The sequence below is a fragment of the Hoplias malabaricus genome, chromosome 12 (assembly GCF_029633855.1).
Source record: "Hoplias malabaricus isolate fHopMal1 chromosome 12, fHopMal1.hap1, whole genome shotgun sequence".
Lineage (NCBI taxonomy): Eukaryota > Metazoa > Chordata > Actinopteri > Characiformes > Erythrinidae > Hoplias > Hoplias malabaricus.
In genome coordinates, this window is record NC_089811.1 from 13,186,069 (window position 1) to 13,247,016 (window position 60,948).

At 37.6% G+C, this 60,948-nt stretch overlaps 1 protein-coding gene across 1 annotated transcript; it reads left to right on the forward strand.

The window, feature by feature from the left end:
- Nucleotides 1-7,824: 7,824 nt before the first annotated feature.
- gypc (glycophorin C (Gerbich blood group)) lies at nt 7,825-60,547 on the forward strand. The gene is made up of 5 exons (XM_066685846.1): nt 7,825-8,022; nt 15,258-15,368; nt 50,489-50,521; nt 54,986-55,024; nt 56,921-60,547. The coding sequence occupies exons 2-5, from the start codon at nt 15,323-15,325 to the stop codon at nt 57,115-57,117; spliced, it is 315 nt and encodes a 104-aa protein (XP_066541943.1). The 5' UTR covers nt 7,825-8,022; nt 15,258-15,322; the 3' UTR covers nt 57,118-60,547.
- Nucleotides 60,548-60,948: the final 401 nt, after the last annotated feature.

Here is a 60,948-nt window from a genome sequence, read left to right on the forward strand (position 1 = left end):
GTTCACCCTTTGTGGATGTACAGGTGAATTTCTAATATCTACAGTACTACTAACCCTAAACTGTGTTATATACACAACCTACCCAACAAACCCCTTTATACATAAATATTTAGTGACATCTCTGTTAGTCTACCTCCATGTCTATTCTTCTATTTTGCTGAAAAATGAAGTGCTAAAGCTGAGGATTCATTGGTGTGGCCCAGTCACAAAGCAGCACCACAGCAATAAAGGGATTAGCAACTTAATGTGGAGGACTAAAAGTCACTACCTGTTCTCCCTAATTTACTATAGAAGAAGTGATGAAAAGTCAGTTGGACGTTTGATAGCGTAGTACAGAAGTAGAGGTGCTAGGGTAAAAACAATAAACAGAGTTTGATTTTCTCACTTTTATAACTCTCGCAAGTGCAACCTTCTAGGTTTATTTATGGACGGTGGACTGCAAACAGCCAGTGGACTTCAACAACTCTCTCTGGACATCCAGATTTATTCTGGCGCTGGAGTACAGCAGCCTCTCCAGAGCAGTCGAACTGGCTTAGTGAGAAATGCTCACTTCAGCCAAACCGGCCACTGTGTATTTCTGGACTTTTCATTTGTCCACTTGCTGGCCCTTTCATTACAGCAGCAGATGCAAGAGGCAGCTCAGAGGGAAAAACAGGGGCAGACAGGGAAAATTGTAATTTGAGCCATACACAAACTTGAATAAGTCCTCAACTCCACTGCAAACTAAAAACACTAAGCTTTATGATACATGATGTGTATTTCACCGTGTAACCTATATCTACAGAATCTGTATCTACATACTCTGTATACTCTGTACCTCAACAACAAGTTTAAAAACAATATATCTGCATGCAAGATTGTCAAGGATTTAGGTCTTGTTCAATCTAACATTCACAATGTGAAGGAATCATTAAATCTGGAGAATTACATGTAGGGCAGTTTTAGAGAGACATATGCTGCCATTGAGGTGACATAATTTCCAGGGAAATACATGGATATTTCAGCAAGAAGATGTCATGCCATGTAATTCCTTGGTGTTTTGTTTTTATTTATTATAGTTTATATTTTATGTTTGTCCTCAATAGCTTAGCTTGTGCTGAAAGTAAAGTCATATATAACATGTTGAAACAGCAATACAACACTGAGGTACAATATGTAGAAGTCAGTTTTATGTTTAGATCTTAAAGACCCACCTTGGGTCTTAGATCAGCCCCCTACAAACTCAGCTCTTCTCATTAAAATGACAGATGTAGACGTTATTTCAGAACGCAAATTTCATATACATATAGTATGTGTGGATCTATGAATATACAAATTACACCCACCTCAATCTCCACTTGCCCACCTAGTTCACCTTTGACTTTGCTCATCAAATATGTAAAACACTTTTTGTCTGTTTTACTAGCACTACACAACGGCTAGTAATAATACTGGAGTAAAGGCACATTTATATTGTGTATACATTTAGTAATGAGCAAGGTACCTCTACTGTACATTTTTTTCAGAGCATGTAATGACTAAACACGGGCTTGGGAAAGGTTCCACAAAACCTTTCCCAAATATTTCACCACAAATTTCAAAGCAGAGTTCCAAAAAGTTCTTTCTCTCACACTATGGCCTCTGCTCCTTGATTTGGTTAGAGCCTAGTGCCAGATACCCAGGAGCTCCTCCAGTCTGGAAGACCATGTTACTCTCTACTGGGCCTACCTTGCTACCCCTGTGGATCAATCCCATGCCTAGACTCTTTCAAATACACAGTCTTTCTCTGCTGATGCTGTTAATATTTGCACCAGTGAGAAACTAACCGCTCACCAAAGTCTCAAACAACTGATGGTGTGATGTCTGTGACCTGATGTCACAATTCATTGGGACTCCACAAGATCCACTGTAATTTGCTTCAAAAGCCCCAGGTAAGACTACAAAGGTTGAAGCTGAGTCTACCGCTCTTTAAAAAAAAACAAATAAAAAATAGCTCCTGTTACAAACAGTAAAAACTTAAATATAAAGTGATTCCTCATTGAATGTGACATGGTTCTCCTGTGGAACACCGTTCTCTTTTAAAGTGATCAGTTTCGCACATTAATGTTAACTGGCTGAATTAAGCCGTGTTACGACAATTACTAAGTGGCTCCATTTTTATGGGGTGGGGGTATGGGGGGTCTGTGGAAAACTCCTGTAATTCAGCTAAATTACCCATCAGGCCACATTCACACATAATAAACACCCCGGACTGCAAGCCATTACCTACAGGCACGTATACGAGCGGTGATTTAGATTACAGCTCACACCGGCCCAAATAATTAACATCTTGTAGCCGAGAGAGGTGTTAATGGAATTTGTTTGCATGGTTTTCCTTGCCATTGATTTCTGTGTGCGTGTGTGTGTGTGAGAAAAGTGCAACATTCTCAGAGGAAGCCCATCAGTCTGAACCTGCCCACCCGGCCGAATGGGGGCTTGTGTTTTGGGTAATTACAGTAAACAACCATCTCACTAATGGATGAGAAGCACCAGGTCCAGCGATGCAATGGAAAAGCAGGAGACACCCCAGGACGTCTCATAACAGTGTTAGTTAAAAAAAAAAAATGAAAAGTGCTGGTTGTTTAGATTGTGAAGGCCAGTTAAAATCATAGAAATCAGACTGGACGTGATGCTCTGCATGCTTTTAATCCTCTTCAAAGCTCTATATTCTACATATTTATTGAGTTAAATACTTTACTATAAGGATTTGTTCATAAGGCTATATCTCACCTCAATAAACTCACTTAGACCACTGAAAAAAAGAAAAAAAAAGCCTACATTTACATTTATAACGCTTTAATCCAACAAGGGTCAGTTGTCATATGTTGCTTTACTCATTTGCAGAGTAAGAACGTTATGACTAATTGTGTGATTATTTTTGATTAGTAGCAATTTTATGATTGTTATGTGATCTCCCAACCACTAGTGGTGCTTTTTCACTAAATCCACACTTATGAAAACACTTATGTACCTGAAGCAAAATTGCAGAAACAGTGCTGTAAACTGTTGTGGGAGAATTTTACACTGGAGACAATATGGATTTTTCTACCCTTTAGGAATAGGGTTAAGGCTAGGGTTAACTTTAGAGTTATGGTTAGTGTCTGGGATGATTTGTGATGCTGGTTAGTCATGAGAAATGTGTGTGTGCATTAGACTGTTTTGTACACACTGTACAAACATTGGAATTTGTAATTTAGTAAAAATTGTATGAATTTGCATTGAGACAAGCATGTTATGAAAGCTAACACTTGTTGGAATAACCATTTTATAAAATTTCTCTTTTATTTTTAGATGGAAACCATTTAAAGTCACCTTGTAAGTCACCCACTCAGTCATATACTCACTGAGCTCACTTACATACATACACTCACTCAAACATCCTAACTGCATGGTGAAATAGTTCTTCAGAATCATTAGAACTAACCAACTAACCCAAAATCGAGCTGTGGAGTAGTTGCATTATGTCCAACATTGGTACCTGACTTTACTAAAGCTTGGTTGAACATATCAAATCCTCACAGCAATGTTTATATATTATTTGTCCATCATTTTCAGAAGTCTAGAGGGACAAAATGCCTATTAAAACCACTAATTTTACTGGGAATCCAATGTGCTTGAAATTCTGAATAATTTTTTTATTTCCTATTTGAATTCTAATGCTAATGAATGTGTTCATTAAAGGTGTCATGGAACAGACAATTTCTCGCCCCAAAAGCCACTAGGTCCCATCTGAAGACGTCCCCGGTTTTATCGCCCCCTTGCATGTAATTGATGGAGCTCTTCAGAGGGAGTAGAGACAATGGGGCGACATCTGGCCCGTGCCAAAGCAGTGAGGAGGGGGAAAAATAACCCAAAAAACAGTTTGGACAGCATCTGCGCTCTCCAGCAGCCCAGAAGTCGTCACACATTTTTTAAAGGAGGGAAAATGGCAGCAATTAAAAAGCCATTCTCCTTGCGCTCAGGCGAGCTTTACTTACATGGCAGTCAATCAAAAGTGGCGACGGCGTCCTGGGGCGCTGGAGATTGATGTGAATTCTCTGGCAAGATCGTGTCTCGCTCGCGAGTCAATGTTTGTGTTGAAAATCCCTCCATCTTGAGCTTTCCTTCCTTTATGGGCTCGTCCGAATATTATCATTGAGTATAGGGGGTTGGTGTAGGGTGGTAGATAACACAGCTGGCTCCTGCATCATACCCTAGTCATGTGTGTGGAAGCAATAATGGATAAGATAATTGTTGTTTACAAAGAAAGACACTTACCCTTACAATTAATACACCAGTAAGTGTGCTTGGGCAACAATCCTAACATTACATCTGCCTAATTAAATATTACAGCCCCTATTACTGTTATTCCACATTGATTTTACATGTGATAAATTACAGCTCAATGTCAAAATATTTTTTAATTGTGTTTGTTAATTATGTGCAAGTAGTGAACTGTCAGTATGCATTTGCTGCATTAATGATGTAAACAGTAACTTCTGTAGGTCTTATATATTATTTGACAACTTTTTTTTGTATGCAAGTTTAGAAAATGTACTGTACATGGATATGCAAATGTGTAAACCGAGGTCTTTAATTACAAAAGTAATTATCCTTGAAAATGTGATGTAACAACATGCAATATGAACTTATGTACTTGAAGCAAATTTTAAATTCATAAAATATTTAATTACAAAACTTGTACCACTGTACTTCACCTGTAACAATGACTAGATCCTCAGTAATTAGTGTTGTTACACTGGAAAGGGCCAGCAAACCCTGAGCCACTAGGGGGCCTCAATACTTACTTATATTTTTGGTTAATGTTGACACCACTAAAGAATTAGGGTTCTCTTTGTTCTTTTATTTATTTTTATTTTTTGGAAGTTGTGTTACTGTGTTTACTATTAAAATTGTATTAGTTCAGATGAAAAACTTAGTAGCTAAGAGAATATTAAGGTAAAAATGCTTTAACTCACATTAGACGTCTTTGTGCAAAATAAAAATATGCCGCACACAAAATTAAATTGTATTAAATTATAATAAAAAATATAATCTCTGACACAAAACTTTAGGTAACTTTTTAGGTAACTAGGACATTTTCTATAAATATATTTATCTTAAAAATATATATAATACATATTTCCTTATTTTCATATTTCCATAAAACTTTAAATACAAAATAAAACTTTAAGTAAAGTCTGAATTTTAAAACTCATCTCTTTTGCTCACAACCACATATGTGTAACATCATGTACAACACATCATGTAGCTATTGGTCAGCCCATGATCATAAATCCATCTAAGCAAAAAAAAAAAAAAAAAAAAAAAAAAAAATATTATATATATATATTGTATCTTGCAACAATAGACGTTATTCAACAAAAAATATTTTATAAATTTAAATCACAATAAAAACCTTTGCTATTCTACTTATAAATGCAAACGTACTGGACAATGTTTGGCTGTGTACTAGCTAATATATTCTTGTGTTTATAAACAGTAAAACAATGGTCAGACATTTTAGGTGGTACATTTTTCTAACCATTTTCTAAATACTACTTTTACCTTCACAGCATTGATCTAGTGCAGAATATAAAGACTTAATAGAAGAAAGAAAGAGGGAGCAAACTCCTTTTATAACCTTGATTTTAGAACAAATCTGGGCAAGCAAGTGTCCGCCAACCTTTGGTCATATGAAATATTAAATTACATATTTATAGATTATCAAATAATTACAACTTTTGTTTTAGGCAAGAATATCTGTATTTTATTGAAAAACTAATGCTTTTTGAGTTTTGTTTTTATCCACCTGTTTCCTGTTTGTTTCTCTGTGTGTGTGTTTATGTGTGTGTTGACCATAAAACCCAATAATAACACCACATATTGCAGTCTAGCTCTGAAATCAGCAGCTGAAATAGACTATGCCCTGACACACCGCTCTCTTTGACCCAGCAGCTGATTGCTCATAAAGAGCAATCTACGAGCAGTTGGAGATCCATGCGTACAGTACAGAGAAGATAAAGAATACACCTAGTTTGTATGTCAGCAATGAAAAGGACTGAACACAGTATAGAAGGCTATATGGTCTATGGAGTCATTACCCAATGGCATGTGGAGGCTGAAAGCCTCAGACACTGCAGCAGAAATATTGGATATAAGATAGTGAGAGCAATGGGTCATTCTGGATTATCCTTAAAGAGGAAATATTCTACCCTTTTCTACTAGTTAACGTTGCTTTCAAGTTTCTAGCTGTTTATTTTGGGACTTTTATTTTTATATATTTAGTTTTATATTCCTTTTCTTTTTGGTCCTTATATATTCTTGTATTTAGCCATTTTTCTTCCTTTTCTGCTCTTGTTTTTCCTGTTTTAACTCTCTACGGAGCTAAATAACTTTCATTCTGGATGGGGCACCAGGCAACACACACTCATAAATTCACCTTTTTCTCTGCATACTTTTTTAATCCCCATTTCACCCTGCCCTTCAATGGTCAGGAGCCCCACAGAGCTGGTTTAATTTGGGTGATGGGAAAGGGTTGGTGACACTGACATGGTGGTGTTGTGGTGGTATGAGTGGATCAGACACAGCAGTGCTGCTCAAGTTTTGAAACACTCACTGTACACTCTGTTCAACTCATCTACATCGTGGGTCCACCTTGTAGATATAAAGTCAGAAACAGTAGTTCATCTGTTGTGGCACAGTTTGTGTTGGTCAGTGGATCTATTAACATGACAAATGAGTGTGCTGTGATAAGGCAGGTGTTCTAAATAAAGTGACTGGTGAGTGTGTGTGTGTGTGTATGTATATATTATAGAACCCTGCTCACCCAAGAGATATGCAGGCAACATCAGAATAGACTATTTTCAAAAGTCAGAGAGCACTCTTTAATTAGTTTCATGTCTAGTCAAAGTATAAATTACTTTTTAGGGAATATTGCTAATGAAATAAGACCATATTTTTATGCATATGCATACGGAGGGGTAAGAACGGATGGAAGAAGGAAAAAAGGAAAATTAGTTAAAAACCGGGGTTAAAAAAAATCCTGACAAAATGGAGCTCTTAACAACTGTGCTAAATATATTAGACCAACAAAAAATTCCCCCATCACACGAACAGAACTTAAAATGTTCACCTTTGAGAAGCAGGAGGAAATCAGGGTCAACTCCACATTCAGATTTGAACAAATCCACAGGTCTTAGTCCATGAACCTGAACAGATATGGAACTGATATGGAAGAAGTTCTACCCTCCATGCAGAGCTGGAGTAGCAATGACAGAGGCTCTGTTCTCCCTATTACAGGTCAGTGAATCATCTCAATCCAAAATAATGATTTTGAAACTGTAATTTTATGGTAACAATAGTAAGTAGTGTTTAATTTGTTTATTTTAAAGGAAATGTTAATGAAGTAGGGGACACAAGACGACCCTGCTGTGGACATTTCACCATATTTGGAGTGAAAGTTCTTTTGTCCAGTCCATTCTTTAATAGAACTATCCAACAGTTACATGTTATTCCACAATAGTATTTGTTATTTATCTTCACTCTAAACCCAGATGTCAAGCTAAGCTTATTTTTCCCTGAACATTCAGTCTCTCTCTCTGTGACTCTCCCTCTCTCCTTCCTGTTATCCCCTCCACCCTCCACACTTTCCCAGACCTTGTACTGACAACAGCTGTGGGTTATTTACACAGCTATGGGGAGGGGTCTGCTGATCTATTGGCTGCAGCGGCCAAGATCACTCACCAGGGAATAAGCGAGGGGTGGAGGGTTTGAAAAAAAAAAAAAAAAAAGAGACAGAAAAAAAACAGAAAACTTCATGTGCAACCCATCTGACCTAACCACATACAAATGTGGCAAGAGTTTAACAGGCTCTTTCTTTTTTCTTTCTTTTCTTTCCCCTGAAAGACAGAAAAGAGCAACTTCCTACGTGCATAGTTCTCTAAGAAAGCATTTCCTGGCTCTGCAGTGGACTGGGCAGGAGCAGGAGAAGCCGACAACTTGTTGCTTTACTGGGGAACGTTGGTATGTTGTACGTTTTTTTATGTATAATTTATTGAAGCTTACTTTGTGCATGTTTGACAGTTTAGTATAGGAGGCAGTACTTTAAAAACACTTTGAGGTACTTTGAGATACTTTGAAGCACTTAAGCCCTTTCAGTCATGATTTAAGAGGTGACAGATGCAGGTCGGAGTTTGGGAGTGTAGCCTCAATCCACACTCAACTGAGAGCTTTGTTTCTCAGGTATTATAATGACTGCAGTAAAAGTACAATCCCAAAAATCTTGCATTGAAGTAGTTACTCAACTTTTCTATTGTTCTTAAAGTATGGAGGAACTTCTAGAACTTCAATGGAACAGCATAGAACATCTAGCTTCCATCAGCAAAGGGACTGAACTCTGTACGACTGTTCTGGGATGCTTTTGGACTTCAATATACTGCTGAAACTAAGAGTCAATGGTGTGAAACACTGAAAAAGCAGTGCCCCCCCAAAGAAAATAAATAAATAAATAAATAAATAAATAATGTGGATTTTTAGACATATGAACAACTAAAATGCAAATGAGTAAAAGTAGATTCCTTTAATCACTAATATACCTGAGTAGACCTTGATGTGGAAGTACTCAGGAAAGTACATGGCTATGAATTTTTAGTACTTTTTCAGGTAATTGTGGTGGGTTACTTCCCACCTCCACAATATAGTGTTCTGCAAAGACGAACATACTGCTCATAGTCCTGTGGGTCAGGATTTGAAATGTTGTTACAATAGCATGCAAATATGTTGGTAGACATTTAAGGAATTGAAATTCTTCTATATGTGTGTGTGTGCGCGCGCATGTGTGTGTTTGAGTGTGTAATGACTGCAAGTTTGGTGAGGTGTAACTAAAGCTAGATGCAAAAAAGCCTATTCACAGCTGCTAACAGTAGTGTAGGACATGTGGTCTACCACATATGACACAAATGAAACAGTCTGATGTTGCGTGAATGGTTCAAGGATGGGTGTGGGACCTTCAGAAGTTATTCACGCACAACGGTATTAATTATTGTTTTGTCGATTTACAAAGTTAAAACTGTAATAATAACAACAACAACAACAACAACAATAATAATAATAATAATTATTATTATTATTATAATACCTTAAGTTTATATAGTGCTTTTCTTCAAGGTCACTTAAAAACATCCTCTACAGACAACGAATTGTTATGTATTATACTGGGGCAATAAATAAAATATATGATATTATATATTTGACTCATTTTAATGCTCATGTTGACTTAGATCAATTCAAACCTGAAAAGAATTTGCCAAACCCTTCTAATGCCCTTTTGCTGTTTTGGAGATTTCAAAGACAATTTCCCAAAAAAAAAAAAAAAAAAAAAACTCCCAGAAGCCAACCTATACTTTCACCAAACATTAAACTGTGGAGTGTGGGTGGCCATCTTTGACTTCAACAAAAACATGTAGGAAGAAAGGCCTGTGAAAGGTATGGGCATTTTTATGCATTTTGCTTGTGATGCATGGTTTACGGTTCTACAAAAACAAACAAAAAAAAAATTGGCACCTACTTAATAATAATAACAATAATATTTAGATACATTTGTATAGTGCCTTTCACTATAGTCAAGAATGCTTTACAATCATAGGGGGAGAAAATATTCTATACAAAGTAGAAGAGAAAAATTTTGAGCAAAGTGAAACAGGGTTGAACACTTATGAAGAACAGGAGGAAGAGAGTTCCAAAGTTTGGGAGCAGCAATGCTGAAAAATCTACCACCTATTGTAGAAAGTCTAAAAGAAGGCGCAATAAGAAGTCCAGAGTTAAACAATCTAAGGCAATGAGAGGGACAAGATGAAGAAATTAAATCAGAGAGATATGTCATTGCCAGACCATGTAGAGCCTTAAAGGTTAGAAAAACAATTTTGTATTTAATCTTAGGCGCTACAGGAAGCCAGTGCAATTGCAGGTGTGATTTGAGCTCTATGCTAGGTGAAAGGAATAGCACTGGCTGCTGAATTCTGGACATACTGGTGTTGACTGATCAGTTTAATTGGTAGACCATAAAAAATTAGTTACAATAGTCAATATGGGAAAAGATGAAGGCGTTAATCAACATTTTAGCATCACTATCACTAATCTTACAATGTTACACAGATGGTAAAATGCAGGTTTGCAGACTAGCTTAATGAGTTCATATTTGGAGGGTTTCCTTTGTTTTCAGGCCATTTTCCACATATAGTGAATGTACTATACCAGTCAAAAGTTTGGACACATCTCATTCAGTGTTTTTTTTGTTGTTTTGTTTTGTTTTATCATTTATCATTTTCTACATTGTAAATGAATATGGAAGACATTATATATAAAACTATGAAGGCACACACATGGAATTATGTAGTAAACAAAAAGTGTTAAACAAACCATAATATGTTTTAAACTTTAGAATTTTCAAAGTAGCCAGCTTTTGCTTTGTGTTTTGGTGTTCTCTTAATCAGCTTCATGAAGTCATCACCTGGAATGGTTTTCAGTGCTGTGGACTCATCAAGAGTTAGCTTGTAGAACGTCTTGCCTTCTTAATGAGTTTGAGACCATAACTAAGGGTTGTGCAGAGGTGCAGAGGTAGGGCTGGTACACAGTTCTATACAGTGGATTACCCTATTCCACCAAAGACTAATGAGAAGATGTGTCCAAACATTTGACTGGTACTGCATCTCATTTATAAGAAAAATTATTTAAACCCTAGAAGTAAAAAATAATAAATGAAAACTGGTATAATATTGACAATGTTTTGCTGATAGACTGTATTTTACTTGATGTCCTATCAAACATGCAGATGGTAAACTTTGTGTATAAAATTTGTATATAAAAGAGAATGAAAGTTGTGTACAGTCTTGTATTATGGTAAGAAAAGTATACTTATATTTGTTTCATTTCGCATATGTCCTTTTTAGCCACGAAACAGAAAAACATCAGAAGCACAGATCTCATTATGTAACCAGCTATGTAATTATGTAATCATTAAGTAATACCTCTGAATAAACCTCTCATAGATATTACTGGTTTTGCACAAAGTCATTGAAGAACCACTTTGAAAATGACATTCTTCAAAAGTGAGCACTTAAACATTTAAAATACAGAGAATCTCCACATAATACAAAGGTTGACAGTAATAGTAATGTGTATCATCTTAAGCGTGGATTTAAGGGTTAAAGACCTTTTAATACAAAAAAGACATTTTGGCATCACTCAAAAAATCATTTTAATATTTTGATTTTAAAAGTGTAGTATATTTGAAAGTTACCACTACTTTCAACAAAAAAGGTTTGGAAATGGCCACTTTACTAATGTGCAGGCATATGCTTCCTGTAGATAAAAGCAATACATCCTTACTTCAAAGTCTTTCATACTGAAGTCCATAAAATGAATGGCCTGGTCTCATAAATGCTGAATAAATGTTACTCTCAGTATTTGTTTGGAAAATTTGGGTTTTGTAAAGCAGAAATTTAGATTCAAAACTGAGGCAAATCTAACTGTCTATCTGTGTATATAAAATTGTATATGGTCTAAATTGATTATAAAATAGTATATAATGGCGAGACAGCCTGGTGCACTGTGAAAGTCCTTTTTTTTTTGGCTTTTTCTCTTTATATTTGTTGAGTTAGTTTGTTAGCTAACCACACCAAAATGGATGGACACCAATCATCCAGCCCAAATTATTTGACGGGGCAATGCAAATTACAAATGTCTACTGTGACTGTGGCTTTACTAATGTAACAGAGAACAAATCACAATTAGTAAAGGTAATTTAAACATGTAACTACACTGTTAGTATAAACAATATAAAGTGAGAAAGAATAAAGTTTGTGCTAACATGTAAAATTCCAATCCCTTGATTATTAATCATTTAATTATTGATTATTGATTATGAAATAATTTAATTATTTCTCACAAATTCAAACTGAAATTATAAAATGTAAGAAAGATAACTTTGTAACTCTGGATGCTTTGTTTACTGGAAATTTTTGCTATTCTAATGGAGGTGAAGATGTGACTACAGTATACAACGGTCTGTATCACCACTGTAAGAAAAACTAAGCATGCTCAAATGACAAAGGAAACAAAAGACAGTTCATTACCCTATTGCTAAAGAACTGTGGTCTTCTTGTAATTAAATTAAAGTGATCTAATCCACAATGGTTTGAATATGTTGATATTAAGTCTTCTTCGAATTATATGTTCGAGTTTATTAACACTGATAAGATGATGCATTCATGACACTCTGGAGCAAACAATTTTTTTTTTCAGAAATAGAAGGATAGCGACTAGAAGAACCACATAGAACCACATAGAAGGAGCGACTAAACAAATATACTTTATATGCAAAAGTTCATCTGTATATAAACAATAACCACAATGTCCAAAGAAAGGTAGGAGAAGAATGAAACTGTCTGATCCTGTTGGACATAAGCTTTTGATCATCAAGAAAAGCGGTATAAAACACCCTACAGCCTTAAGCTATAAGGCTATGGAGCTCCATTCATTACATTTACATTGAGCTGACATTAGTAGAACTTTCAACCTATTCCTTGAAGAACTGTAGAAGCTGTTCCCATAGCAAAGGGAGGACAAATCTCAAATTAAAACTCGAAACTTTAAACATTCTAGAACTTTTTGAATGATCCGGTGTCCACAAACATTTGGTCATAGTGTATTATCTAAATAAAATTAGTGGAGACGGTAAAGCATCCAGTCTTGACTGACCAGACAGATATCATCCAGTGGAAGAATAAAGCTCTGCCCACGCTTTGTCCACTACATTTATTATTCACTTATTTTCACTTCAGGTTAAATATGCTGAAGAATTATTTATGCTCGGCTACCTCAACCTCCTCTCATAAGTCTACATGTCACCCTAATGTGTAGTTTGCATATTTAAAGATAGCCAGATATTGGATGTACATGTCATTCTTTGGCTTTCTACTGCGCACAGATTGATACAGTTGTTTCAGACATTGTGAAGCAGTTGGTATGTAAAATCTTAAAATATGTACATTTACAGCTCATTTACTGCCATAATGTGGTGGAAAAAAAAAAGAAAAACATAAAATGTGGCCAATTCAAAAGTTTCCTATTATTATATAACTCAACTAATCAAATTATTGTATTTTTTATTATTACTTTTGATTGATTATAAATTGAACATATTGCAGTGTGTTGCCAAAGTATGTGTTAATTTATTTAAAAAATGAAGAAAATTTAGAATAATTAATAATTAATAATTAATATTAAGATAATTTGACTGGAGACATCCAAAGATTTACATATGGCTGTATTTGCAAATAATGCATTTTTAAATTCTTCCAGGTTATTTTTCCAGATGGGGCCTGGTGAGTAAGGCAAATAACTGAGTTAGTGGGTGTAAAGAGACTTTGGCCCTAATGTCTTGCTCTTCGTATATTAGCTGCCTTTAAGGTCACCAAGGTCAACTGAAACTAAGACCAATGGGATCAGGTTGTCTTTACTTGCGATGGCAGTAAGTTGGAACCTGCTATAAAAAAAATAACAATTGGCAAATGTTAGCCTGTGCCACTTGCAATAATTAGTGCTCCATTAACAATCCCACACCGATTTTTTCACCTTCGCTGCACCAGGAAAAAAAAACAACAACATAAAAATAGAATAAACAAAGCAATTAAGGCATTTGTGACATCCCTTGGGTCCAAACTAGTTTAATGGCAACACAGTTGTCAGCGCCACTCCCCTCCCCACCCCGATGTACCCACCTTTGGGTCAAGTAGTAGAATTGAATTAAATCTGAAAGAGTGGAATGAGGCTGTGGGAATCCTCAGGAATTGGAACTACAACTGACACAATAATAATAATAATAATAATAATAATAATAATAATAACTAGAGGGGGACAGTTTGTAAATGAACATAGAATTTAGTTTGTCACATATTGCTAACATTGTTGCAAAGTTATCTTATATACTGCTTAATAGTTATAAAATTAAATATGTAGAACAGGCAGTTCAATACTACCCTTAAAATAGTGTCAGCTTAAAAAGACTGCAAAGATATTTTAAATGCCACCTTAAAAAAATCACCTTAAATAACTGCTATTTTATTTAGACTTTCACATTAAAGGACCACTTCAAATAATCCATAAAACCTTAATAAGACTGCCATATTTTGACTGCAACATTAACTAATTAATATTAATTCATGTATAAATAAATAAAAACTTAAAAAGACTTTCAATATATTTTGACCGCCACCTTAAAAAAAATCCACATTAAGCAAACAGCCATTTTATTTAGACATCCACCTTTAATATTTGATCACTTCAAATGACCCTTAAAACATAATATATATATATATATATATATATAAAATATAGGCAAGAGAGGAGAAGGAGAATAAGAAGGGAGAAGAAGTAGAAGATTATGATGAACAGTAATTTGGCTTTGACTAGCCATATTAATAATAATAATAATAATATATGTACTACATGCTTAAATATACATACTCAAAAGTTTGGGTACACACTAGTAGCCATCAAATTACGTTTATTATGGCCTAGTAAGTCGCTTAACTATTGAAGATAGACCATTGAAGGTCACAGTGAATGAACAAAGTATGTAGAGCAACCAGGACTAAAGCCTGCAAATGTAAAACTACAAAGTGCTCCTTTATGGTCAGCGGAGCTGAGAGAAGGGACAGTGTGTGTAGAAACAAGGTGGTGGTCATAACTTATGGCAAATTAATGTATGTATGTTTTTAATTGACTTGTTGGAATGGATATAGTGACTGAGCCAGAACAAATGTCATAAATGGTCAGTGATTTCAAGAGACTGAACTTTAGACAAATTAGTTGAACATCTCTGTGTGGAGAGGATGGCATTCTGCCTTGATGACTAGCTCTGGTTATGCTACTCTGCAAACAGCATTAAGCAGTTTAAGTAGGGACAGTTGCTCCAATTTTCTTTTTTTTTTTTTAGTTTTTTGTTTAAAAAAGGTCCTTTTTCCTCACTACTAAGTAACAGGAGTAAGTCACATTAGAGTTCACAACTCTTAGTTCGCCATGCTTTTGGAAGGAGAAAAGCCTAATGTAACCGCTCAGTCATTTCCTCTCTCCTGTTCCATTGTGATTTGAGATCCAAGTAAAATAATTCTTCTCTTTCTCACGACAGACACCGTATCATCTACAAGCACTCACTCACTCGCTCTGCTTCTTTCTCTCTCTCTCACTCTCTCTCTCAGCTGTCCCCTTCAATCTTTAGAAAGGACATCTCCCCTCATGCTGCTGAAGGAACACTCTGCAGAAAATGGCACATAATATAAGCTCCACTGCATATGAAGTCACCAACGCCAGTGAGTAACATGGACTTTTTCTGCACTTAACACTTTCAGGACCTATTGCTGTGACTGGGCATTGGATCCTCTATTTGGAGCTGAGAGGTCAACCAATTGGTCCACATGTTTATATATATATATATATACACACACACACAGTCACACTCAGTACCAGTCGACTGTTTGGACACATCCCAAAAAAGGGTTGTACCAGTCAGCAGTTTCGATATCTTCTCATTGAATGGTTTTTCTTTGCTTTTGATCATTTTCTACATTGTAAATGAATATGGAAGACTTTAAAACTATGAAGGAGCACATATGGAATTATGTAGTAAGCAAAAAAGTGTTGAACAAACCAGAATATGTTTTATACTTAAGATTCTTCAATGTAGCCACCATTTGCTTTCATGACAGCTTTGCACACTCTTGGCGTTCTCTCAATCAGCTTCACAAGGACGTCACTTGGAATGTTTTTTTTTTTAAGTGAACCACTCTAGCCTCATCAAGAGTTAATTTGTAGAACTGCTTGCCTTCTTACTGTGTTAGAGACCATAACATAGGTTGCGCAGAGTTAAGGCTGGTACACATTTCTATACAGTGAGTAGCCCTATTCCACAAATGACTAATGAGATGTTTCCAAACTTCTGACTGGCACTGTATATATTCTGTAATAGTCCTCTGGCAGTCCTGGCCTTTGAAGGCCAAGGTTAAAGAGGATTAACAATGTATGCAGAGCAACAGATTATCGACTACAGTCTATAATTGTAGAATGACAAAGTGCAAGTCTATAAGTAACCTATTCATATTGCAGCCTTTCAGTCTCACCCAATTATTTTGAAGTTACAAGTAGGTGCAGTACTTTCAAAATGTGGTCAAATACAGAACAGCCAATCAGAAAACGGGATATATACTGTATGTACACCAGCTTTAAAGGCACAGTAACAAAAACATACTTTGTAACTCTAAAGGGATAAAAAGTAGTTAGAATGTGGTATTGCAAGAAATCAACTGACACAAACCCACACAAACATCATAATGTCTTGGGGCCAAATGGGCCAAAAGAAATAGGTAGGATGTGTCTTTATTTAAGACATTTTTTCATCAGGAGAAACATGGGACTCATGGTGGTCAGCATGGTGGCAAGTCACCTGACCACATCATAAGGTTTAACAAAGTCTCACAGTGTTCTAAAGAGCAACAGATCCTTGAAATGAATGAGACAGACTTGGACATAGGTCATGTTGCAGTCACATGAATGTGGGAGCCATATTGTGTACTGAATTCAGAGCTCAACACTAATATAAACAGATGGAAAAGATGGATTTATGTATTAAATCTCATACACTCCTTCTGCACTGGAGAGAGACTCACAACATTCAGAAACTCAGAACCCCATAGCCTCTTTATGTCAAGGGGTAAAGGATCCCACAGTGTTTCATAATGTTAGCAACATTAGCATTTTCATCATAGGATCTAATGGAAAGCTGTTAGCAAGTTAGACTCTGATGCATTTTTTTTTTGCTTTTGATACCCAGTCTGTACAAGTTATTCATACTGAAGCTTCTATATGATCTGTGTAAGTGTGTTATTTCACTCGTGTTCTGTTTTAGCATGAGGCTATATACACAAGCCTCATATTCCATTGTCTCAGTCAATCTGATCCCATTATCCCTGCGCTCTGAGAGTGGAGCAGAGTCTTTGAGGATAATGTTTTATCGTGACTGTCTGCCTAAATTATTCCTCTGACCTGACTTAAAGTTGATTAATAGTCCTCTTTGTCAGAAAACGTGAGAGATGTTTCCATGCTGCAGTGAAGCCAAGGCTGGATTCTAAATGTCTCCATGCAACCTCTATAGGGCACAGTGACAGTCATAAAATAAATCAAAATTTATATATATTATTTTATTATTTATTATGTTACATATAGCACATTTTACAAATATTTACACATTCTGAACACATATTGTGTGTTGTATGCTGAAAAAAATTTAGTCTACTAAAAGGTATGTATTTCCCTTTTGAATTAGTGTCTAATTATTCTCTGGGTGCAGTTTTAGATTTATTATCTCTAATGTGCACAATGTAGGAAGTATGGCACTACTTGGGATGCAGCCCTGAGAATTGTAGGACAAGGCAAAGTGCGCTAACAAAGTACGCAGCACAAAAGAGCTCCCCATTATTCTACCATTGGGCACTGGTATATGTTTTCAACAGGAAAACAATCAATATTCATTGACAGTGCATGCCGAGCAAAATCATTTCCACGGAAGGGCCTCGGAACTCAGAAAAGAGAAAAACTTCAGTTGTATTGAGGCAGAAATGTCTATAATTTTCAGGGTCCACCTCATAGCTGAGGTATGTGAACACTGCAGGGAGTGGTACCCTTCGATAGGGTGGGGAGGGTAAATGCATGGGTGGGGTGGGGGGGTGTTGGAATTGTGTTTGAAACAGCTGGGGCTAGTCCAGATGCTGCCAGCTGTGTAAAGACCCTTAAAGATAAAGGATACATGGTTCGACTTGAACTGTGAGGTTCAAATCTGTGAAGGCGAAAAGAAGGCGAACATCCATGCAGTAAGCATCAGATTAAGCTTAGATTAAACCCAGATTTAGTCCAGTTCTAGACCCAGAGTCTCAGTAATTAATCCCCATTAAGAGTGTGTCTGGAGAATCATGCCACTGTCAACCACTGGGCCCTGAATGATTCTTTAACACAGGGTGGGGGGCGAGTGAAATTAGGGTAACACATGAACCAACCTGGTGGCACAGTGTGTGTGTGTGTGTGTATGACAGAGAGAGAGAGAGAGAGAGAGAGAGAGAGAGAGAGACTGTCCAAAGGTATGAGTGTATTAAATTGTCTACAGGTGTGAATGTGAGCGTGACAGGGTGAGTGTATGAAATTGTCCACAGATAATTTATACAAATTACATATATTTTCTTTTACAATTTTACAGAATGAGAACCTAGAGCTATGTAATTGCCATAGAATAGGCCACTTCAATTAAACTGAAACTGATATTAATAGGTTAACAACATATGCAGACAGATCCAGCCTTGGGCTATGTTGTTATTGTATTTAATGCAGTCCTGATGGTGTAAAGCTGACATAAAATTCCTGGATTTATAGTGTTATGTCTAGCAAATTGGGACAGTTTAACGAAATCCTTTATCTCATATGAATCGTCCAGTCAAATCCCTCACAAATTTCATTACCCAACCTTTTCTCCTGCAATAAATCCAGATCCAACAGTGCTTATCGTGCACTCGGCTCATGAAGAGGGTGATAATTAGGTGTGTTAAAACAACCAAACGCCTCAAAACCGGAGAGCAATGAGTTCCCCAAGAGAAGAATAATGAACCACTGCTTTAAAGATACACACTGGACTCTCACTTGCCCAGTGTAAATAAATGAGAAAGCAAGATTTTGATGGCTTTCAGCCACATGGGTGTTATTAAGGTCAAGTAGTGATGTTGGATGAACTTCTGAAAGCACAAATATGCCATTCTGAGGATCTTAAAATTTACTGGCTGGAGTTCTGCTGCTCCACACACCAATGCTGGGAGCTTTATACACTTCTTACTCCCTTAATGCCCCAGCATTGGTCATAGTGACCTTAGGGTCCTGTGCAGTTGCTCTGGAGTGTTCATGCTTGTCTATGGAGTTTATTTAAGTTGTGAAGTGATGATTCTAGCTTATGTAAGACCCTGTACAAACTCACTGTTTAGATGCCCCCCTATGCTGTAATATTTATTATAATATTTAGAAATAAATATACACATATATGAATACGTTCATAAATGTAAACAGAGAAAAAACAAGCATTCAAATAAATAAATAATATATAAATAACCAAATATCAAGTAAATATATAATACAAAACCATACCACTTTCTTAACAAAACAAAATGCACAAATACTATTTCTAATATATTTGACAAATAAATAAACTTATTAAGAAATAAGCTACGGTGGCACAGCAGGTAGTGTCACAGTCACACAGCTCCAGGGACCTGGAGCTTGTGGGTTCAAGTCCCACTCCGGGTGACGGTCTGTGAGGAGTTTGGTGTGTTCTCCTCCATGTCCATGTGGGTTTCCTCCCACAGTCCAAAAACACACATCGGTAGGTGGACTGGTGACTCAAACGTGTCTATAGGTGTGAGTGTGTGCTGTCCCATGAAGGACTGGGTGTGTTCCTGCCTTGCAACCAGTGATTCCGGGTAGGCTCCAGACCCACAAAAAAGTTCCCTTGAACCCTGAGCTGGATAAGCATTTATCATTCGATTAATTAATTAATTAACTCCTTTCCTCATTTTCCTAAACTAGGCACCAATTGGCTTAGACCTTTACATCCAATACTGTTAATTAAGAGTCAAGACTAAACCATTCATTCATCCATTGCCTGTAACCACTTCTCAATGGGCGGAAGAAGGGAACACACCCTGGAGGGGGTGCCAGTCCTTCGCAGGGTGACATACACTCAAATTCACTCACACCTATGGACACTTTTGAGTCGTCAATCCACCTACCAACATGTGTTTTTGGACTGTGGGAGGAAACTGGAACACCCGAAGGAAACCCACGTGGACACAGAGAGAACACACCTCAAAGACAGTGACATGGAGGGGTCTCAAACCCACAACCCCAGGACCCTGGAGCTGAGCTGTGTGACAGTGGCACTACTTGTTTCACCACCATGTCACCCTCAAGACTAAACCAATTCCCCTGAATGAACCAAAATTATGTGATATCACTGTGAATTGTGGTTTACTATGCAGCTTGTTGTAATGTCTCTGCCTGTTTTAATAATTGTTTTAGTACTTAGAAATTAGTAGTGTGCTATTTGACAGATTCTCCTGCTCCTCCTACTTTGGGGCTTGGGGAACCTCCTCCTCCTTATTGTGTGTAAAAGTAAAAAAAAAAAAGGCTCTTGTGAACATAGCGTTATCAGTGATCAAATCTTTAAACTCAAGCAGAAGTAAATTCATCCTCAAAATCAGTGCAGGTGAAGTTATAATATCACCCATGTTGCCTATACCTAAATCTGCCACTGAAGCTGTGCAAGTGATTGCATTGTATGCCAGTGTACCTTAAAGTAGCTGAATTCACTAATTATTGTATAAGAGGCATCTACAAACTTTAGGGCAAAGAATATACCAACATTTCTAGGCAAAGCCAAGAGATAAGTATACGCAACCATTGCGAAATCATGGAAATGCAAGTACTTGTGTTTTCCGTGCCGTTAAAAGAAAGCTTCTTTGATTCGTGATGATTTACGGAGGCTGTTTTAAAAAAGATGGCCCACAGCGATGGGAAAAAACAGAAACTATAGAGCTATAGAAAAACACAGAGGCTCTGTTTAAACGGCCTAAACACTCTTTCCTGCTCGTCTTGCTTTCCCTACTTTTCCCTCCCTTTTTGTCCCACCCCCCACCACCTTCCATGCAATTCCCGGGAGGCTAGAGACGCTCCGAACAGGAACTGAGTGTCAGGATACAAAGCGGTGCGTCGCTTTCTCTTTTCAGAGAGAGTTAAAAAAAAAAAAAAAAAAAAGCATCTGACACGCATAAAAAAAAAAAAAAAAAAAAAAAAAAAAAAAACAAGGAGTAAAAAGCCAAGGAGATGCATTTTATTTATAAAGCTCTCTAATCCAGGCCGCCTGGCATCAACCCCCCCCCCCCACCATGATGCATTTTTGAAGTCCCATCTTTTTAACGACTTGGCCCGGGGAGAAAATTGCTAGTTGTCTGACCACTGGAGACCCGGAAGATTCTGGGAAGCTGGGAGCAAGCTCCTTGTCGACTCGCGTGCCCTTTCAGGTCAAGAAAGCTGTGATGGTCCTCCGAGAGGTGTTAGAGAGGTGTTAAAGTGTGCGCTGTTACCAGCTTCCCCCCTCACCCTGTTGCTAAAAGACCCCCAGAGCATGTCAAGGTGCTTTTCAGGCTTGTGGAAACACTACTTATTGTGTTAAAGCAGCAGGGGAGCGATTTGGTAACTGCACCAGAAGTCCGGAAGTCCCGACACCAATTTCCACAAGGTCTGGAAGGTGGTCACCTGCAGCTTGTTTGCTCGTTGATGTTTAAATAAGCGTAAAAAAGTTCCCCGGAGAGGTTCGAGGGGGAAATCTGATCTGGATGCTAATTGATGGCTTCCTGCAGTGAAGACTCAAAGGCTTGATTAGAGGAAGCAGACGGAAAATACAAAAGGCAGAGAGGCATGGAAGATGACTGAAAGGAGCTGTTAGGAAGCGAATTGTGCAGTTAGCAATGGATATATGCCATCTGTTATAGGGCAATGCACCAGATCTGTACAGGGCCCCCCACCAGAGATTTTGGGTCCCATAAAAGGATATCGTGATGGAGCCTCCACCATCATCTGACCTGAGCTAGCCATGGACCCGTTGGAACAAAGTAACTTATTCACAACTCCTGATTTGTTTGGTTCTTTATTTGCTGCTTTCTTATTCGCTAAATGAATCTGGCTTCTTTTTTGAGAGCTACAGGTACCATGAATGACAGTAAATTTAAGTGAGTGTTCCATCTACATACTTGCAAATGGTATTTAAAGCTTCACTGACTCATAATGAATATGTAATCAAGAAAGGGACAATGAAAACAAATGATCAACCTTGTAAATACAAAGTTACAGAATCCCTGAAGGGCATAATGAAAAAATAAAAAATGTGGAGCCTAAGCTCCACATTTTTTTCTGCTTATTATACACATACCAAAAAGAGTTCAGTTAAACAGAACAAAAATAAATAAATTCTGGGGAGATGAGTGCTTCAAATTAATCTAATGTAATAACATGCCATTGTTATGTCAAACATTAATAAAATTATGTTTTGTTACCCTTCTGGCTCACCTTACTAGCAGAGATAAATGAGGAAAATGTTTTTGTTCTTGATTTCTAAAATTGTATAAGTGGTGGTAGAAATGTATTTTCCACTGTTTTTGTTGTGTGGACAGGCAGTTAAATAAATAAATAAATAAATAAATAGCATTCATTTAATAAATGAATTAAAAGACTACTTAGACTACTTAGTCTCAGGAACTTTTTTTCTCCCTCCCATTGTGCACTTCAGAACTTCAGCATAAAATATAATGAAATATATAATTAATATAATGAAAACTTTTCATTTTTATGCAATTTGATATACCATTAGTCCATTTTTTTCATTGTGCAGATGTGCTCCTCCATCTTCATTACTTGAAAGATTTATGTGACATTTTCAACTATATGGAACACGTCAATGGTTTATGATAAGGCATAAAATCAGCTTAGGCCAGACTAAATCCAATTTTTCCTTGAGGTAGAAGAGTAGAACTCTATTTAGGATGGGTATTTGTTCTGGCCCAACATTAGGAAGTTCTTGAAAGTCTCTCTGGAACTATAGTTTAGATATTTTTTCCCCTTCTGTTCATTATTGCTGTTGTATTTGAGTTTGTGTGTTTGAGTAATGAGTAGGTACCTAATATTGGCATTAAGAATACAATGAATCGGTATTAGCAATGCATTGGAACTTTATTAGCAATGCACTAGATATGCAATATCTTCATGATAAAACAATAAATACATTAGCAAACCATTTTACAGCTTATACTATGCATGTAATAACAATATATTAAATTTGTTATATCCATAGTCTCTCATAAACTAACATTCTAACATCCTTGCCCATTTATTCAGCTCCACTGCTCTTACTACACTTTATACCTTTACAATTACAGACTATACTCAATCTGGTGCACTGCATACTTTAGTTATCCCCTTGTCACCCTGTGGGTCAGGGTCACCACATACGATATATTACGTGGTGGGGTTGTGTTAGTGTGGTGCATTGACACAAATGGATCAGACACAGCAGTGCTGCTGAAGTTTTGTATCAAGAGCAAAAGAACTATAAATTGCACCTATAATTATATTGGAGCTGATAAAATGGACAACGAATCTAGAAACAAGGCTATTTTTTTTGGCTGATAGTGAGTACTGTATTTTATTAGCTATTAGCATTAGATAGATTTTGTAGTACATTATACACTGGATATATCTTATCTGTATTAGCATTAGACCAGTATCTATCTGACCTTTGGCCATCGGTTCGTTAGCATTAAAAATACATTGATTATGCATTAGAATAACAAACTTTTCCTACTATATTAGCATGTCTGAATATTAGATCTTTTTGAATTATGTTTTAAATCGATGTTATACACCAAATATGTATGTGGTTGAATTTGTCTGATTTTTTACATTAGCAGGACAAAACTGATGATATTTTATCATTAGCATTCCTTTGGATAAAGATTAGCATTTGATTAGATCTGTCATATTTGCTTTGGCAACACATCAGACCACTCAAAACTGTATTAGCAATAACTTGGACCTGTCATAGCATGAGTAACAATGCACTGTCTCTATTAGCAATGCATCGGATCTGTTGTTCTGAGGGATGATAGCTGTCACCAGTAATGCAATATTTTTGCCATCACTGAAACAATATGCTTTCCCACCCACACAAATAATTCATACCACACAGAGTTCTTCAGTGCACAGAACTTCATCAAGGCATGGTAAAGCAGAGCATAGTGTTCAGGTTAACGTTTCAACCTTCTTGTAAGCAGAAGTTACATGATAGCCCAAGTAATGCAGGGGCCTCATGGTTGGCAGATTAATCGACAGGTTGCGCAAGGAAGTTGCAAAATATCTGTATTGGCCTAAGGCAGAGGAGGCGATCTGTGACATGATAACGGAGCTTACCAACAAAATCTAGTTTATTCTAATTTGTTCTGAAAATATTTTTCTGTTCTAGGTCTCCTTAGAAGTTAGGACATTTGTAAAGTAAAAGATTCCCAATGTTTTCACTGACTAAAGTGATTGTATTTTGTAAATATATATTACTTTTTAAATTTAAGCCTGCAGCACACTCCCATAAAAGGTTGGAAAGGGGCAAAATAAAAATGTAAGAAATAAGACTTTAGAACATTCCTTTCACAATTTTCTAAAGTATTACTCTATAAGTGGATGAATATAAAATATATAAAAGAAGCCTTCACAAAAGGCTCAATCTTTACAAGCAAAAATAGGTCGCTGCAACTCATTTCTTCATGCCAAACTTGAGGAAAACTGAATGTCAAACTATTCAAAGAAGACTGCAATGAAATTAGATCCTTCACCATCTACAGTTCATAATAACATAAAAAGATTCAGAGATTCAGAGGAAATCTCAGTGAGTAAAAGCCAAGGGCTGAAAAATCTGCTGTTGAATGTGTATCATGTCAGAAACCGTCATGCTACCGTGATGGACATAGCCACATGGGCTTGGGAGCACTTTAGTGTTACTTAACACAGTCTGCCATTGCATCAAAGCATGCAACATGAAACTGTATTATGCAAAATAAAGGAGGGTTAGCAATCACACAAGACCTACCAGAGCACCAACACCACTGTTTCCCAGTAAGAGGAAAAAAAAATAAAATAAAAAAAAAAATAAAAAAAAAAAATAAAAAAAATAAAAATAAAAAAAAAAAATTAAAAATATTAAAAAGCAGTAATTCATCTTTAAGGCACTGAAGAAAATCAAGGTCCACTCTCGATTCATATTTCAACATTCAACACTGGTTGTGAAAGGATCTGTTAAGAAGCCAAGACAAGGACATACCCAAAAACGGGCATTGGCAAATTGAACAAAGAAAATGATCTCTGTGTGTGTATGTGCATGTGTGCGCGTGTTTGTATGTTAGTGCTATCAACATTAAAGCATTAAACGGGGGATAACAAACATGGCATTAACTTTACAACATTTGGAGACAACTTCCTCCCAGAAATCACTCTTTTCACAGAGGCTACTGATTAGGGTGACCAGATCTGAGATGGTGAAAAAGAGGACATGTATCCAGGAGTGGGGGGGCATGGGGGGTTGGACAACTACTGACGTGCAGACTGACCAATTAAATGTTTACAGAGAAGGTTATCGACCAATAACGGTAGCTCTACAGTCCAACCAGAGTAGGGGAGGGCAGGATTAGTTTGTGAACAAAACACTAAAAATAAGCGCTAGAAAAACAAATTCCCGGGCGTTTGTGAAAGTCCACGCGGACATTTTTTTAAGTCTAAAACAGAGGACATGTCCGGGTAAAAGAGGATGTCTGGTCACCCTACTACTGATTTATAAGCGGTTTTATGTAGAAATGTAAACACAGTGTCACTGCTGTAGAGTTCAGAAGGAAGATTACATTTCACTTATTCTGATATATGTATTAAATATCATAACAGTCTTCCTCCTCTCTCTCTCTCTCTCTCTCACACACACACACACACACACACACACACACACACAGAGCTCCTGTTTCATCTTTTACCTCACTTAATACATATGGGCTGTAGCATTAATCTTCTTCATTAAAACTAGTGTCCAATGCTAAAGCTCTCCCTGACACTTTCACTCAATATATTTTGATACATTTAGAGATTTAAGAAATTCTCAAAACTATGCTGAGATATTTTAATAAGGAAGTAGGAAGTACAAGCATTTAAAATGTGTTTGTCAGATTTTTAAATCAATAGACATATTAATATTAATATTAATATTCCACAGTGTGAATGCTACACTGATTGTTTTGTTTTACAAAGCTTCACTTATATGTATATATATATATGTGTGTGTGTGTGTGTGTGTGTGAGTGTGTATTGACTTACTTCTTATATATATATATATATATATATATATATATATATATATATATATATATATATATATAAAACACACAAGTTTTACTTCAGCTGGAGAAACACCATGTTATTTTTTGCCAAACAGAGACCAACAGAGAGTGCAAAGCGCTAGAGAGAGAGAGAGAGAGAGAGAGAGAGAGAGAGAGAGAGAGAATGTAGAGTGGGTAGAAAAAAAAGGAAAGCTAGCATGGACAGGAAAATCGATACAAAGATGAGGAGTGTCAGAGCTGGAGTGAGAAAGAGAGAGGGAGAGAGAGAGAGCGAGAGAAACAGAAACAATGAGAGAAGTAGAACTGTGCCTCTTTCCTTGTTTCTTGGAACAGGAAGAAACAGAGATGGAACCTTAAGGGTTTGGAGATGTTTCAGAGCAAGCAAGTGTGTGTGTGTGTGTGTGTGTGTGTGTGTGCATGCGCTTTGCCCTGCTTGAATTGGAGTAGCAGCCCAGCAGGCCAAAATGTGTTGATTTATCTTTAGTCCTCAAGAAAAGCTCATCTCCAAGTCCATGAGCATGGGCTCTGATGGTGGGAACGCCGTTCCGTTTGCATGTTCCTGCTGCTCTGGTTTATGCTATGCAGCCAGCTGTCGCAGGGTGGGCTAATTTGTTTTGTGTTGCAGTAAAAACACACTGTAAACAGACGCATGCACAAGCCTATGCAAATAGGGTTTGTGTGAGATACACATCTGCTCATGAAGAAATGCCACCTACTGTGTGAGACTATTTTGAGAGAGTTGTGTGGGTTGGGGCATAGATTATAAACTGTGAAGCTGCTGGAGCAAGCACACTTTTATTTTGACGGGGAGTAAACATATACTTTTGCTCCACTACTTGTTATTCATCTTTCAGCATAGATAAGTATGTTTCTTATTTACAGGCTGAATGTCAGCCTTAGTTGCTCTATATGTGCAAAAGTTTGCAGACACCTGCTTATCCAGTTTTGTTTAGCATTTTTCCTCTCCATGTGTCACTGCACCAGAATGCAGATTTTTATAGAAATTTGTGAGGTCAGCCACAGATGTTCAGACAAATTTTGGGTCACAAAGTTCACTCCAACACATCTTACTCAAAAAGGCTGGTGCTGGGGGGTTTCATCCATTGGACTGCAGCCAGGTGATTTTTTTTTTTTTTTTTTTTTTGGCATGGGCGGCATATTGGGGACTCTGTCTGGTTTCAGCTTTGCAATGTAAACCCATGGGAAAGATATATACGTTTTTCTCAAACACAGCTCCTCTCCCTGTGCTGGAGAGAATATCATAACACTCAGAAGCACAGAAGCTCACCACTTCGTTGCATCAAGGGAGTAAAGGATCCCACTGTGCTGAAAAATGAGATGAAAGACAGTAACCCACTGTTAGCCACATTAGCATTTTCACTGGATCATTATAGGATCTAATGGAAAAACTGTAAGCCAAGCATTTCTCTGTTCTTGTGACCCAATATGTGTGAGTTATTAATATACAGATCATACACAACCTTTTTGTTAAAATTTGTTAATCTTTGAGTGTGTGAAACTACAGACAGGAGTCACATGTTCTTTTGTCTCAGTCTGTCTCCCTGTTTACAGGGTAAATAATCTGATCCTGCTTTCCCTGCTCCCTGAGAATGTCACTGATTTTTGGAGGATAATATTTTACTACTTCCCTAATTTTGTTTAATAACGTAGTTCTCCTTGCCCAAAAATATTAGTGATCAATGAGTGATGTTTCCATGGCACAGCAAAGCCAAGAACAAATCCCCAGTGTTTGTCTACACCCACTATAGGGCATATTGTAGGTCATACAATAATGGTTTCCGCACTCACATAGCGCACTGTATGTCAAAAAAATTTTTAGTTAGCTATAAGGATTATGTTGCCCTGTCAAGTTACTGTGTAATTACTGTCTGGGTGCAGTATTATTAGTTTGATTATTTGATGTGCACTATATAGGAAGTATGGTGCTACATGGAACATAGCCTGAGCTCCTTTCAACTGAATGACACCAATCAAACTTCGCATTAAGCTACTGTATTGAGCTGCTTCCTTTCTTCTCTATAAGGATTATACAACTCGTTTGTGTATCATAGAATGTCTGTATTTACACTTGAGCACATTAAAATGGTTGAATTCACAAATGAAAAGGGACGTCTACAAATGTTTGGATATATAAGAGGGCTTTACATGACTACATCCGCACAAAATGTAAGGCTCATCAATCAGAATTTACTTCATTTAATGAGCTCAAGCATGTTTTGGATACATCTGAATGCTATAAATGTTATAATAATTGTACTTCATGTGTTGATTCCTTCATTCATTCTTCTTCTGTAACAGCTTTATCATGTTATCATTGGGCGCAAGGCTGAGACAAACCCTAGACAGGACACTGTCCATCACAGGGCATCACACATACACACACTCACATCGGTAGTCAGTTTAATCCACCTACCAATATGTGTTTTTGGTTTGTGGGAGGAAACCAGAGCTCACAGAGGAAACCCTGAGAGACACAGGGAGAACACACCAAACTACTGATAGACAGTGAGTAGTTTAGGGATTGTCGGGGATTGAATCCACCACCCCTGGACCCTGGAGCTGTGTGGTAGAGACTCTACCTGCAGCCCCCTGTGTGCTGCCCTATCACTTTTGTTTTCATGAAAAACTTTTCCCTCATTTCCATTTTAGTCCTTCACACAGAGTTCCCAATTTCCTCTTGTGGAGTTCTTTGGCTGATCCTGTCTACACAGCTTGTCTGTTACTCACACCTTCACACTACTGAGATTTAGCATTTTAATTTAGATCCACAAAGTGAGAAAAACTGAACTTACAATTCTCACAATTTAACGAAAATTGTATCCATGTAGGGAATGTACAACTCAGACAACATTTGCTCACCCTTCTTTCCTGCAGGACTTCAATGACAGCCTGTCATAAAGATGATGAAAATGTTGGGGGAATATACATACATACATATATATATATATATATATATATATATATATATATATTTAACTTAATGGCCAATTGCATGTGTGACACTGATATTTTTAAATGGGGAGATAAAAACAAAACGAAGGGTCTCGGTTGTAAATGAGGCATTCTTTCAGTTCATCAAGGCTAAACCAAGGCAGGTGGCAGGCCTCAGAACACTGAAAAGCATGAAATGGGTTGTTTCTGCTCCATAGATAGGTAATATTGACTTACTTTTGCTGTTATTGATTATTTAAAATGAAATTTACAGACATGCCAAACTTCAGCCACCTACAAATGATATAGTAATTTTCTTTGTAAAAATACCATTCCACCTTAAAAGATGTGGAGCTTCTGAATGAAGACAAACACAGAGTTTAATTTGCTTTGAGAGCAGAAGTTTTCCAGAATCATAGATATTGCTTTTAACTTATTTGCGACCCATTTTCCACACACTGAATAAGACATTCATTGCACTGCACCACCTCTTCTGAGTCTATTATTCCTATCGCACACCCCACAGTTATTTTTAGATGTTGCAAAGTGACTTGGATCCTGGATCTATCAGGAATTTCCACTGCTGTTCAATAATAAACTCTAACTGACACTATTTGTATTTTCAGCTATTATTTAACATGAGGATGCTTTTAGGCTTGTTCTGCCACCTTAACAGCCATAGAGTTGGACTCCTGTTTTTTTCCTGTGCTTACGATGATGATTGATTCTTCATAATTTGTCTCAGTAATGCTAGCTTGGCTAATAAGCCATGCTGTTTGCCTGTTGCTGTGAGCTTTGCAGACCAGACAGACTGAAGACATTCATTTTAATAGCTGTCAACACTGTGCTGTAGATAATGAAGTGGTTGTACTTTGCGATGTTTGGCTAATTATATTTCAAAATCAATTCCACCCTGTTTCATTTTTAGCTGGCCCAGGATTCTATCTGCTTCTTATATCACCATAGCAGAGATTTTGCATAAGATTTAGCGAGAGGTTTTTGCATGTGAGTAATTGTATACATGACGCAGACATGAATACAGACAGTAAAGGAATGCATGTAGCATTCATTTGCTGTAACTGGTTCATCCCGATCAGGGTCAAAGTGTGTCTGTATATAACATAACACAGGATATCATTGGGTGCTCGGCAGGAGCACACACTGGACAGTACACCACTCAATCACAGGGCAGGTTGTTAGGTCAGATTTTGATGTTGGACTTCAAGTTCTTGATTAGGAGCACAATTCCCATTCAATTAAATGGTATTAAATTAAACTCAATCCCTCCAGAGGACAAGCTTCCACTGCTCCACAGCTCAGTGCAGATGGGACTTTATAGTCTACTAACAGACATTTGGTACTGGACACCGTGATATTTTTGTCAGATCTGAGTGCATGTTAATGGAACACTATGTATTATTTTAACCCTAATTTTACAGTTTAAAAATCATTGTGATGCTTCACTGTCCTTTAAAAGGGAGTAAAGAGCCTCCAGTCTCAGCACTGCAGAAAATGCACTATGTACCTTTTGGAGGAGGGTAGGAAACCACCACCACACCCTTCTTTTAGGACTGTGCTGTAAAAGTAAACTACACTCTGCCAGTGTAGAGGGAGCCCAAGAGCAAATTTTACCCAATCTTCCCTTAAAGAAGGGGTCTGTCCCAAAACCTAGTGAGCTGTCTAACTAGAGAGCATTTTATGTCAAAGTGTGCACGCTCCTGACACGTAGGCTGTCCCAATTCTTAGACAACTCATTATGTTGTTTAATAAGATATCTTAATTTTAAGGCAGCATCGAACCCTTCCTTAGTCGCGAAGGCAATCCCTGGATTCAACATAAGAACAACTCCCGTCCATTTCACTCCCAGAGCAAAAATAATTAAAATAGCAATAAAAACAGGAAGAGTAGAATCTACCGGCTGTGAGCAGTAACAACCTGTGATGCAATTGCTCTCTAACTAGAAGATCTCAATAATTTGGCTCACGAGGACAGACAACCGTTAGAACGCTGTCTACTTAAACAGCCTAGACAGTTCACTAGGTTTTGGGACAGACCCAAGGTGTCATACTTTTATCAAGTAACTCTGGTGAAAAGTGTCTAACAATAGGTCAACAACCACTTCATAAATTTCAACTTTCAAATAATATAATTTTCACATTTCCCAAAATTTTCAGGAGCTAGGTATTGGCTTGATTAGGCATTCCCTAAAGTTTTAGACCAAGAAACTTTTAAGTCTTGGACTTTCAGAGTCTCTCATACAGAGCAGAACTAGATTAGTCATTCTCTTGTATGCCATATTTAATTTTGATTTGAATCTTAAGTAAGCTGAGAAGATTTCCAGGGATTATCATTCAGCAACTGCAGAAGCTTGTGCTGTTGTAACATGCTCAAAGAAAGAACTGTAAATATAAGTCAGCAGACACCTGAATGTCAACAGGAAAAATGTAGTATTCCCTGAAGTTTGGTTGATGGCTGGCAAACTATGGCACACCTAAGGCCTTATAGTCAGAGTAAAGTCCACTTTGAAGAGGTGTCCTGGTTTTAAATCATGTGATTCACCTTATTTGATAAATCCTTATTTGATTTCATGCAGTATTTACTATCTCACAGAATCATTCTGTCATTCATCGATGTTCTCTTACGACAATGGCCAGCATGCATTATGCAAATGTATCATCTAAACACACACATACATACACACAGACATATATATATAAACTTATCATCAGTAAACTGCCTGAAAGATGGGACTCTTCATAGCCAGTCATCTGACCACATCATAAGAACACAATTTCACAGAGTTCTACAGAGCAAAATATTCTTTAAATGAATGAGAGAGAATGAAAGAATGACAATATAAGCAATTGTGGACAAAGATATCAAGGACTCTTTCGAGGCTGGACAGAGGACATATGGTCGAGTGAGATAGGAGTGAGTTTCTACTCCAGCTTCTAAATTCCCAAACAGATGTGACCTCAGGCAGCAGAGAGAGAGGGAGAGAGAGAGAGAAAATACAGGGGTAGAGGGATACAAGAAGGAAGAAAGGGAATTGGAGTGCATTGTCTGAGGAAATTGACTATGGAAAGGCAAGGGATAGCAGAAGGACGAACAAAGGGAAAAGATGTGTTGGTAAGCATCTTTCGAGCCAAGTACTGGACCCATGGGGGTGGGAGGGGGTCGAGTAATGAAATATGTGTGCGTTTCCACTGAGACCTCTCGAAACCCTTCAAAAACCTCATGAGCCAGCCCTCAGCTCACCCTCTCAATCCTGAATCTTCAACCCAGAGCAGTCATGGACGGAATGCTATCAGCTGATAGCATTGTCTCGGCCCTATTTTCTGATTTGACAATTTGCTGAGAAGTCTAAGGGAGTATAACCAGTCAAATAAATGGAGCTTGAATTAATCCCATCATTACCAACCCCAGAGACATGAAATGAAATGAGTAGAGGTGATATGGAGTAAATTTGTAGCTACTGTGACTAAAGTATCCTAGCACTTTAGTTTGGTATTGCACATAACATTTTTATGGATTATTTCTGTATCCCATTTCCATATCATCACTGTCCAAAATATATTCAGATATTGTAGATATTCATTAACATTTAAGGTGTTTTTTTTTTTTTTGCATTGTTAGAAACATTGATTGGACCAGTAAAAACACACAAAAATGTGTTTAAATAAAGTCTTTTTACATTACTTACATAAGTAGTAAGGCAAAATATGTTTTGGAAAATAATGAAGTACAAAACCCCAATTCCAAAAAGAATTAGTACCATAAATACAGAAAGAAAAGAAAATATGTCAAAGCTCACAGAAGACAATGACAATAAGCATTTATCAATAAATGAGGGCACATTTTTACATATTTCATCATCTGCTGTGCACACTCATCAAAATAGAGGACATCTACAGAAATCTATGTGTAAAAACAAACCTAAAATTCCTAAATATATATAGTACTTGTGACATCTAGCCCTCAGATATCATTGCATTAATAAAAGCATAGCTTTGTGATTTTTACTGCAGCATGTGCATTTTGTGCATTTCTTTTTTTTTTTTTTTTTTTTTGTGGGGGGTGGGTTGTATTTTATTTTTACTTGTATTATTTGTCCGTATTCACATAATGCTTACTATAAATATTACAAATTGTTCCCAAGTTAGACGTTGAACAGTGTTTTAAACAAAATTGATCAATCACAACGTTGCTTTTTTGTTACAGTTTAAGATTGGTTTTATCAAAACGGTGGAGATAGAAGAGAATATTTGGGAGTCAGGAGAATTAAAATGCATAAAACATGCAGAATTAACATGCATAAAACAGTGAACAGGATCACAACTTATCTGAAACTACTTTTTTTGGCCTACTTAATGAAAATTAGGTGGTCATGCTCAAAATGGCTCGAAATACTCAAAGGAACCTTCACCTCATTCTTGGAAGGGTTATCTTGCTTCTGGTTATCTACTTTTATTGAATGATTAATGATGGCCCTTCTTTTGTTGTGTGATTAGTAAATTAACCAGTATGAGAGATTTCACATACTCTGACTTTTTCAAATTAAAAGTGTAATTAAATTAGATGGTTTTCTGAGGTTTATGGACCTTAAGCTTAGGAGGTTTGAGCAAACATTTCAATGTACAGATTTGCACTTATCCTGGATGTAGCTGAGCATCTAAGACAAGTTCTAAACTACGGGTATAAGGCTAAAGTTGCTAATGCTAACTGTTTCCTGAATAATTTCCAAGACTTCTAGGCCTTCATTAAGGTCCCACAGATTTGTAAATGGAAGTTAAGGCACAGAATACCTTACGATGTAATAAATTAAAATGCAATGTAGCTAACCACCATTGTCAACCATTTTAGACAACAGATGTTTTGCCACAGCATTTGTCTAAATTGGCAGAACACTGTGTTCAGCTACACTATGTTATTTTCTATGTTAAGTGTCTACAATAAGTCATACTGTGCCCTAAGTACCATTGGCAAGTCTGTGTGAATGTAGCTTTTTTTTTTCAAGCACCATAAATCACAGTCACAATTGGTTTTTCCCCTGGTTTAAATGTGCAGATAGAGGAGTCACAGTCCATGCAAATACAAGCTACTCTGAAAACAATGTGAGGGATTGTTCACAGTGTATTTCTGAGCAATAAGATCTTAACCTTGTTTTGTTTAATCAGAATATGAAGAATTAATTTGTAATTAATTACGTATATCCTTATGTGTTGTCTTGTTCAAAATAAGAGTTTCTCTCAAATTGAAAATCTAGGGAACTATTGGTTTTGATTGATGGTGTTTGTTTACTTGTAGTTTTTTGGGGGGGCTTTTTTTTCTTTCTTTTTTTTTTTTTTTAAAGGAAAAAAAATCTGGACACTACACTGTCACAAAAGCTCTAATGGTACCCTCAAGGCTACATATTCGTACATTTTATTAGGGAAAATAATCATACCTTATTATATTAAGTGTAGATTTTAAAACTATGTTATGTACTGGAACCTAAACCACTTATACTTTTAAAGGTACATTTACACAGTTTGTACCTTTAGTGACAATAATGTACATGTTCTGTACCTTTTTATTTAAGAGTGTACAACAAACAATCAAATGAATGTAAAATTAAAACTAAGTATTTCAGACAAGATGGCAAACAAGATGGTGATAAACCCTGAAGTCACCTTGGAAGTTTGAGACATCATGAAACAAACAGCAGACTCGCTCAGACGTCTAGACCAAATAATAACATTTGTTTTTATCGGCAACCAGGTTGCAAAATTTCGAGAGCCTGTCCTCGAATTCCTTCAGGTGTCTTTTGTGATATGAATCTTTATCTTCACAGTTACATGGTATCCCCCTCTGGCTCTATTCCTCAATTTGAGTTTTCCTCCCTCTCTGTCTGCAAAGTAATCTGATTTCTAGGTCACTGAATAACTGTATCTATGGCCAGGTGACCCATGGGTCATTTGCAATTTCCTATCCCTACCTATTTCCCAGTGATTTCCTAATCCGTTCCTTGCACTTTCGCCACTCTGGAAGATTAAATGCCTCGTTCCTTGTGATTATGGAATGACCTTGACGAGGCCATGCAGCATCTATAGGAATGAGGATCATAATCGAGGGCTCAGTGCTTTGATTACAGCACAGGTTATTGTGTGGTGTATCACAATGACGAATGGAGCCATCTCATCTGCAGCAGTGATTCAGATGCGTTTTTTTGTTATTGCTAAAAGGGATGTACCTGATCGAGTGTGGGATGGACATAATTACACAAGGGCGAATGCCAGCGGTTCAGCACAGGGTCAACAACATCAAGTGGGGAGCTGAGGTTAAAATACTGACGTATGGAAATGAAGAGGTTCTGCTAATTGTGTTGTGATGCCCTTTCACATGCCTTTTTGTCCTAAGAGTGTCAAATTAAATTAGCTTTTAAGCATCATCTATTAAATCTTGGAAGCCCTTAGTGAGTAGAAGTTGGTAAACCTTTTTTTAATTAGTGAATTAACTTCTTTAAAGCTATAGCAAATATGTTTGATTGTGCACACGCATTCTGTAGAATCTCCATAGTAAAGCATGAACTGAAATTGGATTCTTACCAGGCCAAGGTCAACATATATAATGTCAAGTGCCAGCTAGAAGGGTATAAAGACCCCAGTCACTGCACTGGTGTGGAAACTCTGATCTCTGGAGAAAAGGATCTCTATCCAGTGCTTTTAGGATGAGTTGAAGTGGTAATGTATTTTTTATCTGAATCTAGTCATCCAACATCAGTACCTGACTAACAAAAGGTTCTATTACCACTGTATGCCATCAAAACCTTCAGAAAGCTTGCAATATCTAGTATAAAGCCTCAGTAGAAGGGTATAAGCTGCTACTTCAGCCAAGTAGGGATCCAAATATTACGAATTAGAAACGTTGTAGACTTGTATAGGGCTGGTTCATTTTGCACTAGCACATTTCCCCCTCAAATGTCCCCCTGGTGACATTGCAAACCATGACACTAACAGGAACCCCAGGCTTTGGAAACCACAACAATTTTGAAGGTAAATTTAAGCAATGTTTACACATTGTGTATACACGTTTTGGTATTTTTGGGTTTTCACACAGCTTAGCCACAGATCAGTTCAGACAGATCAGCAGGTTTTTTTTATCCTTGTTGCACTGTTCAGCTCTCACTAGATTTTTTAGTCAGCCACTGATCCAAGGAGAGTTTGAAAGCTCTGTAGCTTGCAGATTTTGCAAATGGCTTTTTTGGGCAGGAAATCTGCATTTTGTTGTGTAGAGTAACAATCCTCTCTGACCAATCAGCACTCATCACAATTTAGTCCCTACTCAGCTTGCTTGGAACCATCACTGGGCAGGTCTTGAAACATACCTGGTTCTGGGTTCCAAGTACCAAATTTGTGTATTAGAAAAGCAAACAAAAATCTGACTGGTGTAAGTACCATGCAGTGAAAAAGCACCAATAGTGTATTATACAATTTGTTTATTGACATCCACAGATATTGCAGCATCTAAAGGCCTTTAAGATGAAGAATGTCATTTCCCTCCTAATAAGGCCTATGAAAGGAGCAGCGAGAACTGAGGAGGAGGATAGATCAGTGAAGGAGGGCTGGCCTGCCACATAGCTGAGATGCTGTGTAATGAGCTAGCACAGAGGAAAGAGGGAGGTTAGCACATGTGTTATTACAGCTCTCTTCCCACATAAACAAGAAACAGGCAAGGTGTGGCCTCTTTCTGGCCTCTGCTGGAGACATCACTCCCACTCTCAAACCCTTCCTTTCTATCCAAACCCCACTCTCTATGTCTCTAATTTCCCTATCATCTTTAAATAAAATATACATCAATTATTTAAGCTTTGTAAGGACACTCAATTATTACATATTTTAATTTTAAATTTAATAAAGAAAAAAACTTTTATATATATACATATATATATATGTGTGTGTGTGTGTGTGTGTGTGTGTGTGTGTGTGTGTCTGTGTAAGGGAAACTATAGAGATAAAGCTTTTTTTTTTAATTATAATTATTTTAACATACAAGCCCTCCAATTTTTCAGCTTGCAGTTTGTGAGTCAAGTAAAACTTTCAGAAGCTGTTTGTTTTAGCCTTTATTTGGTAACCTATGGCCATTTGAGTTTTGTTTTAGTATTGTGGTGTTGCTGAGGGGAAACTCCCAGCATGCTCTGCGGGCACACGTCAATTAGTTTAGGGGTTATTTTGAGGAGTTTACTGTTGTTGTTTGTTTTTTTTTTTGTGTAGCAAGGTATGATGTTTTGCAGGGGTTCATGGGGTGAACCTAATTCCTGCAACAAACCAAGCTAAGATTGCTGTTTTTTTCCTTGCTTTCTTTTCTGTGTGCCCTTTTAAGGGTTCAATAAAGGTTGCCGTTAAGAGGTTATCACAGTTTTGACTCGGTCTCATTATCCTGCGGTTACAGTATTATAATAGAACTTTATTAAATTTGAAAAAATAAATCAGACGTTAATATTGATCATTATTTATTTGAACTCAATATCAAGATAACAAAACAAGAAATGGTAAATCAGCTTGCTTTTAAAACTACTTTTAAGTTACTCCAACACAAATTTTCATTACACACTAAACTTATTTTTGTTTTTAGGCAAAAGGTTTCCTTAATTTTTTTTAAAGTCATTTTAACATATCTGGGCCAACAATATAAATATGATAAGAGAGACCCCTCATTGCTTACTAGCAGCTCAACAGAGTCACCTACATCAGTTGATTCAGATAGGGTTAGACAATGGAATGACAACTAGGGGGATAGTTATTACTAGTGTATCTGTGGACAGGTTTGAGAAATACACAAATGTGTCCATAAGTAAGTAAGCCATAGACATATATGGACTTTGGAACTGGGCCACACACTGGCAAGAAGGTTATAAAGCCCCCCAGCAAAAGGAGCAAGTGCCTTGCACATGTTATTACTGCCCTCCCCATAAACAAGAAACAGCCAAAGTGTGGCCTTTTTCTGCCCTTGCTGGAGATCTCTCTCCTTCTTGGCCCACTCTCCACACCCTCATAACAGTATATCCTTTCCTTCCAAGCACCACTTTGTCCGTCTCTCCTCCTCCACCGCCCCTACCGCTTCACAAAATCTCACCACTCTCACTCCCTCTCCATGTCCTCTTCCAGCCCTCTATTAATTTGTCTCCGAGAGAAATAAGGTGAGGTTGTAAGTGCTGTTACCCTTATTTTTCCCCTCTCTCTCTCTCCTCTTTCCTGTTCTGCCTCTCAGTTAGTACTCTATCTGGAGCCCCCCCTCCTTCCACCCCTCACTTCATCGCAGCTGAGAATTCAGAGCCATAATCACAGCTGACATCTTTGGCCACGATGTACCCTTTGCACCTGTGCAGTTGTGCCGTTTCAAAACCCCTCCCCATAGCTGCCCTATTTAGGACAGCCACAAGGTTGCTATGGAGGCCTTGAGAGCTCTTTTCTATGTCGCATGATGTAAACCGGCGCAATAGTATGATTCAGAATCAACAGACAGCATATTTCATATTTGATTTTCAATTTTCGCCCTGGATTTGATTGACACTTCAAAAGTGGGTTATAAGCTGAGGACGCCAAATTGAAATTAAGCATCACTCACTTTCACAGAGGTAACTTTCCTCCCAGGGTCAGTTCTTGGCACCGGCATTGGTGCACTTTCACATAAACAGATGTTATAAAGTCTGAGCTAATTTACACAGACCAAGCCAGACCAAGCTTGAACACTGGAGGAGTGGAGACATTTGAGGCATCTTTCCACAGTACCACTCTATTCTAAAAGGCCTTAACTATTAATGCCACCCGGCTTTTCACCAGTTCCTTCATTGCAGCTGAGCTTATGGAGTTGATGTAAAAAGCAAGAAGCGAGGGCATCTTTAATTCAGTGATATGCATCCTGACTAAACTGGGTATTGAGCCTCTGTAAAAGTCAATGAAGTAATATTTGGTTAACCGCAGAAGCTGGATTTAATGGTGGAGGCTTCCTCTTATGCAAAGAAAACATGTTGGAAGTTAGACAATGTGCTTTACTGCTCAAAAACAGCCATATGGGGGATTCTAAGGTTAAAGGAGTAACAGAAGCTGCTTCTAAAGTTGTAGAGTACAAACTGTGATAGCTAAAGTAGCTCCAGAAAGAGCACAGAGCCTCAAATAAAGTTTTATTGTGCATTGGTGCTGGTCGGGTCTCTTAGAACATTAACACTGTCCTCAGTGAATGAATGAATGAATGAATGACTCTTTCATTGCCATTGCACATTGTACACTTGCACTACGAAATTAAAGTACAGCCCCCCTCCCTTGGTACAAATAAATAAATAAGTCAAAAAATAAATAAGCAGAAAATGCAATGTTGCATTGGATAAAGCACCAAAGAACCTATGTATGTACCAAAGAAGTATTTATGTATGTCATTGATTTGACATGGAAAATTAAACCAGGAAGGTGCTCCATCTCTGTGTTTTCTGGGGCTGTGGCCAGAGGGGTTGAGTTGTGTTGTCTACTTTACTCGGCTGTTCACAAACTCAGCAGGACCTTACTCCAAATTTTACAGACAGAAGTCAACATTGTATCCACATGTGTATCATACATCACTCTGATCTGAACCTGCTGTAAACAGTGAGTAAATCATGATTCTGCTGCTGAATTTAGCTAAAGCAACACTGGAACCGAGCACCCCCATATTTTTTGTTGCCAATCACGTTCTATTAAGCTAATCAACAAGAGTTGTTTATCATTTTCCACTGCAGCCACACATCTTAACAGTTCTTCTAAATAAAGGTAGTAACTGTGCTGCTATTGGCCAGAGTGTAGTTGGTGAAAAATCAATTGCTATGGACAGGACAAGACACCAATTATTGTATTTATCTGTTGAGTGTTGGAAGTTTAAAATCCCGACTACCTACCCATTTAGAATCCTTTTGAAAATGGCCAATAATTAAGAGTGAAAAATTCAAGAAGTGACCATATCAGCTCTTGTTCCAGGATTTTCATGCCACGCCTGTCCAAGCCCCCAGACAGCCCATCCTACGTCCTCTAGCCTTGACACCAGCTCCCTCAAGCACCAATTTTCTGATAGGATCGGTCTTCGTTTCTGCAGTCACATTGGCAGGGTTGAGAAATACAGGGGCTGCTGCTTCCATGTTTGATAGAAAATGGCGATAGTAAAAATGGTTGGTTGGGTGTTGGAGGGGGAAGGGTGTGTATGTGTGTGAGGGGGTGAGGGGTTAATAAATGCACATAAAAACCTCTATGTTATATAGGAATCTAGCAATATAGCCTGTGAGACAGTAAGGCTGTAAGTCAGCCTCGCTACAATAATGGACTGATGTACAGTGGGCGTTTACACCATTCCACAAGGGACCATTGTCCGACCACTCTGGAAGTGGAATGTCTCGTTGCGACAGTAGTAAATAACTGGTAGCTAAATATTTTTTCTTCTAGAGATGGCCCTGTCTGAAAGGCTGTCTTTTCTCAGAGGACGCTCCATCTTTCAAATCACCGTCTGAATGGACCCTGTCTTGGGCAAATACTGCCGTACCACCATCACATTTTCTCTGGACACAACAACGCAGTGGGATTACTCTTGCCCCTTTTCCTCTGGCTCTGAAGAGCCCTGGCTGCACTGTGGCAATGAAAAATGTACCTAATTAAAATGTGTTGATTAACTGTGGCTGAACATTTGCGTGGATGGTTAGAGCTTTATTAGAATCCCAGACCCTCCCCCACCCCCCAAAGGCTATCATCTATTTCCATTATAGTCATTAGCAATGGCTTCATCTAGTGGGACTGTCGAGTACCTTCTCTTGCTATTCACTGAGGTTCTGCTCTGCTTACGCTGAATGGGCTGGAGGGGGTTGGGGGTTCTGTGTGGGTTTAAAATGTTCCATTTAAGGCGGCACTAGAAGGGCACTGTCAGATGACCTCGGACTCTGGTAATGACGTGCAATTTCATCATACTTTAGCGAATGAATGACAATGGTTGGCAATAAGGGACTCCTAAGCCATCAATCCAGATTAGCTGGTGCATATTCTGCTGTAAGTATATGAACAAATATACAGAAAATTAAGGACATAAATAGAATAAAAGCAGAAAATTTGACTGTATTCTAAAGGCATATTTCTGCTATTACACTGTCCATTGAAAAACATTCTGTCACTGGACGGCGACGATATGTAAATGAATACATCTGTCTCAAACAATGTAATGTTAAATGCTCACATCCATTCCATGTGTCTTTTACATTGACACTGACACTTAAACAATTGAGGAACACTAGGTAATATTTTTACATTAACAATATAGCTTCAAAATCATTGGGATGCTTCACTGACCTGTAATATGGAGAATAGATTTTCTGACATTGCTACTTCAGGCTTAGCACAGCAGAAACTCCACTATTTAACTTTTAGAGGAGTGTAGGATACCCATACACTACCCGCCCAGCACACACACACACACACACGATTTTGGGATTAGAAGGAGCCCAGACTTGAAATCGTTTAAAAACACCTCTGCAGGTTCATTTCTGTTTAGTTTTGTCTGTTTTAATTGGAAATGTAATAAATGGAGGGTGATATATGATAGGACATATCCTCACCCTCACAAAATCTAAGCAAAGAAATGGAGAGAGTTATAACGACACATTTTCTAAATGTATGCATACTCCCTAGCTACTGTACCATCATAAATGCAGTATAAAAACAGCCACCCCTTCAGAGCCAGCCACATTTCCACACCATGTTGTTTTTCCTGAGTGCTCTTGTGTCTGTCCATTTTCTTTCCCAATGCTTCTGAAGGGACCCTCTGCGTGTTAAATAAATGATAAGTGTAGGAGGGAGAGCGAGAAAGAGAGAGGATATGAGTGAGAGGATGGGAAGTGTAGCGAGGCGTTTAGTGGCAGTTTTCACCCTCAGTTTAACGCAGGCAATGGGCCACAGCTGAGTGACCAGCTGACGGACGTCGGAAGCGCTCTTAATTCACCGGACGGCTGTCTGGACATGAAATATAATGCCCTCTCCTGACATTTCATCTCCTCTGACTTCGCCCAAGGACCTCGGACGCCGATCGCCGCTCGCTCGGCCAATATCCAGCATCGTGATAACCTCTTAACGGCGAAAAGCACAGGCCATAGAGTCACAGTGGCAGATCATACGCTGTTAAAAATCGTTGTAATTTCTGCTGTAATACACCACGTCCCCAGCCCTGTGATGCTGTAGGCCAGAGATAAGTGCAAAATCGATACTGTATTAATGTTCACAACGCTGCAATTACGCACAGAGTAAACGCATTATGAACAAGCGGGACATCACAAAGATTCCTGCTAATATCTCTCGAGGTTTTGAGCCAAGAGTCACCTTCAGGACACAGTCCCAAAGATCAAGTGGTAATAAATGGGGTAGACATGAGTATCCATAGTAAGTTTAGGGGGTCAAAAATCATAAATCCAAGAATTTGATTTATATGGTGGTCCTAAAAAAAATAGAAGATGTATATGGATACAAATATGTATACAAGCGGCTACAAGACCAAAAGATGTGTGTATAAATGAAGTGGACAATAACCGTCATATACATAAGTATATTGTAGTGATGCTGGACTCTAGGCAGGTCTGGAGACTCAAGGGGGAGCTCCCAGCATGCACCGCAGACCCCCCTGTACCCCACCCCCCCAGTAATTTAAATATTTGGGTTTTTCGGTCATTAAAGGTTACTTGTTTTTTCTGTGGGGTTGGTCATTGTTTATGCTGTGTGTGTTTGGGCATGGTGTGTAGCAATATGTGGTGTTAGGGGCTCATTGTCTGGCACAAGGGAGTCTGTTATCATGTGGTGCACATCTTGCTGCAAAGCAAGCCTGAATACTACTCTGTTGAGTTGCTCATTTCTGCACTAATGCCCTTGTTAGGGTACTTAATAAAGGCTGCTTTTTGGCAGCGTGACCTAGAGGAAGCCATCACAGGCACAGGTTCCAAATTCCATAAGCACAAAATCCTACACAATATGCGCAAACTCATGTGGACATTGAGAAAGTATGAGAAGTGTAGAGGGTCTGAATTCCATAGATCTAAAAATGTGTATGTAAATAGGGTGGGCAGGTGGGGTGACCATTGGGTTGCCACAGAATTTTGTAAGGGTCAAAAGTCAATAAAATCAAAGCATATTTATTAATTATGTGATAAATTGGGGTGGCTACTGTATGTCAATAGCAATGTTATGACTCCAAAGTTGATAAACACAATCATATGTATAAAATATATGCATAAATGGGGTAGTCATTAAGTGGCCACAGCAAATTCAAGGGGTCAAAATAAAATAACCCAAAAATGTATGTAAAATAAATTTATAAATGGAGTGGATATTGGGTGGTCACAGCAAATTGAGGGGCATCCAAAGACTATAAACTCAAATAGAAATTGTAAGGACCAAAGTCTATATATGGGGTGGTCAGTGCAACTCTAGGGTGTCCAAAAACTTGTGTGTGTAAAATATGTGAATATAAATTGGTCATAAATTGTTCATTGGGTTCCACTAGGACTTTCAGATGTCCTACATCAATAAACCAATTTCAAATAAAATATATGAGTATATCAGCTGGTCACTGAGTAACTATGACAAGCTTAGTGTGTCCAAAGCCCCTGGGTGGTCACTGGGTGGTCGTAGCAAACCTATGGTTCTGAAGTCTGAAAACAAAACCATGTGTGTGAAATATATGCATAAACGTTGTAGCCATAGCAACTTCAGAGGAGTTTAGAGATATTAAACCCAATCATACGTGGAAAAAAATTGGGTTTCCACAGAGTCGCCATAGCAAGGGTCCAAAGACCATAAACCTAAACATTTGCAGAATATGCATGGGGTGTCCATTGATCGGCAATAGATATCTTAAGGTCTCCTTAATTCTATATATCCAAACATTTGTGTAGAAATGTGGTGTCCAAAAAGTTAAATATATGTAAAATATGTGAATATAAATTATCATAAATTTGTTATTGGGTGCCACTAGGACTACATTTCATAAACATAGAACATAGGTGCTGCATCTTTAAGGTGGGATGGAAAATTGTGTGCGCAGTGGCTTCTATAGTAATCTGACCTTGCTCAGAAAACTCTCCATTTGCAGAAATCATATATCCATGTTGTCATAATCTCTATCAGAGTAAATAATTTGTGACATGATATATTTTATTGTGCAATTTAGGCTGCCACTATATCATAATAATATCAGCCAGCTGTGCTAATGACATTTACCAATGACAGTCCTAATGATAATACTAATGATGCTTCCAATGGCCAGTGGGCCCATGCATGGACTATTATTTTATGCCCATGACAAGGTGACATGGAACCCTCCCATGAAACAAATCTAAAGCTAATGGGTTTGCAATTTAATATAATGAGTTTGAGCAAAGCAGCCTTTATGTTGATGATATGAAGCTGATCATATGGCACACGGGTTTGTTCTTGTTCCATAGGGTCCTTGGGTTTAGATTCACACCCAGCACTTGTATAATGTCCTTCATATGACTACTGTTGGGTCCTTGACCATAGAGGTAACTATCTTTAATTATCTGTCACAGAGCTCCAGGCACTACCTGTGGTTTTGGGTTCAATCGCCACCTCAGGTGCTCTGTCCCAGGCTCAGGTAGGGTCCGAACCCAATATGACCTCTAAACAGGATGAAGTGGTTACAGAAAATGACTAATTGAATGAATGAATATATAATATATTTTTCTGTATATATTTTCAGTCTGCTAACAAACTGCAATGTACACCCGCTTTCTCAGTACAGACTCACTCATGTTTGTGTTTCAGCATGCCATGTATCTTTTATTTCTAGGAGCATTTTGCATATTTACAGTGCCATAAAATTTCAGCTGTAACCAAGGATCCACAGTGCAGTGCTCCTACCTCTTCCGAAATTGAAGAAAATTTAAAGCTTACGAGCGTTTGTCAGCTGCTCTAGTTGCAGTACAGTCTGTAGTGTTAAATATGGTCAGGCTTTTTCAAAAGCTTACAGACAAGTTTAACTTCAGCCACATGAAAACAACAGTCACTTTTCTGCTCAAAAATACCGTTTCACCTTAAAAGTCATGGAGATTCTGAACTTAAACAAACCAGAGAGAACTGCAGTTCCCCACAATCATAGACATTTCCTTTATTAATCAAGGCTTTTTTTTGGGGGGGGGGAGAAAGTATTCCCAAATTTGTGGGAGTCCTTTGAACCCAACTGTGAATGTAGAGGGCTGACTGTATAAAGTGTGCTTTTCCATTATCCTGTCCAAATGATCCAATAAGTGCTTCCTGATCTGAAGGGCACTCTGTGTGAGCCTGTAGAAATATCAGGGTATCCAAAAATAAAGGAAGCCTTGTGCATATTTTGCAGTGACAGGAAACACAACAGCAAAACAGAAACTTGAGTTCTTTAAAAAATGAACTTTTAAGAGTGTAGTAGAACCTATGGCTATGAGGGGACATTCTGATGGCATTATATGTCATACAGCTATGTTCCATAGTTTGGAGCTTGTATAGTTGATGTCACAATAACAATAATAATAATATATTTAGTGGTGACATTCATGACACTCAAGGTGGCCTTACATGTCATGGAATCAATAATATACAGTAAGTAAAATGGGGAAAAAAAACAATAATAGCAAAACTAAAGGTTAAAACCTCAATTTAGTCTGCAATACAAAATTCAACTAAGATGAGTAAGCTTTAAAAGATATGTTTTAAGAACAGTTTTAAATTCTGTAAGTGAATCTAGTACGTGGATATCAGGGGGAAGTGTATTCCAAAGCTTGGTGCAGTATTGGAGAAGGCCCTGGTACCAACTGTGAGACTAATGGCTTGTAGGGTCAAAAGCCTGCTGATGAAGAGCGCAAAGAAAGAGATGGAGTATAGATCAGAAGGAGATCTGTAAGGTAGGCAGGAGAAAGATAATGAAGTGCTTTAAAAGTCAGTAACGATATTTTAAAATTGACACCGGGAGCCAGTGGAGTTGAATCAATTGCGGTGTAACATGTTCTGTCATCTTAGTACATGTAATAACCCGTGCTGTGAGGTTCTGAATGACCTGAAGCTGCTGAATAAGTTTATTGGGAATGCCAGTAAAGACTGCATTACAGCAGTTAATGTGTGATGTAATCAATTCATTGACTTAAACTTCTGCTGAATGCAAAGATAAACCTAGCAAATATTTCGAAGATGAAAATAATTAATACGAGAAACATTGCTTATATGACTGAAGAAAGAATGCATACTATCCATAACGACACCCAGGCTCTTGAACTGTACAGAAACAGGTATAGCAGTTCCAGGAATAGAAAATAAACAAAAACTGATTTTTGAAAGTGTAGATTTAGACCCAACAATGAGTAACTCCATTTTACTACTATTGAGTTTTAAATAATTGTTAGTTATCCATATATGTACATCATGAAGACAGGCAATAAGAGCATGAGGAGGAAGAACAGAGGTTGGTTTTGTAGATACATAAAGCTGGGTATCATCAGCATAACAGTGAAGACGGATAACAAAATGTCGGAAGTAAGTAAATATAAAATTGGAGTGGTCCCAACACTGAACCTTGCAGAACTCACTGACCGATAATTCTGCATCTGCACAGAGTCCTGTCAGCAAGATAGGAGGCAAACCACTGGTAGAATGCCACAGATCCCAATGCTAGCCAGGCAAACCATAAGAAGCTGATGGTACCATATGGTACCAAATCAAGATCAAAGAGGATAAGAATATAAAGTAAACCAGAATCATTGGCATGGAGAAGATCATTAGTAATCTTAACTTAGCTAAATGTAAAGCTGTTATTATACCAATAAATGTAGATGGTGATAAAAATGTAGTGGGTGAGTGAGTTTAAAAAAAATTTAAAGTAGACATATTATGAAAGAAAAAACTGACATTTGTTCACTGCTTGTGCCCTTTCATTTGGGTCTCTGGAGCACACCAACACACACGCTGTGAAAACAAGGTACAGAGACTTCAGGATTGTCCCACCTCTTTGTCTGAGCCTCTCTAATCACAGTGCTGAACCCATGTTTATATGAGAGTGCAAAGACAAGGCTAAATGTGAACATAAATAAATAAATAAATAGAGTGGAGCAAAATAAACATACTGATTAAATACAAAATTTAAAAAAAAGAATGACAAAAAATGAGAATTGCTAAAAACCTAGTGCTGAACCTAGCTGTGCTTATTATGATTTAAAAGAACAGGCACTGAAACAGGTCGTTCTGAACAGGGCTGTTTAGACAAGGGGGAGATCACTGCTGTGCTGTTGGATCTAGGGATGGGCGGTGTCCACATTTTTCATACTGTTATACCATCTCAAAATATTATCAGGTTTTACGGTATTACCGTGAGGGGGGTTGCTCTGTCAAGCTGCACTGAGCCTTATATCTGTGAGCATAAAGTTGAGTGAATTTAGCTAAACACATCCCGAGAGTACACATCGACACATGTTGACAATAGAAACCCGTTTCTGAGAGAACAAATTTCAGCAGCTAGTGCTGAAGGGACAGAAAAGTTAAAAATAAGCGAAATAAGATGGTGTACACTTTTTAGAAGCACAGCTGGCACTAACAGGCACTTGTGGTTTAGCACATCACAGCAGAATTTTTCAGCAAACTGAGCCTCAAAACACACATATTTAGAGGATAAAGCCATATACCTGTGAGCACAAAGTCAAGTGAAGGATTTTCTGAGTATTTTGTTTGTTTACAGCTTTCTTCCTCTACCTTTTAACCCAAACTCTGCACTAAATTTACAACTGTGGTGGGCTACTGGGCTTGTGCTTTTCTCCACCCCTTTTCAGACAGTGACATCAGCAGTCATTGAGCTCCCACAGCGCCCCCTCCCTGTGGCTCTCTTAAATGCACATGAACATTTTAACTGACTTTAAGACAGAACAGAAATTTGACACACCACACACGTGTCATAAATACCGCCCTCATTTTGAGATACCATCCACATATTTAAAATACCACGGTATACGGTATTATTGTTATACCTCCCAACCCTAGTTGGATCCTTGTGGTATTTTGACCAAAGCGTGTTCTACATGTTTCATTAACACCCCAGAACTGTGTTCACTTGTCGGAAAGTAATAAAAAAGCCCATGAAGTCTTGTTTTACATTGATATGTAAGTAATTAGAGCTAATCATATGTGACTGTACAAGCTTATTTCAGACATTATGTTTTGAATATGCCATGTAACAAGCACATTATAAAGCATTTATAAATCTGTATAGTATGTTAACAAGACATTCTATGATTCCCTGAGTAAAATGATCCCGGAATAAAACCGGAGGAGTCCCAACAGTGCCAAGATCATAGACACAGCTGTGTGTTTGTTCTGAATATCTGATGTTAGCCACAAGACTGCTTTAAATTGGCTGCCGGGGAGAGGGACAGAACGTCTGAAGTGTGGAGAAGCAGGTTTTTTTGTGTCTAATGAAACGCTTCTGAAAAAAGCCACACAGCAAGGCGACAAAGGGAAAGTCAGCCTTAATTCAAGCAAATATCAACCGGCGTGCCTTCCCTCCGCCCAAGTACTGAAGGGATCTGGAATCCGTTATTTTGGCTCTGAGATCAGCTGGTCCTCCCTGTCGGGAGACAATTACCAGCGCTCTTCAAAAAGCCAGCTTTGGGCGAGATTAGCTCCACTTCTGGGAAGGTGATGAAAGCGAAAGCCCTGCCCTTGGGTTGGCTCTTCCCCTGGGTGTGTGTCCATGCATATGTGTGTGTGTGTATGGTGGCAGCAAAAATGTGCGAAAGCAAGAGGGAGAAAGGATGGAGAGCTGGAGGGCCGGCAGCTCTAATGTTCGCTGGCATCCAGACGCCTTTGGCCCCCTATAGACGTGCTGTCAGCTCGGACCCTTTGGGTTCCACAGCAGCAGCAGTTTGAGGGAAAAAAAAAAAAAAAGGACAAAATCCACCGTCTTCAGATCCGAGCGAGCCGTGCAGATGTCCTCTCCTGTGTGTCGTGGCAGCTAGCGGATCTCGCTAACGAGGCTAACGAGGGGACGCCTTCGGGCCAGACAGGCTCCCTGGTGTTTGCTCGGCAAATTTAGCAGGGATTTGGGCCTTCCTGAGCGATCCCGGCGTGCCAGAGGCAGCACAAGGCCATTTTGAAAAGTGGTGTTAACTCCTGAATTGATGCTGCACTCAAGGACAATTCCATTTTGAAATTCAGTCTTGGGGAATAGAGGAACATATGGAATATATCACATTTATAAGGATGAAATCTAAGGAAAAATGGCAGGTTTCTGAAATAAAAACTGACCTCATATGCTGGAGTGATCATATGGAACACTATCAAATGCCAATCATCAAGAGACGATTTCAGTCAGGGGGTCTGGTTTTCCCTGGTTTCCACCCCCCTGTTCAGTGTTAGTCTGGCAAGTAACCCTCAATCAAATCTGACAAGTGCTTGTTAGTGCTGTAAGGATACACCATTAAAGGGAACATATTCTACCACTTTTCCACAGGCGAGCATAGTTTTTAAAATGGAACATCAGTGACATGCATATGTGAAACTACCACAAGGATCAAGTACCACAGCGCTGTTCAACATGATCAGGTTGAGCACCTGTTCTTTATATGATAATGAGCCAAATGCTGTTCACCCCAACCTGATTACACAGCAGCAAAGAGCAGAAGCTTGGGGTTTTACCCATTTTTTTCAGTTCTCTTTCTTCACCATTCTCATTTTTAACATATTTAATTAGTGCTCATTTCTCTGCATTTATTATGTTTTATTTACCTGATTTAATCTCATATTTAATCTCATTATGCTTTCACATAAACGCAGGTCTAGTGCTGTGTTTGGAGAGACTCATGAGGGGGCGGGACAATCCTAAAGTCTCAGCACTTGACATCAGAAGAGGTGCAATATCACAACAGCTTGTACAATCCCATGTTTCCCCAATGTTTTCAGAAGTGTAGACATAATGACTAAAGCAAAGAGAAGACAAGCTAACGATAAACACCCTTGATTTCAGAAGGGTTAAAGAATCTTGAATAAGCAGGCATCCAAAAATGTTTGAGCATATAGTGTAACAAGTGAGCAATTGCCCAAGGTATGAAGAGTATCTTAACATAAAATACTTTCTAGTGTTTGCCACCATTTCAGAATTTCTCTTTTCATTAAAGTTGCATAAGCGCATGGAGCGATTAAATAATCAGACAGGCCTAGCAAAACCCAGCGGCCTCCTTCCACACGAGCATGAGTGAATATGAAGGAAGAGTACATTTTTCATTCAAATCACAAGACGGGGTTTTTCTCCTTGTTTTTTGCGAGCGAGGTACACATCGTGTGCTGTGAGCAGTTCCCAGGCGAAGGAAACATTTGCCTGGCGAAGGACAAAAAGCATGAGAGATGAAAAACGCTTGCTTTTGTCCTCCAAGTGCTGGGCTAACACTATGTTTGTGTTTCTGTCTTCTCCAGGTACAGTCTCAGGCACCGGGGAAGTCATTGTGGGTAAGTTTCGAGCTTGTACTAGACGCCTGGGACTCGCCTTCCCACTTCCTGCTGGTGTATCATTCACTTTAACAAGAACCCAGAGACCAAACTCAGCGCATCTCTGGGTCCTACTACCTTCCAAAACAAGAGGGAGAAATGTAGTCTGCGATGTTTTATGTATTTATCTACCAAAGCTCAGCCTTTTTGGGGCTGTTCCTGTCGAGATACGCTTGTGAATACAGTACTGTAGCTTGCTGCCATTAAAGAGTTGGGGAATCTGAAGTTTAGTTAAGTCACAGTGGGTGTGTAGACACCCACAATAAAATGTCTTCATTAATTCACTGTACTGTACTCGATATCATTATTTAAGAAATGTACTCCAGTTCCTCAGTACTCTCTAAAAGAATACAATTCTGTACAAGGAAAACACAAAGAGCACTCAAGTAAAAATATGAAATACTTACTGTGCCTTTCTCCAACTCATGGATGTTTTACAGTTATTAATCCACAAGAAACAAACTAAACACTCAAACTCGGATCCCCAGCTAGCAGGGAGTACAACTTCCACAGACCTTGATGCATAATTCCATTCCACGTAAGCAGCCAATTAAAACTCCACTTCCATGAGGGAAAATCTCTCAAATGGATTTGACACAGTGACAAAAAAAAGAAAAAAGAAAACACTTCTAAGCCAGTGAGGAAAATTTCTGAACCAAAATAATAATGCATAACTTAACAAAACGTAGCATAAAACTTTTTAAAAAATCTTCTTATCCTAAAAAAATGCACTCATTCTTAAGAAACTTACAGAAGCAGGATTATATACTACTTTTAAGTAATGTCTTTAGCCTCTTATTAATGTAAATAAAATGAGAACAATTTATAAACTGGGTTATGAGTTAAACTGTAGCCACAAATAAAACAGCATGTTGTGAAAACAAGAAAGAGACTTTTAATTTGGGCGAATGGATTAAGACAGTTAATAAGATAATAAAGTTAAAAAAAACCTGCACACAAACTGCAAATAGTTCCCTCTAAAAGTACATTTCCTTCTGACACCAGGCCCCGGCGGGGTTCCACATGTTTCTAATGAAGTGAGAATTAGAGTTCAGTTCAGATCTGCTATGTTCTCAACACCACCAAGTAAATGCTGCCTGCCTGCTGTGGTGTCTCCTCTCTCTCTCTTTCTCTCCCTCTCTCTCTCTCCTGGTCATGTTCAGTAATGTGGCTTTAATTGTGTAGAGTATGACCACACTGTAAACACTGCAGCCTGATGAGCTTTTAACGACAGTCGCTGCAGCTCTAGGTTACGGGTGATTAGCCATTAATGAGGCGGCCATAATCTTCCACATCTCGAGGTGTGTGGGGGCACTGGCTTTTGATCGATTCTGTATTACTCCACACCGTATTTTGCACCTTAAACTCCAGACATTCTAGCTAGTCGTTCATGTCCTCCTTAAAATCTAAGCAGGTGGTCATCCCATAAACTTTTATTTACTCTTTAAACTTTAATGGCATGATGTAGAGATGCAGAACTATATGTCAGTATATTACATAAAGTGGTGACAGAGTTGGTAGTGAATAATTTTAAATTAAACATCATATAACTACTATTACACAGCTCAGACTCTGAGTCTCCGTCTTATTAAGCACTTAAGAAATGAAATATTACACGTTATATTACATCCTGTTCTCTAAGCATTTAAAATTACATGAACTCAATTTGACAAAGGCAGTATGTAATTTCTGCAATGATTCCCCTTTATGATGAAACTTGAAATGGTCTGGATTCATCAGAGACCTATTTGAAAACATGGCCGCCCCAGTGTAGGGGACCCTTCTTTGGAGCACAACTTGTTCACTGACAAACAACTTCAACTAGAACAAAGTGCAACATAGCTATTCAGTCCCATTTTGTTTTTGCTAATTTGATAGATTGGACTCATATTATAACATATTCAACCAAAAATTCATTTCTATATCGTATATGTAATGTAGTTCACCCATTGTGAATGTATTTGTGTTCATTCGTGATGTGTGCGCTACGTGAAAAATTGCCTTTAACACTAACCTTAAACCTAACGCTATGCTGCTAATATCCAGAAGCAGCAGGATTTTCTTTCCCCACCAATGCTATGATAATATTATTCACATACATAACCAATACATTGTAGATTTAGTTAAACAGCACCACTAGTGTATACTTGAAGCAATCAGAATATAAATATAAACTATCTGCAGTACACGTGTATTAATCATTTTCTGAGTACTTATTTTGGATCACAAAAGGATTTAATGATCGTTCAATGGGACAAAGTTACTGACTTTAAACTTTACATTGGGTTATAGTTAGAGTAGGAGATTTCAATAATCAGTTAAGCCCTGTAGAACTTTAATTATCAATTTATAAACACTAAAAATGCCAAGATCTGACTCTTAAATGATACTTCAAGAGTTATTATTATTACATTTATATTATATTTATTTATATTTTATATTATATATATATATATATATATATATATATATATATATATATATATATATATATATATATATATATATATATTATATTTTATATATATATTATATTATATTATATTATTATTATTATTATTTATATTAGAACCAACTGCTTGCATGGTTAACTTGTTCTTCAGACTAATGAAAACTTGTGTATATGGTTGTAAGTAGAACCTTTTTGAAAAAGGATCTATAGAGCACAAATAATGAGTATTCTGTTACAAGCTGGACATTGTAAGAATAGAAGAATCTTTTTGCTGCTATAAAGAAAGAACAAATATTTCATTACTCACAAAAAATATTTCACCATATAAAGAAACATTAAAGCATATGCATTGTTCTAAATAGAACAACTGTCTTTAATCTACTCAAAAAGACAGAGAGAGAGAGAGCAAGAGAGAGAGAGAGAGAGAGAGAGAGAGAGAGAAATACTAATTATGTTTTATATGAATGCCATGAATTTCATTTTTGGCCAAACGACTATTTTAAGGAATTAAAGCATGCTGGGAGGTTGAGGAAGGGAGTGGGGTTCTGAGGCCTGGTCGCATCCCGTCCCGTCCCATTTGGAAGAGTGAGGGAGATCCTCCCGTTTGTCCTTCAGAGAAAGTCGAGTGGAGGCGGGCAGATGTTCCCGGTGCAATAATTCATGATTATCTTCAATCGCCTCCTTTAACGAGCTTTTTGTCCCCACGGTGACGAGACAATGAGGCACGGCGCCGTGGAGACAGCTGTCTGTAAAAACAAAAGCCTTCTGAAAGATTTACCTGGGTTATAATAACAAAGTCAGGGGGAAGGTAAATATTTAATAGGGGTTAGGACACGGAGAGTGGGACATTTTCTTAGGGAATGGTGGGGGTGGGATCAGTTTGGAAAGAAAAACACAGCAGGAACACTAACATTATGTAGATTACTAGATTTTGGCCTAATTTACATACACACTGATCATCCAAAATGTTCAAATGACCTTGTTTCTATAAAACATTGTGCATTTTGTTAGCTCCATTGACCATTTATGTGCACTTAGTAATTCTAAAATTACAGACAGAAGTCCATCTGTAATTGTGCATACTTTGAAAACAGGGTGAAATGGAGCTAACAAAGGTCAGGACCCTAAAAGCACCATCAAAGACCAGGTATGATTTGGGTGTAGGATCATTCTCAGCACTGTAGTGACACTAAAATGGTCTGTAGTGTTGTGTATGTGTTGTGCTGGCACTATTGGATCAGAGACAGAGCTACTGTCTCTGACTTTACATATTCAATGTAAACAATGTAGGTATGTCTAAAACAGTGGAAGCTATAGCCTCATTATGGTGCCACCTTTAAAATTCTCTAGAATTACAACTGTAATCAAAACAGCTCTAACCCTACATAAACAAAGTATATGTACAGAAGCAACATAGTTCGTAGAGCTCCTGTTATTGTTCCCGCTCACGTTGTTGACATAAGAAGCTGAGATTGATGTAAAATGACCACCAGCTCATCCTGTTTGTATATCATGTAGAATGTAGGCAGCGCTATTTTTTCACTACAACACTATTAGCCATTTATGACATTATGTTCAACAAAGTGATGAGCTGAAAATGACCTCTACAACAAACAGAGTTAAATGATTGTTGTTGTTTTCATTCTCTCTCTCTCTCTCTCTCTCTCTCTCTCTCTCTCTCTCTATATATATATATATATATATATATATATATATATATATATACACATTTTGTGTTCTTAATACATACTAGCTAGGAATTTCATGTTTACATGCTTGTAGCACAAGACATAAACATGGCTATTTATAACAATAACATTACAACAATAACAAAAACATTATTTATAACAATAAGACACATATTATACATTAAATTGTTTACAATGTTCTGTTAAGCAGATGTTGTGAAGCCTGATTTTACACAGTCACTGTTGGTTCATTGCTAATAATTATTATTATTTTATATATTTCAGAAGATTCAGATGATGGATTTTACACAGCTATAATTGGCGGTAAGTCATATTAAAAATTAAATATGTAATAACCATAAATGACAACTGATAATGCCAAAACAAAAAGCAGTAATAATGATTTCTTTATATAAGTCAGCATAATTTGCTTAGTTTTGTTTTGTTAATAAGCATTAATGAGCAACTGAAGAGAAGACAACAAATATCAGTGCTATGTTTCATTAATACCAGCATTATTAGAGACTAACACTTATAATTTTAAATCTCTTTATGAACAAATATTTTGATTAATTTAATGTTCCATTTCTCTCATTTCAAGAGGCTGGTTTTCAAGTTTTCGAAGACCTTTGCAAACTGAACACAAGCATATTTAAATTTGCCAAACTAGTACCACAATATCTAGCAAAGACACTGTCATCATATTAAATGCTCAATCTAATATTCATTATTGACCAATTGACCATTTAAGGTAATGATAAGTTGGAAAAATGTATACAAATATTTTGGAGATATACAGTATGCGTCAAGTTTTGACACACCCATTCAGGGAGGGTTTCTTTGTTTGTTTTGGGCCATTTTACACATATTGTCAATGTAGAGTACCAGTCAAAAGTTTGGACATCTTCTCAATCAATAGTTTTTCTATGCTTTTTATTATTTTCTACATTATAAATAGATATGGAAGACTTTAAAACTATGAAGGAACACACATGTAATTATGCAGTATTCTCTCCGTCAGCTTCATGAAGTTGACACCTGGAGTGGTTTTCACTGAACAGCTGTGGCCTGGACAAGAGTTAATTTGTAGAACTGCTTACCTTCTTACTGTGTCTGAGACCATAACTTGGATTGTGCAGAGGTACACAGTTCTAGACAGTGAATAGCCCTATTCCACCAATGACTAATAAGATGTGTCCAAACTTTTGATGGGTACTGTTGACGAAATAAATAACTGCTTAGCTTGGATCCAGGTCATTTTGTTCCATTTTCATCAGACTATTACAGCTGGTGTTTTCAAATTATAGTCAAAAATTTAAAAACAAGAAAAAAGAAGATCCAAATTTTGTCCTTACAGTGAAGATGTGTGTGTTTACTGAACATAGCTGCTTGTTCAGAATGCTCCAGATTGGGGAGTTTAAGAGGTTTTATAACAGGCTAGTCCAAGATTCGCTATAACACACTGTCACTCTTTGATGAAGAAACTCATAGGTCACGTCCAGGTGCCAAAACCCAAAGAACAAAAACAAACAAAAAAAAACTCTTCTGCCTGAGTAAGAGATTTGTCACATATTCTAAAAGTTGTTTCCATGAGGAAAGTTATAGAAGGTGACCAGTAACTTTTGATACTCCTTACAACTTCTGCCCTTATGTACTTTAAGGTGGACACAATGTGGACCTAGCTGTTCGGTTGTGCATATGCACCTTGTGTAATCTGTATAGATAAGCATAGAATGGTCTGTGCATGAGCCTTAAGCCAACTCTGTGCTAAATGCCAACAAATGTTTTGATGGAAGAGTAGGTGATGGTGCTGCAGCAAAAGTAGACAAATATACTATTAATATACTTAATAACAGTAGAAACAGTGGATGACTATATAATTTCAGCAGAAAAATGATTGACCACGTAACATATCCTATGACCCAGGCTTCTGGGTAATTAATTACAAAAAATCTAATCACGGGAAACATTCTCTTAAACCTTGGTTATACAAATGTTGTACATCAAGTTCAATGATGCTAATCAGAACAAGGGGAGTATATACTTACTGACCACTGAAATGCATATATCATAAGCATCAAACCTTCCTGCCATATTCTCCTGTACTTCAAAGCATTTATGCATACAATAAGATTATTTTAATTTCAGTTATGAAATAATGCTAGTAATAACAAATCACAAAGACATAATAGCCTTGCTGATTGTTTCCTCTCATTATAGCTGTCATAGCAGTGGTGATCCTTGTCTTCCTCTGCCTGATTGTGGTCATCCTCCGCTACATGTACCGCTACAAGGGCACCTACCACACCAATGAGGCCAAAGGAACAGACTCTGCAGAGACCGCCGATGCTGCCCTCCGCAATGACCCAGTGCTGCAGGATGCCATGGATGAGAGCAAGAAGGAATACTTCATATGATTCACACTTGTGTCAAGGCCTCTTTATTTAGAGCCTGGGTTTAAAGATCCGAAGGCATGGTCAGCTTAAAAACATCTGCTTTATTTACTGAAGGATTTCAACAGTGTCCTGATATCAATTGATGCCTGCATTCCTACAATTTTACATATCGAGATACTGACAATGTGTTTTTGTATGGACCTGGTGGAAGGAAATAACCATTAGGTGGGCTTCATATTTTTTTTTTTTATATATAAAGAAAGGATTGCAACAAAGTGACGACCTGCCTGCATTTGACATGAATCATCCATACGAGTGTGAAGAGCACTGCACCGAAGAGCCAAAGCATGAAATGACTGTCAAATAGCACCGCAGGACGCTGGAGCATGACGGAAAGCCAAAAAGAAAACGCACTGCACGCTAGCATCATGGCAAAAGGAGGTTCAATATTTTTGTATGCAAATACGAAAATACTAAATCCTTTTTTCATTCATTGCTCATAGGACATCATGCTGAGTTGTATTAAAACAAAAAAATGAGAATTCTTAAGTATTGGTACAATATATAGCCAAAAGATTTTGGACACATGCTAATAAAACATGACATATAAAATATTAATAAGCAGTTTGCATCTTTTTGCACATATAACACCTTATACCCTTCTGGGAAAGCATTAGACTGCATTTCAATGTTGGAAAAGTTCTGCAAAATTTGATGGCATTCTGTTACAACTGCATAAGTTTATGATTAGTTATGGATCACAAACACTCTAATGCATCTAAGTATTGGATAAACTCCATTATTCCAGAGCCTAGTGCCTGAAGGGATTATTATTACTCTTCTATCCAAAATGTAGCATTGTGACATTGGGCTCAGGTAGAGTTGTTGCATAAGGGTGTTCAAAATCATCAGTTCAGAAATTATAAGCGGTGTCCACAAATGTTTCGGCATATATTTGTACCCTGTGGGTGATACCACTATGTTCTTTGTCTCTTTGCACCCCAGCACACTGCATTTGAGATTAATGGTTAATTTAATTGAGATACCTTCGCTTATTTGTGCCGTTCCAATGTAATTACATATTAATTACCTAGTAATTGCATAGTTGAATACAGTTTTGAGAAACAGAAACAGTGTATTGAAATTTTACAGAATATGCTCCTCTCTAATGCCATATTTCATGGAAACCACTGTGAATGATCCTGTGCATCTATTAAAGAGGGAAAGGAGGAGGAAGTCATGCAATCACTGGCATTTCTTGGGAATGCTTCTAAATTCTAGGGTTTGAGTTTTGGGGTTTGTTTATAAGGGGTAGCAAGGCAGGCAATGACCCAAAAAAAAGAAAAAAAAAGAAAAAAAAAAGAAAAAGAAAAATCATTGTCTGGACATTAATTTATTTAGCAGTATGTCCACTGCCATTGTTGTGGAAATGGGACACATCTCCTCAGTTTTGGACAGTTCTTAAATATTTGATTGGAACTAGGTGCAGATTCCCAAAAGCAACTAAGTGTTAAAATCATCTTAAATGACAGAGAGACGTGTGACGCTTGCTTTACCGTTCAAGTATCAACCTTGTGCTAAGATACATTTGGAAACCCAACCCTTTTACAAAATTCATCCTAAATCACATTGGGAATCATGTTTTTTTCTTTCTCTGGTATTGCTGATATTCTGATTATTTATTCCCAGCCTCACAAAACCTGCTTTACACTTTACATTGCCGCTCCGGAAGCAAATGCCAATATGCAAAAGTCTTGAAGCAAATCCAAACTATTTTTTTTTAATCTTGAAATGATGCACTGACACCTAGTTACTCAAGAACCAACTGAGCAGCCAACTGTCCAGTGACTTATGATCTCATAAAACTGTACAAAAGGTCATTCCAGTATGTCCATGCCCATAAATTAGAGCAGACACTTTAACCTCAACAGCCACTGTTTCATTTCAAATACAATGTGCTGGAGTACAGTTTTAATGAATGTGATTTTTTCTAATCATATAAAGAATGCACTGTATATAACATACAGTATACACCAGCCATAGAACTGGAGCTTTACAGTATATGCAATTTATGGAAATTAATTTCCATTTATAGCTGTTGTTTATAACCATGCTGACAATCAACTCCTCCATAACCAAAGATGACATCATGTTTATTTCAGATGCATTATACATTGTTAATAAACTTCTTATAACCTTTAATGGATCATGCTCTAAGTGATAGATTCAAAAGTGCCAATGCAATTCATGTGTGCCTTTACAGGTCCCACTTTACATTGAGTGTAATTTGTGTAATTACACATTACCTCAACATGTAATAACCATGTAACCATTGAGTACAATAATCTAGCTTAAGTTATCACAAAAGTAAATTTCCCAGTGTAATTACATGTTTCTTGATAAATGCATATTGACATATAAAATATACTATTACATATATATATATATATATATATATATATATATATACTGTTACATATATATAATATGTAACATATTAAATATACAACTGTTTGTAAATAGAGTGTTGTAAGTGCCTATTGCGGTTGCCTGGGGCAGGCCAATGCCATTTGCTGTGTAAAGAGTGGTGTTGCTTTGATGATCTTTGGGTTTTATAAACATAGTCAATTTGGATTTGAACTTCATTTTGGAGTTGTGAAGGTTTGGAGTCGCGTTCTGTTATGAGTAGCTATGAATGAATGCATTTTGTAGGTGAACTGATTTTAGGTCAGCATGATTTGTTAAAAATATTGAAAAAATATATATATTACCGGCTTTAGATATTTACATATACACACTAAAACTGGTGGTTAGGGAACTGGACTTGTAACCAGAAGGTTGGCGGTTTGATCCCCCGAGCAGACAGGTCATGACTGAAGTGCCCTTGAGAAAGGCACCTAACCCTAAACAGCTCCCCAGGTGCAGTGGCTAGGGTTGCCCACTGCTCTGGGCACGTATGCTCACTGCCCCTACTGTGTGTACACTATTGTGTGTAAATGTGTGTTTCACTGCACAGATCGGGTTATGTGTGAAGAAAAATATCCTGAGTGCAAGCACAGTGGCCAATAAAGTTAAAATTCTAATTCTATTTAAAACTATGGAGAAAGTTCTACATATAACCTTCTGGACAATAAAATGGTCTTTCAGGTTGATAAAGTGAATATGTGAACATAGTTATAAACAGCACCAAAAATGATTCTTCTACTGTAACATACTGAAGAACAATTAGCTCATGCAAATGGTTCTACATAAAGCCTATGACTCAAAATATAACCATAACTAATAAAGAACCCTTGAAAAACTATACAGCATATTTCATGCATTTCTGGCCACTGCTGTAGCTTCACTCCCAATTGATTACCATAGCAAGCCACGATGTAGCTCATATAATACTGATGTCATACCTGTCATGTGAAATATTGTGTTTTGTTTTTTTTTATGGGAACTTAACCATTATTAAATTCAAATGCTCATTTCGCACCTTCCAGAGACCATGGTTTTGATGAATGTTTCTGATACACACATAAATAAGACACCATGAGGCGGGGGTATATTTTTCCCTAATGATTAATTCATGGCCTCAAGGATAAAGGCTTGAAAATATGCCGAAAGCTAAAGCTCACATTTCACCCTGCTGACCTCTGTCCCTTCTCACTTCAGCTCCCCTTGATTAATAGAAACTCGCCATCAAAGATATTCATTGCTTTCGGTTTTTAATGGCAAACTTAAGTTAAAAAAAAGAAAATGAAAGGCCTTCCATGCCTGTTGAGTGTCTGGGTTACCTGCCATCACTTCAGCTACACTAAGCGAAGCTGACACCTTCGTGATTAACCTCAGATGAAAACAGGTACA

Bases quoted from the DNA above. Each gene is read 5' to 3' on its own strand.
- gypc (XM_066685846.1), top strand. From the start codon at position 15,323: ATGGCACATAATATAAGCTCCACTGCATATGAAGTCACCAACGCCA. The intron at 15,369-50,488 runs GTGAGTAACATG...TGTCTTCTCCAG, and splicing joins ATATGAAGTCACCAACGCCA to GTACAGTCTCAGGCACCGGG. The intron at 50,522-54,985 runs GTAAGTTTCGAG...TATATATTTCAG, and splicing joins CACCGGGGAAGTCATTGTGG to AAGATTCAGATGATGGATTT.